We start from the raw sequence: 72,089 nt of genomic DNA on the forward strand, positions 1-72,089 counted from the left end.
AATAAAATTAGACAATTCTTATTAAACATTTATATTCAACAGTGGCTCTGAACACATTTGTTTCATACCTGTAACCTATTTTTCTTTTTTGATGACAATATATTTTAATATAAAAATATATCCCATTCAAACTAGGTATGTGGCATGCATTTTTAATATCAGCACATGTGAGGCAGAAGTAGGCAGACTCAAAATGAGTCTGAGGCCAGTATGGTTTACCACTGAGTTTTTGGACAACAAAAACTCACAGTGCTAATACACTATCACAAACAAACAAAGGAATGCATGGCACCTAATGGATGCTTATTCTCACATCTTGCATCCCTTTTCTCTTTCACCTTCAATGCTAAAGGGTATTTACAAGAAAAAAAAAGTGCTAGCAGGCTCAATATGGCAGAGCTATGCAGTTAAGAAGAGATTTTTCTAGCTTCTGGCTATTATAAATAAGGCTGCTATGAACATAGTGGAGCATGTGTCCTTATTGCATGCCAGGGAATCCTCTGGGTATATGCCCAGGAGTGGGATAGTAGGGTCCTCCGGAAGTGTCATGCCCAGTTTTCTGAGGAACGGCCAGACTGATTTCCAGAGTGGTTGTACCATCTTGCAATCCCACCAGCAGTGGAGGAGTGTTCCTCTTTCTCTGCATTGTTGCCAACACCTGCTGTCTCCTGAGTTTTTAACCTTAGCCATTTTGCCTGATGTGAGGTGAAATCTCAGGATTGTTTTGATTTGCATTTCCCTAATGACTAATGATGTTGAACATTTCTTAAGGTGCTTCTCAGCTATACGAATTTCTTCAGGTGAAAATTCTTTGTTTAGCTCTGTATCCCATTTTTTAATAGGGTTATTTGGTTCTCTGGGGTCTAACTTCTTGAGTTCTTTGTATATATTGGATATTAGCCCTCTGTCAGATTTAGGGTTGGTGAAGATCCTTTCCCAATCTGTTGGCTGACGTTTTGTCCTTTTGTCGGTGTCCTTTGCCTTACAGAAACTTTGTAATTTTATGAGGTCCCATTTGTCAATTCTTGATCTTAGAGCAGCAGCCTTATTTATAATAGCCAGAAACTGGAAAAAACCCAGATGTTCCTCAATGGAGGAATGGATACAGAAAATGTGGTATATTTACACAATGGAATACTACTCAGCAATTAAAAACAACAAATTCACGAAAATTTTAGGCAAATGTTTGAAACTGGAAAATATCATCCTAAGTGAGGTAACCCAATCACAAAAGAATACACATGGAATGCAATCACTGATAAGTGGATATTAATTAGCCCAGAACCTTTGAATACTCAAGACAGAATTAGCATATCAAATGATTCCCAAGAAGGAAGGAGAGGGCCCTGGTCCTGGAAAGGCTTGATCCAGTATTATAGGGGAGTACCAGGACAGAGGAATGGGTGGTGATTGGGGAATGGGTGGAGAGAAGAGGGCTTATAGGACATATGGGGTGGGGGGAGCCGGGAAAAGGGAAAGCATTTGGAATGTAAACAAAGAATATAGAAAATTAAAAAAAAATAGAAACTGTGAAGAAGAAGAAGAAGAAGAAGAAGAAGAAGAAGAAGAAGAAGAAGAAGAAGAAGAAGAAGAAGAAGAAGAAGAAGAAGAAGAAGAAGAAGATTTCTAGATAAGAAATCTCCAATTAGTTTTCTTTCCCTTTTTGGGAAGGAAGTAAGGAGGAGAGCTGGGTATTGAACCTTGGGCATTGTGCCTTGGATATGTTAGATAAAAGCTCTACTACTGAGTTACATCTACAGTCATATTTTATGTTTTTTGTGGCTTTCTTACAAAGGTGTGCTTTGTATGTAATATAGATAAAAATAAATTCACATTTCACACAAGCTTAATCAAGTACACTTTATATAATATACAGCCATGAAGCAAATGAATTAAAGTATATAAGCAGCATGTTAAGACGTGTTCAAAATACAATATTTTGTGAACTACCAATATCATTGTAGCTAGTAAAGAAATGTGCCAAAACTCCCTTTGCCATTCCACTTAAACTGGTTCCCCATAATTTCAATAAACATCTCCTGTGACATTATGTTGTCATCAGCTTGTATAATCCCAAGTTCACTCAGTCTTTTCTTCATTCGGCCTTTTTGCATGGAAATAGCAAGTAGCTCATTTATAATTTCACAATTTCCTTTAGCTTGTTCATTGAAGTCAGCTGTGGTATAAGGCTCCATTTTGCTAGTCACACACTGAAGCATTTCTTCCAGATCTAATCCTTCAGTGACATCTGCCTCTTTATTTTTCTGAACCATATTGTCTGAGGAAACAAATTATAATGAAGTTAAATACATAGTCTAAACAAACAAGGAGATATTTCTAATACAGTCTTTTAGACTCAAGTATTTTCTGCCAAGAGTTTATTATAGGATTTTTTTACTATAAGAATCTCAATGAGTAGCTACTTAGATTTCTTGCATAGTTTCATAGCATTAATAGGGTCATCAATTTTAAACTTTGTTTACCTTCTTCATCCTAAAATCTCAGTCACTGGACAGATATTTTCCTAGACAGGTGCTAAGCTATGCATTGGGAGCTAGGATGCAAAGAATAATATAATACTGCTACTTTTGTTAAATAAACTCATAATCTACCAGCTGGTTCCTGTCCTCAAAGGTGTACTCTCATGTTGGTGGCCTGCCCTGGCCTTCTGGATTTCTGAGTTGAGGTGGTACACAGAGTTGGATGAAAGCCAAAACTGTTGATCTCCACCTTTGTAACTCTAACTACTGGGGGTTAGAAGCCTCTCTCACTGGCCAGAAAGCTCATTAACTCTTTTTGAACCAGAGAGAAAAGAAAGGAAAGGAAAAAAGTCACTCACTCAGACAACACACTGGGTGAAGTAGAAACTAGCTACACTATCTGTGTTTATTGCTTTCAGCTTTTTTAAAGCTTTTTAGACAAAAATTCCTCTATGTAAGAATTACCTCACAGATAAAATGTTACATGAAGTAAAAGGGGAGTTACAGAAAAGTATTAATAACAAATAAAAAGCACTGTTTTATATTGTAAACTCATTATAAATTCAAAGCAAAAGTTTTTACATGGCTTTGCCTTATCATAATGCATACCTGTGGCTTCATCCTTGTACCTGAATGTTTTTCCATTAACACAAATATTTCCCAAGCATCTATGTCTTTTTACTGTAATTATGAAAGCTCATTGTATTGCTTATTATGCAGCTTTTACTTGGTATTTATGAGTGGGTACATTTTATTCTTGATTCTAATTTTATTAGATATTCCTAGTAAAACAAATAAAACCATCTTAAAACCTTCTTCCTAAAATTATTTGAATTGAATTAGGAATTCATTATGAAATCATTAATTCATCTAAACAGCATTAATGAAAGTTTACACTTATGTTGCTCTGCAGGAAATCTGCTCAATAGAGCAGGGAGGCTAATGCCCAGGAATCCTTAGGCTATGTAAAAGTGACAGGAAGGGCCTATCAGCTGCAAGAAGCAAGCCTGAGATGAAATCTCTAGGGACCTTGCCTCTCATAGCTCACACATCACAGACCATGCAAAAATGGTGGGCCACATCCAGAAAGGTCACCTGCTAGCCTTAGCCTTTCCTAGATGGCTCCTGACACTTTTATGATTGTTAAATGCCAAAAATATTTTGTATTATTATCTTGCAATGTGATTAAGGCTATTTAAAAAACTATTTTTCTAGTTGGTTGCTGAAGATTCAAAGAATGAGAAATTAGCTTGAATCAATGGGGATATAGAATGATTCCAGCCAAGACATAAATCTCAATTTTACTTTGTTCTGTCCTGAGTGGAATGGCTCCTAAAGGATGATAAGGTCTATTCTTTAAACCATTTCAAAATTTCCACAGCCATACTAATACTTTTTACTTCTTTATGTCTAATATTTAAAAGTGATTTACATCAGTGGTTTGAGATTTACAAATTTCCACTGTGTGTGCTTACCTTTTCTGTCAGGAAAAGTGGCGACAGGGAGAAACATTTACCAATGAAAAGTAAAGGCAAAAGAAACCTCAAACTTAGAAAATTCATTTCTTTTTTTTTCCAAATATATTTCTTTTATTCTATATATTGTTTTTTTGTTTGTTTTTGTTTTTTGCTTTTGTTTTGTTTTTCGAGACAGGGTTTCTCTGTGTAGCTCTGGCTGTCCTGGAACTCACTCTGTAGATCAGGCTGGCATTGAACTCTGAAATCCGCCTGCCTCTGCCTCCCAAGTGCTGGGATTAAAGGCATGTGCCACCATGCTTCAATATATTCTTTATTTACATTTCAAATGATTTCCCCTTTCCTGGATCTCCCCTCCTCGAAAGTCCCATAAGCCCTCTTCCCTTCCCCTGTTCCCTAATCCATCCCTTCCCACTTCCCTGTCCTGGTATTCCCTACACTGCTGTACTAAGCATTTCCAGGACCAGGGGCCACTCCTTCCTTCTTCTTGGGCATCATTTGATATGTGGATTATGGCACACCTGAAAGCTTTAGAACAAAAAGAAGCTAATACACCCAAGAGGAATAGAAGGCAGGAAATCAATCAAACTCAGGGCTGAAATCAACCAAGTTGAAACAAAAAGAACTATACAAAGAATCAAAAAACCAGGAGCTGGTTCTTTGAGAAAATCAACAAGATAGATAAACCTTTAGCCAGACTAACCAGAGGGCACAGAGACAGCATCCAAATTAACAAAATCAGGAAATTCAAAAAATTATCAGATCCCACTACAAAAGCCTATACTCAACACAACTAGAAAATTCATTTCTTACTCCATCCTCCACAAATATCTACAGAAGTCATTTTGTTTTACACACAAGAAGCCAAGAAGACTTACTGAACCACACTGAAGTGCTGAAAGAATAAATCAACAAGCCAAATTTGAAAGTATCTTCCATACTTAGATTCAATAATGGCTTCACTATTCTCTATGACCTTGTTCTATCTCTATGACCAAGCATATTCAAATTTCTTTCTCTCTGTTTTTTTGAAAAGTGATCTCTGACTCTCTGTAGTTGAGTATAACTCTGAACTTCAATTCTTCTGCTTCTAACTCCCAAATGTTGGGACTGAACCTACAGTTTTGTGCATGTTAGGCCAGCACTCTACAAGCTGAACTATATCCCCAGACTTCCAGAAATACTTTTGAGGGAGAAAACCAGGTCCTCATCAGAATTTGGTGCTGAAATACAGTAAACTAGATCTAGTTTTATATTCAATTAATAAATACATTTACATCCTTTAAAATTAAATTACTAAATGTAGCATACCATTAATTTCATCTTCGGCATTTTCTTGTAGTTCACAGAAAATCGTGGGCTTCACCAAAACAACACCATAACCTTCATTATTATGTATGATGTTATTTATCATAGATATTTTTGGAATATCATAATGTTCATCAAGGAAGTCCTGTGACATTGAAAACAAATGTCTTAGGGAATTGTCATATTAAACATATGTTTCATAAATTCTCTACCCTTTCCCACACAATTTCTAAAAATAAAAGTAAAAAAGCTATGCTCATTAGTAAGTTGTAGCAGTAAGTGCACACTAAGTGTTGTTCTTTCTGTAGATTTGAAGATAACAAAAAATCATTAGCAGACTTTTAATCACTATTAGTGTTATTAAAATGTAAACACTTTATATTTTACAAAACAAACAGAGTACAACATAAGAACAAAATAAACATAACTTTTTAGAGGGGAAATCATTCTAACCTTTAGAAAAAAAATTCAGTCAACACCCACCTTAATGAGGATTCCTTCCTTGCAGTGATGGATCCCATTGTCAGTCAGGGTACATTTACTTCCAGGATATATTTCTATACCAGCACCCTATAAAATATAGGTAAAGCTTTAAAAGCTTTAAAGACCAGGGCCTAGAGAGATGACTCATCAGTTAAGACTACTGGCTACTCTTCTAGAGGACCCAGGGTTCAATTCCTAGCACCCATATGGTGGCTCACAATCATGAGCCTAGTTCCAGGAGATCTGACACCTTCTTCTGGTCTCCATCCATGAACACCAGGAACATATGTGGTACATAGACACAGAAGTAGGTGAAATACTCACATATAAACAAATATTTTAAAAAGAAAATATATAAAGGTTTATTAATATAACTTCTTACCCTTTCAGATAGGATAAATGTAAAATATACTGTTTTAAAGATAACATTTTATTTCTTTTCCTTCCTTCCTTCCTTCCTTCCTTCCTTCCTTCCTTCCTTCCTTCCTTCCTTCCTTCCTTCCTTCCTTCCTTCCTTCACATTTATTTATATTGGGGGTGTCTGTGAATGTACAAACATGTGTATATATGCCATGGAATGTCTGTAGAAGCCAGAGACAATTTGTAGGAGTTGGCTCTCTCCTGTAGTGATATGCATAGTAAAGCCTTTATGTCTGGCTTTAAATGAAATATACAGTAAAATCTTTGTGTCTGGCTTTAAATGAAATGATTCAGCAAAGCTTTTGCTATATTTAGGTTAATTGGTAGAGGTTGAGAAATCATTTTGAGACTGTTTTAACCTTGAAGAAATGTCATCTCTCTGAAAGGTCTGCACTTGGTACTACATGAAAGCTTGCACCTGCACAAACCCTAGTCCTAGAACATTCCTAGCAAACTTTTGTTCTTACTTTTGACTATGGCTAGATAAAAAAGAACCAAGATTTGTGTGGGTTGTCTGCTCTCTAGGGCAGCAAGCTCAAGATAACTTTGCTAAGTAGACCTTTTCTCAGTCCCAATTAATTTTGTGTACCGATCGAATAAAAGTAATTGGAGTGGGCTAGTCATGGAAGGCTGAACCTTTCTGCTTCTTCTGCAAATCATCTTGGTGAGTTTCTCTTTCTACTATGGCACCTACAACATTAATCAATACCCCTCTTCCATCATTTTGGTTCCCAAGGATCAAACTTGGGTTTTTAGGTTTAGCAGCAACCCAGTGTCATTTTGCTGGTTTTTATTAGACAGTTCTAATCCATATTGCCACCAAGCAATATTGGGGCACCAAGCAATACTACAATGATGAGCAACTATTGATAGTTAATCATTTCCAAAAATTGCATCATGGGACTGAAGAAATTATTTGTTTACTAAAATGCCTACAATACAAGCATGAAATATTTGGATCTCAAACACAACAGTGTGAACATGTAACTCCAGTCCTAAGAGGAGAGAGACGGGAGGATCACTGTATCTCACTGATCAACCAGATTAACTGAGTTCCACATCCAGTGAAACTCTACTTCAAAAAAAAATATTGCAAAAGTGATTGAGGAAGACACTCAATGTCAACTACTATCTTAAATATGCATGTGTACCTCAGCATACATGTACACAAACACACAAACACACACACACACATTACACTGCACAGAGACACACAATAACACACACTTAAAAAGACATACATTACATATATAAGGAGTAAAGAGTGCCATACTTAATGATTATACATTTTCATTCTAGACAAATCAACTTTTTGATTATATTAATAAATTACTTAACAATTTTGTTGAAAGATGTAGTTATTCAAAATAACCATTGTCTCAATAATTAGTTGGACACAAGCATTTAAATATACAAGCCTAAGACAGCTCATGCCCTAAACCACATGTGCATATAAGCAGCAATACATGGATACAGAGGGTTTAAAAAAGGAAACACAAGAAGTTGGGAGGGAAAAGTAGTAGAGAGGTAAGGGAAGAATTGGAGAGGGAAAATGAGGTGGATATGTATATTCATGTGCAAAATTCTTAAGCACTTACAGTAATAGCTTCAAATTGTTAGAAATTTATGTACAAAGTTATAAGCTTTTTTTTTTTTTTTGGAAAATTTTGTGTACATGTATAGGCCCATGTGTAGGAATGTTGAATTTGAATACAGGTGCCCAGAGTTCAAAAAAAGGATGTCAGGACCTCTGGAGCTAAAGTTACAAGAAGATGTTAGTATACTGACATGGGTATTGGGAACTGAATCTGGGTCCTCTCAAAGTGCAGTATATGCTTTTAACTACTGAACAACCTCTCCAGTTCCACAAAGTATAATCTTAAGGGTCTATACTTTTTAAGGTTTGCCATTGAGAATGTTAGATAATCAATTTTATTCTCAGTGCCCTGTTTATAATATGCTATAACGGTTGTATGTTTAATGACTACCTACATTTTAGAAGACTAGGAGATATTAGTGTCTGATTTTCATTGAAGAAATAATAGATTTACATCTTGGTATCATATTTGATTGATTTATTTCAAACTTAAAGACCATAACTACTTTTTTCCAAAGATAAGGCAATACCTTGGCACCATATACATCTGAGTTTTTCATGAAAAGTTCTGCTGATGTGCGAACTGTGACTCCTGTAGTTTCACATTGCAGTACACAGTTTTCCAGTGTGGTCTTGCCATGGTGAATGACTGTAACAAAAATATTCAAGTATTTTAAGTAATATATCAATATCAGAAAGCATTAGATGTTGTGATAACTCTTTATAAAAATGTCTCTTGACCCAAAAAAGACTTAACTTTTGATGCACTTTGCAGCCAAGCTAATAATATATGTTGAGATTGTTTAAGATTGGGCACTTAACCTATCCTGTTGTGTATTCAGCTGTTTATATTTTATCTGCTGCCTTGGTCACCAGCCTATTGCTGTGAAAAGACATCATGACCAAGACAACTTTTATAAGGTAAAACATTTAAAGGGTATGTGTGGGATTAACATTTTTAGAGGGTTAATTCATTATCATCACAGTGGGGAGCATGGTGGCGGAAAGGGAGACATGGTGCTGGAAAAGCACCAGAGAATTTTACATCCTGATCAGCAGCCAGCAGGCAGTGAGTGAGACTCAGCCTGGTGTGGAATTTTGAAATCTATAAGCTTAGCTCTGAAACCAAACCTTCTCCAACAAGACTCTTAATCCTTCCCAATAGTCTACCAACTGGGAATCAAGTACTCAAATATATGGGCCAATTTGGGACCATTCTCATTCAAACCACCACACCAGCTTTTCAGAACAGTGTAACCAACTTGTTTTGAACTTATTATGTAATCCGCTTTTAAAACTTAAGTGAATGCATAGCTTTAATTTTTAGTTATATACTATTTCATGTCTCTGACCATATAATGTATATGTTTATGTATGTGATTTGGTAATAATTTGCTGAAAGCAGCCAACAGGCTGACAACAACCTTAAAAATAAAATCCACCATAAAATTTTAAAGCAACATGTGGGTAAAAACATGCTATGGTAATAAAAACACAAAGCTTTTATGATCTCTTGGGAATTCCAAATATAAACAATTAGGTCATACCTTTTCCTAGATCTGACAGGTTTCCTGCTGAGAGGAGTAAACTCAAAATCTGTATGTCATTGTTATTGATTTAGATTAATTTTTACTATCCTTTGCCTATTGATTAAGATTTGCTTTTTCAGTACTTACTCTCAATAATCAAGCACATATGGTCCTCATGTTATTAAAAAAGAAAACCAGTAAGTAAAAGATCAATGACTTTTTTATTCAATAATTTATATATAAAGGACAAAATGATTTTCACAGAAGGGAAAACTAGCAAGTTTATCAAAGTTAAAAAGAAAGTTAAAATGGCTGATATTTCCAAAATCGAATGGAAAAGTAGAAAGTTTGTACAAACTGTGATGGTATTGATCATAATTAGACAATAAGATATTTTTCAGAGTTATCATTTGAATTTTGTTACATATATTACAAATTCATAAAAATATATAGCAGTATCTATTTTTAACTTTTTTTTGTTAAAAAAACTAAAGACTATATTTTTAATACTGAATGAATGGCTTAATGGGTAAAGCATTTGCCAAAACCTGAGGACCTAAGTTTAAATGCCCTGATAAAGCCAGGTACAGTAGTGTACACATGTAATCCCAGTGATCCTATAGTGAGATGAGAGGTGGACACAGGAGAAAGCACCAGAAGATTCCAGGCCAGCTACTCTGATATTAACTGCAGTTAACAGGTGGATTATATATCCTATAAAGCAAATACCAGAGCAATATCTTGGTTACTTTTTGCGTGTCTATAACAAGACACCTGATACATAATTTTAGGATCTATAAACTAGGAATAGCATGGTATCTGATAAGATCTCCCCAGATATGTTAAAATGTGGAGAGGCAAAAGGAAAAGGAATCACATGCAGAAGGTGCACATGTACTAGCAAGGAAGAAAGAGTATAGAAGTATCATGTTCATTCTTATAAGAACTTACTCCCTAGAAACTAATTTGCTCCTATGAAACCTATATTAATCCATTCCTGAGAATAGAGCCCCTGTAATCTAATTACCTACTACCAGTGCCAACTTCTAAAGGGTTCCACCACTTTAACACTGTTATACTTGTATAAGATATGGTGAAATATGCCTATAAATCCAGGGCTCAGGAGGCTGAGGTACGATTGCCATTTCTTATAAATTCTAGGACCGCTAGTTCAGAGTGAGACCTTATCTCAAAAAGAACAAAAAACAAACAAAAACAATAGCAAAAAAAAGTAACAGAAACTTCTTAAAGAAATTAAGAAGTTTCCAAGAATACAAATTATTCTCCACTTTGATGCTTCCTAAATTTTCATGCTATTCTTAATCTGCCTCCCATATATTCAATTACACTAAATTTTAACTTTCAAGCACTTTTCTCTCAAAGCTCAAAACAAAAAATATATCAAATATCCAGATACTTACTTAAGATTCCTTCTACAGAATCATGCTGAATAAATTTTATGCCTGAAATTTTAACATCCATACCCATGCAATCCACAAAAGTATCTCCTTTGCCCCTCTTTTCTATGACAATATCATCTGGTAGACCATATCCTAAGGAAGAGAGTAAAATCACACAGGATGAGGAGAAACATCTACATACAAAAATATTAAAACAATGTAAATGTTTAACAACTGATGAATGAACAATGAAAATGAAGCACATATACACAATGGAATTGTATACGACCATAAGAAAGATAGTAAATTTGCATAAAAATGAATAGAACTAGAAAGTATTACACTGAATAGAGTAGCTTAGGCCCACAAAAGGAAACCCAAATTTTCTTTCTTGAATACATAGCTTTAAAATTCAATTTTTTTTAAAATTCAAATTTAATTCTTTATAGAGGCAAGAAAGATTCCATGGTCAAAGGAAGCACTAAAGGAGGAGGTAGTTAAACACAGGGACATGAAAGGGTTTGGACAGGGTTATAGAAGTACTGGGAAGATAGGGAAAAGGGAAAGAAAACTGAGGAAGCATAAAAAAGCTACATGGAAACCTACTACTACTACTACTACTACTACTACTACTACTACTACTACTTACTACTACTTACTACTACTACTGCTTTTAGGAATTTAAATAAGAAAAAAAGAATGTTTTAAATAAGAGTCCAATACCAGATATGGCATACTGTCCTATGACTTGTGGGTCAGAAAGGTTTTAGAAGTTAACAAAAAAAAAAAAGGCTATTGTCATTGCACTTGATAACAAGTATGAGAGTAACATACTTTTGGTGAAGGACACAAAGAAAGAGATAAGAACTCTTCAGAAAATGCCCTCTATGCTGGCTGAGATTCACAGTACCAGAAAGTACTATCTAGGCTGCTAAGAAAGAACCTTATCAACAGTCTCACCTAACTGTAGATCACACATGTGATAAAACCCATCTGCCAAACAGGATATGCTCACTGATACAATGGTAGTATGACTATTTTGGAAATAACTAACTGCTTTGTAAGTGACCACGAAGTCTGCTCCTCTGGATAGATTACATACCTTGTACTCTAAGCCTGGTCAAAATTTTATGGCTGAGTAGCTTATGGTCCCAAGGGAAGAGCATACTACCTCTGTCAACAAAAATGAACATGTTGTCCAACTACCTTCTAAACTTGTTTTTAGCCTTTACAGAGGGAGACATATCTGGTCAAAGGGCTGAGTGCCTGCTAACTGTATCAACCTCTGTGGAATAACCACTATCCAATGCCCAGGAGACATCATAGAAGTCAGGGCACAACAAAATTTAACAATCACAACATTGTAAAGAGTATCATGAAATGTTGCAGATATGACATGGCCATTGCAGCCATGAAAAAACAGCATTTATAGATGCCTATATAAGACTAAGCCTTTCAGTTTTTTATTATGGATAGATGAGGTGTCCATGAGACTTTAGTCCTTCATGAGAAGCTAAGGACTGCTAATGGATGCTGGAGAGGATAAGGGTGGGTTTCATTAGGGTACTATATATACAAAAGTGGTTCAGATAAAAAAGAAAAATAATAGAAGGTAATGAGGATGAGTAAAATTATAATGAATAGCATCTTTATGAAACTGTCAAGGAAAAAAGTAAATAAATATCCCTTTTAGTTTTTAAAAGAGTACTAATAAAGCCAAAGCAACACTGACTTTAAAGAAAAGAAGCATCAGCATTTACCAAAAACAATATGGTGTTGGTTTGTGTGCATGCATGAACACATGTAGGGCAAGTAGATGAATGGACCATAAGATCTGAATGTCATCCTGAGTGAGGCGACTCAGTCACAAAAGAACACACATGGTATGCACTCACAGATAAGCGAATATTAGTCCAGAAGCTTGGAATACCCAAGAAACAATTCACATATCAAATGATGCCTAAGAAGAAGGAAGGAAAGGCCCCTGGTCCTGGAAAGGCTCAGTGCAGCAGTGTAGGGGAATAACAAGATAGGGAACCGGGAAGGTGGTAATTGGGGAACAGGAGTAAGGAAGAGGGCTTTTGGGACTTTTGGGGAGGGGGGATCCAGGAAAGGGGATGCCATTTGAAATGTAAATAAAGAATACATTGAATAAAAAAAATATAGATGTAAACCCATGCAGCTACAGTCATTTTATTTTTGACAAAGACTTTATTTTGACAAAAATACTCATTGGAGAAAAAGACAGTCTCTCTAACAAAGTGTGTCTGGAGAAAGATATATGCATGTAGGAGAATGAAATTAAATGACCCCTCATCTCTCTCTCTCTCTCTCTCTCTCTCTCACTCACACACACAGAGAGAGAGAGGGGGGGGAGAGAAAGAGAGAGAGAGAGAGAACTAATTCTAAATTGATCAAATATTCGAACATAAGCCCCCAAACTCTGAAACTTTTAAGAGAAATAAACAGGGAAGACTTCAAGATCTATACATAAATAAGAACTCCATGTATTTAGGAGATAAGACCAACAAACAAAAAGTTTGATCTAATGAAACTAAAAATCATCTGTACAGCAAAGGACCATGTTAATTGAGTGAAATATACCCTTAAGAATGAGAGAAAATATTTTCCAGCTATACATTCAACAGATGGTTAATATATAGCATATAAAAAGGACTCAAAGTACTAAAAGAAAACAAGGAATCCAAGGAAAAAGGCCATAGAACTGAATAGAGAGTATTCAAAGAAGTAGTACAAATGGCCAATAAATATCTTTAGTCTTTAACATTCTTAGACTTTAGGGAAATGCAAATTAAAACTACCACTAGATTTCTTCTTGCCATGGTCAAAATGGCCATTCTTAAGAAAATAAATGCTGGTGAAAGATGTGGAGAATTCTTATGCACTATTAGTAGGAATGTAATATGGACTATGGAAATCAGTGTAGAAGATTTTCTCAATATGCTAAAAATAGAACATGACCCTGCTATACCACTCTTGGACATATACGCAAAGAGCTCTCCAAATCTACTAAAAAGATACTTGTTCGTTTGTATTTATTTCTGTTCCATTCATAATTGAAAAAAAAAAGAAATCAGAATAGATATGTACCAACTGATGATGGATAATAAAATTGTTGTACATATATATAATTCAATTATAAAAAAGATGAAATTATAAAGTTCACAGGTCAATGGACATGGAAAATATTAAGTGAGGTAATCCAGATTGAGAAAGACAAATCCCTTGCTTTCTCTTATATGTGTATCTTAGTTTCTAATTTTTATGTATTTGTATTTATATGAGAGGAAATGTATGTATTTGTCATGAAACTAGAAAAGGCCTAATGAGAGGAGGAAAAAATTTTAAGGAAGAGTAGTGTGAGAAATAATAGCACACATGTGATATGAAAGTAGAAGGAAAATTTGGGATCAAAGGGTTCAAGGGAAGAAGGAGATGGTAAAGGAGAAGGTTAACCAAAATAAAAACTAAAATGAAAAATGAAATCAGATGGGTTGATTCATTCTTGGCGTTAATCATGAACACTAACTTACTGTTTATTTCTTACAAATGAAAGTTTGGTTATGATCTCCCATACTCACCTTCCAACTCTATGGAGTCAGCTATGGAGCAGGTGCCATGAACTACATAATGGCCAGGACAAATAATGACAGTGTCACCATTATAGCAGGCATTTATAGCAGACAACAGATCACTATGGAACTAGAAAACAACAGCATATTGTAAAAATACATCCTCAAAAGCAACTTAGATAGTACTTCAAGTGCCTTTATGCATCACGTGAAAATTAATTGAAACTTTGTCTTTATCTTTTTTATAGTGCTCTTAGCCCAGTTGTGTGCTTGTCACTGAAGTAACAGGCAGATAACAATGTGTGTTATTAAAGATCAGCGCTCTTACAATTTGGATCTCTCAGAAAACTAGCTCCAGAAAGTTCCTATAACTATCTGGAGAATTGATAAAAATTTGGAGTGAATCAAAAGTATCTTTTACCTGAATTTCTGTTTCTTCTTTGCAAGACTCCTCACAAAACCTGTCCCTGAATAGAGACCGAAGTAGACCTGTCTTCATGGTGGAGGAAACCACATGGATGACCTTCTGGCCATTTTGACGAGTACCCTTTGCTTGGATATTAGAGTTCTTCTGATAACCAAAAACATATCTTTAAAAAACCAAGAAGACCCATCAGTTCTCACTAAGATAGCTAGAAAGATGACATGCTAAATAATTCAGAGCAACAAAAATACACATACCTCAGCAAAGGATTCTCAATGAGTTTTAGCTTTTGTTTCAACTGTTCAATTTCTGAATACAAATTTAACCCTTCAACCATGGAGATATTTTCCTGCTCAGAGTCAGAATTACAATTTGACAAACTGCTTCTCAGATTTAAAAATTTCCTGTAACTCTCTTCACATTGAGACAACAGATTGTGGTAGTCAACAATAAGTCCTGAAGGAACTCGATCTTCAAGTATATCATAATACCTGAAAGTTTAAAAGCAAATTGAGATCCATTCCCTTTTCTAGTATATTTTCCTATCATTAAGACTGGATTTAGTTTTCAAAGATCCATCCTATTTTATTATTGCTTTTAACACTCTCTTTGTTCACAAGCCATTTTCCCCAGGTCATTTCTGACCTTTCTATATCTTTCCCTACCCATCTGACATCTGTAAACTTACAATTCTCATCCTTGATCCATTGGCCTGTGAGTCAGTCATCTTTCTTGGGTAAGCTGCTTATTTCCTCTCCTTGGCTTTTACTTCACTCCTTCTCACCAGCTGCAAATTCACAATCCTAATTCTAGTCCTGTGCTCATGACCATCTTCATTTGTAAACCTCCTTTCTTGTACTAGATATAGACCTGTAGTTTAGGAGCCATCTTTCCCTAATCCAATTAAATAGCTCATCTACCTGCTATACCTGGCCTTGCTCTAGGGGCACATCTCCTGGTCTAAAGAAGGTCAGATTCACACATCAGACATAGAACCAAAGAAAGAAGTCTACATGCCAGGTCAAACTATAAAAACAAAAACAATGAAGGCCAAAATAGCATGTCTCCTATCAAACCACTGGTCTTACAGAAGTGCTCTCTAATGAGAACTTCCTAGATGAACTTCAGGTCACAGAATTTAGAAAAACATTCATAAACGTTATAAAAAAATGTAAAGGCACAAACATTTAATTGATCTCTAAGAGGATAATAATAAATACTTGAGTAATGTACAAGAAAATATATTTAAGTATACAGCTGAATGAAGATAATTTGAGATTTGAAAACAATTCAATAAAGAGAAACATTTCAGAGATATAAGTCAAAGTGACGATGGAATAAAAAAACTCAGTATTCTAATTAGAGAACTTAGCAGAAAGCCTTACAATTATATGACTCAAGCAGAAGACTGGATAGAAAGACTCTAAGATACAGTGCAGGGATAGGAAAAAAATAAGCTAAGAAATGATTATTATTTTTAATCAAAGAGTAAAAAAAAAAAAAAAAACCAGAATGTGGGATACCATCAAAATTTGAAATTATAGGCATAGAAGAAGAATCTGAAGGCAATGGCATGGACCAGATCTTCAACATCATTGAAGAAAAGTTTTCCCAACTAAGAAAGGACGCAATCATATAGATAGGAAGAACTCCAAGTACTCAAAACCAGAAAACTAAACAGTCTACAGCATATTATAGTTAAAACACTATACAGGAGAAAGAAAAAATATAATAAGCTAGAAGAGATGAGACACAAATGACATATAAAGAAAAGTACTCCAGAATAACATCTGATTTCTTAATGAAAGTCCTGAAGAAAGAGGCAAAAGCAGTATACGCTTAAATTCTAAAAGACCACAACTGTCAACTCAGATTGTACCCAGAAAAAAATTATCTGCTATAGTTGAATGATTAAAACAAAATAAAACAAAAACTCCATGATTCAAAATGGCATAAAAGAATTCATATACAACAATAATAAAAAACTTTAATACAGAAACTTAAAATAATCCCATTAGCCTATCTAAATATTTAAATATGAAATTGATACAAATAAAACTCTGGTAAATGTATAAACTCATAGACACTAAACAACTCATTACTGAATGGCAAACTGGTCAAAGAAATAAAAATATTCCCGAAACTAAATAAGAACAAAAGAACAACACCATAAAACCTCTGAGACACATTAGAAGCAGTTCTAGGAGAGAAGTTTATGGCCCCAAGGACCTATATTAGAAAATCAGAAAGAGCACAAATAAATGACTTAATGATACAAGTCTTAATGATCATTTGATTAATGATTAACAATTATGAAATAATAAAAATAATAATTACTTAATGATTCAAGAATGTATAAAAATAGCAAAAATTAAAGTATCAATAAGATAGAGAAAAAAGAATACAAAGCATTAATGAATCAAGAGTTAGTTCTTTGATAATATAAACAGACCTCTATCCCAATTCAACAAAGAAAAGAGTTAGATAAAAAAATTTAAAAAGTATGCAGTAAAATGACAGACATTGGGTAAATTAATGGGTAAAAGCTAATAAAAAAAAAAAAAAGAAAGAAAGAAAATAGCCCAGCACTTGGAAGGCAGAGTAGGCGGATTTCTGAGTTCCAGGCCAGCCTGGTGTACAGAGTGATTTCCAGGACAGCTGGGCTACACAGAGAAACCCTGTCTCGAGAAAAAAAAAAAAAGAAAAAAAAGAAAAGAAATATAAAAGTTAAGTACAATATTACTGTCATTACATATAATTTTTTCTTGGTTATTTTATTTATTTACATTCCAAATGTTGTTCCTTCCCAGTTTCCCTTTCACAAACCCCCATCCTAAGCCTCTCCCCACTACCTCTATGAGGGTGCTCTCTTACTCATCCACCCACTTCTGTCTCACCACCCTAGCATCCCTCCCGCCCATACACACTGGGGCATTAAGCCTCCACAGGACCAAGGGCCTCCCCTCCCATCGATGCCATATTAGGTAATCTTCTGCTATATATGCAGCTGAAATCATGGGTCCCTCCATGTGTACTCTTTGGTTGATGATTTAGTCCCTGGGAGCTCTAGGCTGTCTGATTAGTTGATATTGTTGTTCTTCCTATGGGGTTGCAATTCCCTTCAGCTTCTTCATTCCTTCCATTGGGGTGCCTGAGCTCAGTCTAATGGTTGGCTGTGAGCATCCACATCCAAATTTTAACCCAGAATTGTTCCTGTCTAAAGGAAATTCAGGGACAAAGAGTGGAATAGAGACTGAAGGAAAGGCCATTAGACACTGCCCCACCAGGGGATCCATCCCATCTGCAGACACCAAACCCAGACACTATTGCTGATGCCAAGTAGCGCTTGCTGACAGGAGCCTGGAATAGCTGTTCTCTGAGAGGCTCACCCAGAGCCTGACCAATAGATATATTTTTGAAATAACTGTTTTGTTTCTCATTTAAAAGCATACTAAGTAGCCCCAGACCCAAGGTTTTAAACCATAATTTAATATCATACTCACCTGTGGAGCATCTAAAAATGTAAATGCCCTGGCTCCTAATCAGAACAATTAAGTGGTCTCTAGAACATAAATGTACTTTCTAAATTTCTCTACAGAAACTAATACATACTAAATGTTAAGAACTATTTATTGCCTTAGATGTTTTGGAAAAGAGTTTTGTTGGTTTAAATTAGTAATATTCTGAAGATGGGAGAAGAAAACCATACATATCAAATTATAGTGACTGAACAGGGCACTGGATACTACTACAGATGGTTATGAGCCACCATGTAATTATGTATTACTGGGGATTAAACTCAAGACTTCTGGAAGAGCACTCAGTGCTCCTAATCACTGAGCCATCTCTCTAGCCCCTCAAATAATATTTTAAAGAAAATAACTTTCTTGGCTTTTCAAATATTAGGAGACACTAGAAAAGAATGGACTTGGTGTTCTTTAGTTAACCCAAAAATCTAAAAAATTATCTAAAGATAATCTGCAAATCCACTTTTCAAACAAAAAAACTAAACCATAACTGACTGACACATCACATCAACAAAGCTATGAAGACCAGCCTCAAATTAAAAAAAAAAAGTCTCTTAGCATTTTTGCAACCATGTTAATTAGCTTATTTTTTTTAAATTATATTGATACTCCATAGTTTGGAAATAATATAACAAATTCATATTTCAGATCCCTATGTTTTGGTAATGTGTATTTTGAATTAGAAAGTTGTCTCTTCCCCCACAACATTAAGCTGGCTGGCAACCCCCACTCTTCCAATGGGTTATCTCCGGCCTATTCAAGCTGGGCATTCCTGGCCTACAGCCTCCACCCTTCCCCTGGCGTTATCTCGGCCTATTCAAGATAACAATACAGCAGTTTTCACCTCAGCGCAGCTCCACCCGGAGACCAACAGAAAACTGCATGACTAAGCAGACAACCCGCTGAGAAGAAGATCCATGAACTCTCGGCCATTTGGGGGGCAGGGTGGTTTTTCCTAAGATTATAAATATTGGCTTATTGATAGTAAAGTCGGTCTCTATGGGCAACTGTCCTCTTGACTCATTTCTCTTTCGCCCCCTTCCCGTTAACCTCAGGATTTTCTTCCAGGTAACCCAGTTAGTATGTGGCCACTGGCGGTCTACAGAAAGTAAAATATACACAATAGAAAATAGAGACTAGCTGGGTGGTGGTGACGCATGCCTGTAATCACAGCACTCTGGGAGGCAGAGGCAGAGGCAGGCGGGTTTCTGAGTTCGAGGCCAGCCTGGTCTACAGAGTGAGTTCCAGGACAGCCAGGGCTATACAGAGAAACCTTGTTTCAAAAAAACCAAATCCAAAACAACAACAACAACAACAACAACAACAACAACAACAACAACAAAACACCAAAAAACAAAGAACAAAAACCCAAAAAAGAAAAGAAAACAAAGACTATATGGTTTGATTCCATTTAAATATTGCCTGTTGACAGCACTTCTATCAGCACAGGGGTTTTTTCCCATCTGTCAACATTTCTATCATTCCATTATTTCAATTAAATGTCATATTTTCTTCTCCATAACAACAACAACAACAACAAAATTCCCTTAGGTTTTCCCATTTGCCAGTATAAGATACTATATTAATTAATCCTTGCTAACACATGCAAGACTGTCAAATCAGAACAAAATTTTTTCCAGGTAAAGATTGAATGTGCCAGACACATAAGATATCAACTTCACATCTATAAAAATCAATCATTGCAGCTTAAGAGGAACCAGAACAAACAGAAAATATTCAGTCTCTTAACAATATTCAGGAGTCTTAATGTACTATTTCAGTTGAATATTATTCAGTGAACTGAACATTCAAGAATAAGGGTCTCAAATGGCTGTCAATGAGGAAGATATGGAATGAAAAATACAGAAGGCATCGTTGGAACCAGGAGGTCTTGTATAAGCTAATGACTTATTCCGCGAAAGTTTATTGAAAAGCAGAGCATCTCATATACTGTTTGTAGAGGGGAAATAGCTAAGGTCAACAGAGATAATGCTGGCAAAGAAAACGTAGGATTCTTCAGATACAGCTGCCTTGGTACTGATAACTACATCCCTTTAGAGGGGAAAGCCGAGTTCCCAGGAGCTAAACTCATATTTTTGGCTCTGGCCCCAGTCCTACTCTGGATTTTGCCACATCTGTCCCTGGACAAAGATACAGAACTAGAGTTGCCTGCCCCACCCTTCTTTTTTTTTCATTGTGGGATGCTGAGGAAGCTTTGGATTGATCTAGCTCCTAACAATTCAAATTTACATGCTTCTAACCTAGATACTCTTAAAACTCTTTTAAATTTAGTTTATAAATGTAGCACGGCATGGGGGTACCCCTATTATCAGAATACTTGGGAGACTTAGACAAGACAATCACAAGTTCAAACCCAGGTTAGACTATAGAAAGATTCTATTTCAAAACACACACACACACACACACACACACACACACACACACACACACACACAATGCAGGTGTCTGTTTTCTCCCACAAGGTTTATTTAATAACTTGTCATGAATGCACTATTTGTACACCAATTTAATTCTGGCCCATGAAGCTCCTAGGTGTGTGTCTACCACATCAGTAATAAATACTTACAATCTCAATCGAGGTTCAACACATCTGACAAAATAATCATATTCATCCTCCTCTTCTTCATCCCAACTCCTCCAGATGTTTTTGTAGAAAAATCTGAAAAGGAGCTTAATATCAATAAAATTCGACCACTGGCTCAAAAAGGTGGATGTTGTTGTGGTTTAAATATGGCTATCATAGGCTCATGTGGGTGAACACTTGGTCCCTAGCGGGTGGCAATGTTTGGAAAGATGAGGAAATGTTTTGGTAAAGTCTTGCAAAAAGAAAAACTGAGTACAAGGTTTTAACTTGACTATACCTGTTATTATTTCTCTGCACCTATACTGCCTGTACAAGGTTTAAGGATGGCATCATACTACCTTCCTTAGGGGCAGTAAGCTAAAAGAAATCCTTTTTTTCACTAAGTTGCTTTTGTTTGGGTATTTTGTCTTAACAACAGGATATAAAACTTTAGTTTTATGTCCTAACAGTTTCGGTGTTAACAGCTGGAATTTCCTTCCTACCAACACATCAAGTACACAGTATAAGACATATCAATTTTGAGTATTTGCTATAGTTGATACTCATGAGTCATACAAAATAAAACCTTCAAATAAGTTAGTTTCTCTACAATATTGTAATACTCCTATTAGGGTGATCCGCTTTTTTGTTGTTGATTTTTTAAGTGGGGTTAGTGTTCTGTAGACTAAGCTGGCTTTGAATTCCTAATCATCCTGCCTTAGGAGTACTGGGGTTATAGGTATGGGTTACCAGTACTGGCAAGATTTCCATTGGATCACAACTATCTATTAACCATCAATAACTTAACAGATGGCAGTGCCATTTATTCAGGTAGTAAAGAAAGAAATTAGGATTTAAATAAAAGTTGTGTATTTCAGATGAGATGCTGATTTGACTTACAAATGAGTAATGTCCAGTGGACAGATCAATATCGCCTTTTCCCCCTTCCAGAGACAAGGGATAAAAAATAGAGATATAAATCTGGGACTTACTGATAAAATTTATTGCTTTTTATTAAAGCAGTAAAAGAGATGATGAAGGAACCTAATAAAAAGCATTAGCTCCCAACCACAGCTACACATTAATGTCTCCTCCTGGTATATACTTTTAAGAATTAAATTTCCTAACTGGATGGTGGTTCATACCTTTAATCTCAGTACTTTGGAGGCAGAAGTAAGTAAATATCTATGAATTTGAGGCTAGCCTGGTCTACATACTGAGTCTAGTTCCTGGGTTCCACCTCAACCAAACAACCAAACAACAACAACAACAAAAAAATCCCTAGATGCTTAATATATTTTTGAAAGATTTCAAAAGAAAATATACATAATATTATTAATAGCAGCTTCAAAAAATCAGTTCACAGGTAATCTTTTTCCATAATACCCAACTCACATATTCCACTTCTCTCCCATATCATCTTGATACTATATTATTTCATAACAAATTTCAGGCATGTTAGTCATTCATTTTTAGAATGTATCTTTAAAACACTTCTGCTTCAGAGCTCTTACATGCAAACTTCCAATTTAATATTTCTTCAAATTTTCCTTGTAGCATGTTGGTCAAATGCTTCTTATTTTTTCCACCTGGTAAATATATTTAAGCTTCATACCTAGCCTAAATTATTACCCATACCAATACAGAACCAGATACTTATGTATCATCTCCTTCAGAGTTTGCTTTCTCAAAGCAGAAACCTTGAATGAGCCTCAGCTTCCCATACAAGTTATATATCAGCCTGTTTAGATGCTCAAGTCCCAGCTGCTCTACTCAGATTCTGTCCTATCAATGTCCCCACTCCAGTGCAAGCACGCTTGGGTCAACTGCCCACACCTCTTTTTTTTTGTTGTTGTTGTTGTTTTTTTGGATTTGGTTTTTCGAGACAGGGTTTCTCTGTATAGCCCTGGCTGTCCTGGAACTCACTCTGTAAACCAGGCTGGCCTTGGACTCAGAAATCCACCTGCCTCTGCCTCCCAGAGTGCTGGGATTACAGGTGTGCCCACACCTCTTAACTGAACTTCCTATCCCCCTCCTTTTGATTTATAAAAAGAAGCCTAAGTGAACTTTTTAAAACACAAAGCTGATCATACTTTCCAAAGAATGAAAACTTTGCAGTGCTTTTCCAATATTCTATTATAGAACTGATTAATTGGCTGACAAAGCTATGCACCTTCTGACCTTCTGGACTGTGTTCTTATTGTGCAGGCCTTTCAATATCTTAATATCACAGATATCAGCTGGGCGGTGGTGGCGCACATCTGTAATCCCAAGCACTCTGGGAGGCAGAGGCAGGTGGATTTCTGAGTCCGAGGCCAGCCTGGTCTACAGAGTGAGTTCCAGGACAGCCAGGGCTACACAGAGAAACCCTGTCTCGAAAAAACCAAATGGGGGGGGGGGGGAAAGAAATCACAGATATCCTGGACCTATCCTCCTTGCCTAGGTAACCTTCCAGACCCAAGTTTATATGTTACTTCCCTAAGAAACAACCATAGGATAGCAATTTCGATATATTAATTCTAATTTAGCACTCATTGCCATTTCCAGTCATGTAAGTGTGGGTGATAATCACTTTTTCTTTTTTTTTGGTTTTGTTTTGTTTTAATAATGAGTACTCAAGAGGCGTAGAAATAAAAATCCCAGTTCCAAAGCATAGTTAGTCTGGGAGTTAGGGAGGACTCAGGAAAACCAGTTTAAGCCACTAAAGGTAGGAAATTAGAAAGTAGCTTTTAGATTACAAAACACCAAACAATATTACTGATATTGCCTAATCTTCCAATTCCTAAAATATAAATCTAAATAAAATCTAATTTTATTATTTTTAGTATCTTTTCAAATGTTTCTTAGAAATTTTATTTGTGAAAGACACATTTGTTCAGACAAATAAAGCTTAATAATAAAGAATGAGTAAATCAGTGCCTATTATATCAAATAGTTGTATTTATATTCTCCACCTTAAAGAGGCAAATACAAAACAAAGAACAAATATACTAGCATGTACATAGATTATATAGAACTTGAAAACAAAATGTTGGAGCTGGAGAGATGGCTCAGTGGTTAAGAGCACCAACTACTCTTCCAGAAGTGCTGAGTTCAATTCCCAGTAACCACAATGTGACTCACATCCATCTGTAATAGGATCCAATGCCCTCTTCTGGTATGTCTGAAGACAGCAACAGTACACTCACAGACATAAAACAAATGAATCTTAAAACAATAACATCCCCCAAAACCCAAAATATCTTTATTATTAAGTAATAATATAATTTTCTTCTTTTACTCAGCAAGTCAGATTCAGATTTTAGGGTTCAATTAAAGATAGTCATGATATATATCCATTTTAAGCAAAATTCCTTACACTCACTCACTCACTCACTCACTCACTCACACACACACACACACACACACACACACAGAGAGAGAGAGAGAGAGAGAGAGAGAGAGAGAGAGAGACTGAGACTATAACATGAACTATGATAGAAAATTTATCTGAAGTAATTTTAAAAGCATACCAAGAGATGGTTCATCAGTCAAGAACACTAACTGATCTTGCAGAGGACCCATGTTTCAGTTCCCAGCACCAACATCACAATGACCCTATAACTCTAGTTCCAGGAGATCTAATGCTTCCATGTTTACCAGGTGCACATTTATATAAGTGGTGCACATTTATAAATGTAGGCAAAATACTAATATACATAAAATAAAATCTTTTTGAAAAATAAAGTATATTTAGTAGTCCAGATATTACAGACACATTATTTCATTTAAAGGGACACCACCACCACCTACAAAAAAAGACACATGAACACATCCTCTAAGAACCTTCAGAGTAGCATGAGAAAAATAGTCTCTTTGGTTAGACATAGTCTTGAAAATGATGTATACTATTTCAACTAGTAGTATATGACTTTATTTTCTTACCTTTCATCTTTTTTTCTGTCCTATTACATTCAAAATGTACCAATCACAAACCATGATTTTAAGACAGTTTCTAAATCAATAAGAACCAAATTAAGATCTATCTTTTGTAAAAATTTGAAGAATTTTAATGATAAAAAATATACTATTTTTTCAACATTTTTTAATGGATTGGAAGTGATAACAAGATGAACATTTAAGACATTAAGATTTTTGTTTTTATTTTCCTAGGGCATGGATATGTGACTCAGTGGTAAAGATATTTCCTAGTGTGTATTATGGCCTAGGTTCAAGCGTCATGACAGGATAAAATAAAAGGAAAGGAAAGAAAAGAAAAGAAAAGAAAAAAGAAAAGGATTTATTTTAATTAAATTGCAGTTTTGATCACAAGGTTACTTCTATCAACATTCCTTTCTACCTGACATGTTCAATTGCAAGTGCCATCTGGTGAAATTCACGTGAGTCATCTGATACCACCCACAACTCCTGTAGAGGCAGATGAAATTCCTTCAGGTCCAAAAGCTCCTTCACATTGGCCAAGGTAAAAGTGCTCAATTTAGATTCGTAGACACATGGTTCTGCAAGCCTCACTACTGCCTTCAATGATGAAAAGTCCACATTTGTAACCTGAAATTCAAAATAATGTGACTCATTTTAATACCCAGAAATCAAAGTGGAAACACACAGTTTAAAATACTATTTATAATCTACTTTTTAAAAGTATGTAATGTGTCAGAGTGCCTTCTAAAGGACAAACAAAACAGAAATGACTCTTATCCTCAGAATATAAATGAAGGAGAAAAATAAACAGGATTTATGGGTCAGATTGCAGAAAGGAAATTGCCTTGGTGAGACAGTCAAAGCAAAAGACTTCGAATTTTTTTTTTTAATTTTTTTTATTCGGTATATTTTTTATTTACATTTCAAATGATTTCCCCTTTCCTAGCCCCCCCACTCCCAAAAAGTCCCGTAAGCCCCCTTCTCTCCCCCTGTCCTCCCACCCACCCCTTCCCACTTCCCTGTTCTGGTTTTGCTGAATACTGCTTCATTGAGTCTTTCCAGAACAAGGGGCCACTCTTCCTTTCTTCTTGTACCTCATTTGATGTGTAGATTATGTTTTGGGTAATCCAGGTTTCTAGGTTAATATCCCCTTATTAGTGAGTGCATACCATGATTCATCTTTTGAGTCTGGGTTACCTCACTTAGTATGATGTTCTCTAGGTCCATCCATTTGCCTAAGAATTTCATGAATTCATTGTTTCTAATGGCTGAATAGTACTCCATTTGTGGTATATCTACACAATGGAAGACTTCGAATTTTTAAAATGATAATATTAAAAAAAAAAAGAGGAACAACACTAGAAATTTAAAAGTCAGTGATAGAAAAACTGAAATGTACTGAGAAAAAGATAGGTAACTTAAGTTCCTTAGCAGTGAGAGGGAAAACAGGAGCCTCCTTCAAAAGGTAAGCCAGGTGGTACCGGTAAAGAAAGTGAGTCTGACTTTCAGAACAAGACCACAATTTTTACAAGTTTCAAAACCAGTTTTGCGTTTCGGTGAAGCAGTGATTCTCAGGAATTTTACTGTTACTCTATTATGACTGGGAGGGCAGAGGCCCAGCAAAATGTTACTTATTTAGAACTGAGCTAAAACCGGGGCCTCATTATGAGGAACAACCATAATTAAAAAAGTCTGAATTTAACCTGCCACAACTCCAGATGACAGACAGACAGCTCTGGTTCCCAGCTATAGAGAACAGAAAGGCCCAATGTTGAAAAGCAGAAGAGTGCCAGCAACAGGAAGCTCTGATCAAATAGTAAAGTGCACTAGAGAAAAGCAGCTCCATCCTCAGCTGCCTAGAGCAGAAGTAATCAACTGAAAGTAACCCTAGAGCACCATTGCCCTAAGCCTAAACTCAAGAGGGCCGTCAACTTCTAGTCACCTGTCATTCACTGCTGTGAGTTTCAAGTCTACTTTACTTGCATCTCTACAGTAATCTGATTAATATTTAAAAGACTTCCAATGTACAAACAAGCTAGATCTATATAAGAGTACAACATTAGTTATCTCATTGGTATAACCTGGAAAACATCAAGAGGCTGACAAAAATCTGCACAGCCCACGGATAAAACAAAGATAAACTGGAGAGAGGCCGGTTGGGAGAAGTCAGTGTGCTCTGGTGAACCCAGCAGGCCCCGACAGGAGCCTTCAGGTGTCTGCTTTGGGATCTGAACAGCCTGGGCCACAGCACTCGGTCTCCAGGAAGTGCGGGAGACCTGGTGTGCACCCAGAGGCAGTCTGGGAGCACACAGCTTGCTCCGGTGGCACGGAGCTTAGGATCCAGTCCTGAGGCCTCTGGTGGGAGCCCTCAGATCGCTCCGCTTCCGGATCCAGATCAGCCTGGGTGGCAACGCCACATCTCCAGGTCCTGCAAGAGGCAAGAGGGGCTTCCGGGAGGCCAGCTGGGAGAAGTCAGTGTGCTTTGGTGAATCCAGCGGGCCCTAGCAGGAGCCTTCAGGTGTCTGCTTCGGGATCTGAACAGCCTGGGCAACAGCACCCTGTCTCCAGGCAGTGCAGGAGGCAAGCTGTGCACCAGAGGCCACCTGGGAAGAGGCAGCTTGCACTGGTGAGTCCAGCATTGACAAGACCAACTAACACCAGTGAGAACTAGATGGCAAAAGGCAAACGCAGGAACGTCACTAACAGAAATCAAGGCAATATGGCAACATCTGAACCCAATTCTCCTTTACCAGCATGTCCTGGATACCCCATCACACCAGTAAAACAAGACTTGGATTTAAAATCACTGGTCATGATGCTGGTACAGGAACACATGAAGAACATACTTAAAGAAATTCAGGAGAAAATGGATCAAAAGTTAGAAGCCCTTGCAAGGGAAACACAAAAATCATTGAAAGAAATCCAGGAGAATACAAAAGCCAATAATGAGGAAACGCAAAAATCCCTTAAAGATTTACAGGAGAACTTTGGTCAACAGGGTGAGGTCATGAAAGAGGAAACGCAAAAATCTCTTAAAGAATTACAGGAAAGCACAAACAAGCAAGTGAAGGAGCTAAGCCAAACCATCCAGGATCTAAAATCAGAAGTAGAAACAATTAAGAAAACTCAAAGGGAGACAACTTTGGAGATAGAAAGCCTTGGGAAGAAATCAGGGGACATAGATGCAAATATCAACAACAGAATACAAGAGATAGAAGAAAGAATCTCAGATGCTGAAGATACCATAGAAACCATGGACTCAACAGTTAAAAAAAAAATGCAAAAAGCAAAAAGCTTGTAACCCAAAATATTCAGGAAATCCAGGACACAATGAGAAGACCAAACCTAAGGAATAGGCATAGATAAGAGTGAAGATTTACAACTTAAAGGGCCAGCAAATATCTTCAATAAAATTATGGAAGAAAACTTCCCTAACCTAAAGAGAGAGATGCCCATGAATATACAAGAAGCCTACAGAACTCCAAACAGACTGGACCAGAACAGAAATACTTCCCGTCACATAATAATCAAAACACCAAATGTACTAAACAAAGAAAGAATATTAAAGGCAGTAAGAGAAAAAGGCCAAGTAACATATAAAGGAAGACCTATCAGAATTACAGCAGACTTTTCACCTGAGACTATGAAGGCTAGAAGATCCTGGGCAGATCGCATGCAGACTCTAAGAGAACACAAATGCCAGCCAAAACTACTATATCCAGCAAAACTCAAAATCACCATAGATGGAGAAACTAAGATATTCCATGACAAAACCAAGTTTACCCAATATCTATCCACAAACCCAGCCCTACAAAGGATAATAGGAGGAAAACAGCAATACAAGGAGGGAAACTTCACCCTGCAAAAAGCAAGATAGTAACCTTTCATCAAACCCAAAAGAAGTTAACCAATCAAATTTTAAAAATAACGTCAAAAATGACAGGAAGTAACAATCACTATTCCTTAATATCTCTTAACATCAATGGACTCAATGCCCCAATAAAAAGACATAGACTAACTGACTGGATATGTAAACAGGACCCTACATTTTGCTGCATACAGGAAACACACCTCAGGGTCAAAGACAAACACTACCTTAGAGTAAAAGGCTGGAAGACAATTTTACAAGCAAATGGTCTCAGGAAACAAGCTGGAATAGCCATTTTAATATCAGATAAAAGTGACTTTCAACCCAAAGTCATCAAAAGAGACTCTGAGGGACACTTCTTGCTGGTCAAAGGAAAAATACAACAAGAAGAACTCTCAATCCTGAACATCTATGCTCCAAATGCAAGGGCATGCTAATTCACAAAAGAAACTTTACCAAAGCTCAAAGTACACATTGCACCTAACACAATAATTGTGGGTGTCTTCAACACTGCACTTTTCTCAATGGACTGATCAGGAAAACAGAAACTGAACAGGGACACAATGAAACTAATTGAAGCTTTAGACCAATTAGATTTAGCAGATATATAGAAAACATTTTATCCTAAAGTAAAAGAATATACCTTTTTCTCAGCACCTCATGGTACCTTCTCCAAAATCGATCATATTATTGGTCACAAAACAGACCTCAACAAATATAAAAAGATCGAAATAATCCCATGCCTCCTGTCAGATCACAACGGAGTAAAAGTGGTCTTCAATAGCAACAAAAACAACAGAAAACCCACATACACGTGGAAACTGAACAATATTCTACTCAATGATACCTTGGTTAAGGAAGAAATAAAGAAAGAAATGAAAGACTTTTTAGAACACAATGAAAATGAAGACACAACATACCCAAATCTATGGGACACAATGAAAGCAGTGCTAAGAGGAAAACTCATAGCCCTGAGTGCCTCCAAAAAGAAAATGGAGAGAGCATACATTAACAGCTTAATGACACACCTGAAAGCCCTGGAACAAAAAGAAGCAATTTCACCCAGGAGGAGTAGAAGGTAGGAAATCATCAAACTCAGGGCCGAAATCAATCAAGTAGAAAAAAGAGAACCATACAAAGAATCAACAAAACCAGGAGCTGGTTCTTTGAGAAAATCAACAAGATAGATAAACCCTTAGCCAGACTAACCAAAGGACACAGAGACAGTATCCAGATTAACAAACTTAGAAATGAAAAGGGAGATTTAACAACAGAAACTGAGGAAATTAAAAAAAATCATTAGATCCTACTACAAAAGCCTATACTCAACACAACTGGAGAATCTGGAGGAAATGGACAGTTTCCTAGACAGATATCCAACACCAAAACTAAATCAGGATCAAATACATCAACTAAACAGGCCCATAACACCTGAAGAAATAAAAAGGGTCATAGAAAGTCTCCCAACCAAAAAAAAGCATGGGACCAGATGGCTTCAGTGCAGAGTTCTATCAGACCTTCATAGAAGACCTAACACCAATACTCTTCAAACTATTCCACAAAATAGAAACAGAAGGAACTCTACCCAACTCATTCTATGAAGCCACAATTACACTGATACCAAAACCACACAAAGATCCAACAAAGAAAGAGAACTTCAGGCCAATTTCTCTTATGAATATTGATGCAAAAATACCTAATAAAATTCTTGCCAACCGAATCCAAGAACACATCAAAACGATCATCCACCATGATCAAGTAGGCTTCATCCCAGGGATGCAGGGATGGTTCAATATAAGGAAATCCATCAATGCTATCCACTACATAAACAAACTCAAAGAAAAAAAACCATATGATCATCTCATTAGATGCAGAAAAAGCATTTGACAAAATCCAGCATCCTTTCATGCTAAAAGTATTGGAAAGAACAGGAATTCAAGGCCCATACCTAAACATCATTAAGGCAATATACAGCAAACCGGTTGCCAACATCAAACTAAATGGAGAGAAACTTGAAGCAATCCCACTAAAATCAGGGACTAGACAAGGCTGTCCTCTCTCTCCATATCTTTTCAATATATTACTTGAAGTTATAGCTAGAGCAATTAGACAACATAAGGAGGTCAAGGGGATACAAATTGGAAAGGAAGAAGTCAAATTATCACTATTTGCAGATGACATGATAGTCTACTTAAGTGACCCGAAAACCTCCACGAGAGAACTCCTACAGCTGATAAACAACTTCAGCAGAGTGGCTGGTTATAAAATCAACTCAAGCAAATCAGTTGCTTTCCTATACTCAAAGAATAAGCAGGTTGAGAAAGAAGTTAGGGAAATGACATTCTTCAAAATAGCCACAAACAATATAAAGTATCTTGGTGTGACTCTAACCAAACAAGTGAAAGATCTATATGACAAGAACTTCAGGTCTCTGAAGAAGAAAATCGAAGAAGACCTCAGAAAATGGAAAAATCTTCTATGCTCATGGATTGGCAGGATTAATATAGTTAAAATGGCCATCTTGCCAAAAGCAATGTACAGATTCAATGCAATCCCCATCAAAATCCCAACTCAGTTCTTCACAGAGTTAGAAAAAGCAATTCTCAAATTCATATGGAATAACAAGAAACCCAGGATAGCTAAAACTATTCTCATCAACAAAAGAAATTCTGGGGGAATCAGTATCCCTGACTTCAAGCAATACTACAGAGCAATAGTGTTAAAAACTGCATGGTATTGGCACAGTGACAGACAAGTGGACCAATGGAATAGAATTGAAGATCCAGAAATGAATCCACACACTTATGGTCACTTGATCTTCGACAAAGGAGCCAAAAACATCCAGTGGAAAAAAGATAGCCTTTTCAACAAATGGTGCTGGTTCAATTGGAGGTCAGCATGCAGAAGAATGCGAATTGATCCATTCTTATCTCCATGTACTAAACTTCACTCCAAGTGGATCAAGGACCTCCATGTAAAACCAGACACACTGAAACTAAAAGAAAAGAAACTGGGGAAGACCCTTGAGGACATGGGCACAGGGGAAAAGTTCCTGTACAGATCACCAATAGCTTATGCTTTAAGATCAAGAATTGACAAATGGGACCTCATAAAATTACAAAGTTTCTGTAAGGCAAAGGACACTGTTAAAAGGACAAAACGGCAACCATCAAATTGGGAAAGGATATTCACCAACCCCACATCTGATAGAGGGCTAATATCCAATATATACAAAGAACTCAAGAAGTTAGACCCCAGGGAACCAAATAACCCTATTAAAAATGGGGTACAGATCTAAACAAAGAATTTTCACCTGAAGAAATTCGGATGGCCGAGAGGCACCTTAAGAAGTGCTCAACATCATTAGTCATTAGGGAAATGCAGATCAAAACAACCCTAAGATTTCATCTTACACCAGTCAGAATGGCTAAGATTAAAATTTCAGGAGACAGCAGGTGTTGGAGAGGGTGTGGAGAAAGAGGAACACTCCTCCACTGCTGGTGGGGTTGCAAATTGGTACAACCACTCTGGAAAGCAGTCTGGCGGTTCCTCCGAAAACTGGGCACCTCACTTCCAGAAGATCCTGCTATACCACTCCTGGGCATATACCCAGAAGACTCCCCACCATGTAATAAGGATACATGTTCTACTATGTTCATAGCAGCCCTAGTTATAATTGCCAGATGCTGGAAAGAACCCAGGTATCCCTCAACAGAAGAGTGGATGCAAAAAATGTGGTATATCTACACAATGGAGTACTATTCAGCCATTAGAAACAATGAATTCATGAAATTCTTAGGCAAATGGATGGAGCTAGAGCATATCATACTAAGTGAGGTAACCCAGACTCAAAAGGTGAATCACGGTATGCACTCACTAATAAGTGGATATTAACCTAGAAAACTGGAATACCCAAAACATAATCCACACATCAAATGAGGTACAAGAAGAAAGGAGGAGTGGCCCCTGGTTCTGGAAAGACTCAGTGAAACAGTATTCGGCAAAACCAGAACGGGGAAGTGGGAAGGGGTGGGTGGGAGGACAGGGGAAGAGAAGGGGGCTTACGGGACTTTCGGGGAGTGGGGTGGCTAGAAAAGGGAAATCATTTGAAATGTAAATAAATTATATCGAATAAAAAAACAAAACAAACAAAAAAAAAAACCAACCCTGAGATTTCACCTTACACCAGTCAGAATGGCTAAGGTCAAAAACTTAGGAGACAGCAGGTGTTGGTGAGGATGTGGAGAAAGAGGACCACTCCTCCACTGCTGGTGGGGCTGCAAGATGGTACAACCACTGTGGAAATCAGTCTGGAGGTTCCTCAGAAAACTGGACATGAGACTTCCAGAGGACCCTGCTATACCTCTCCTGGGCATATACCCAAAGGATTCCCCGGCATGCAATAAAGACACATGCTACATTATGCTCATAGCAGCCTTATTTATAATAGCCAGAAGCTGGAAAGAACCCAGATGCCCCTCAAAGGAGGAATTGATACAGAAAATGTGGTATATTTACACAATGGAATACTACTCAGCAATTAGAAACAATGAATTCACAAAATTTTTAGGCAAATGGTTTGATCTGGAAAATATCATCCTAAGCGAGGTAACCCAATCAGAAAAGAATACACACAGAATGCAATCTCTGATAAGTGGATATTAATTAGCCCAGAAGCCCTGAATACCCAAGGCACAAATTACATAACAAATGACTCCCATGAAGAAGTATGGAGAGGGTCCTGATCCTGGAAAGGATTGATCTAGCATTGGAAGGGAATATAAGGACGGAGAAAAAGGAGGGAGGTGATTGGAGAAGGGATGGAGAAAAGAAGGTTTAAGAGACATATAGGGAGGGGGGATCTGGGAAAGGGGAAATCATTTGGAATGTAAACAAAGAATATAGAAAATAAAAATATTAAAAAAAAAACAAAAAAAAACCCCACCAAAGATAAACTACTAAAAGTGAAGACAGATCTGGTGGACTTTAGACAAATACAAAAACACCAGCATACGACAAAAGAAAGACAAAGGTAAACAAACCCAGTAACCTTCTACCTCTCCCATTCTATGCATAGGACATTTTGCAGTTTTCAATGACCTAGAAAGAAGCTGCTCCAACATTATTATTATTACTATTATTATTATACCCATTATATTTTGCTGTCTGCTGGGGACAGCATACAATGACAGGGACTGCCTGCAGTAGGCCAGGAAGGAGAAATCTCAGATGTCCACAATGTCCACAACAGCTCCTTGTAGAAAAGGATGGCGTCTGGGACCCTGAGAAGCAGGAGACACATCCCTTTAGGGGATCTGTCATCTGAAATAAGGGACTGCTTGCAGTAGGCCGAAATGGAGATTTCTCAGTAGCCCACGGCAGAACTTTGTAAAAAACAGTTGTTCTCATTTCTCCTAACCTTAGCCCTGAACAACACCTGTATAGGTTTCATTTGTGCGTGACTGCTTTTCAGTTGGCCTTGGTGTGCATAATTATTCTATTATATCTGACTTTCTTACTTATTTCTCCTTCTGCTCTGGCGAATTCTGTGAAACTAGATGTTCTCTCTGATGTAATGATTCTTAAACAATTAAAAATTGAGGCTTGGGAACACAGCACAGCACAGTCTTAATGGCCCAGGTGCATGCTGTTTGTTCTCATCTTGGAAGCAATGTAATAACTACACAATGGTAGTTCCAGATTAATGCTTGACTTGCAAAGAAAGTTTGAAGAAATTATTAAAAAATGAAATAGAGCCAACATTGGGACCCCCATGAAAGAAAAGAAACTATTGAAGTTATGAAAAAAAAATTACACAACATTTGAGAGTGGTTCCTGGATATGCAAGTATAGAATGTGTAAAATCTCATATTAGTAAAACTAAGGCAAAACACTGGAACTCTTAGGAGAGCCATTGCATGCAATGTGCAGAAACAGAAAGCTAGAGAATGAGTTAAGGGTTAACTTGATTCTTCTTAGCCACTGGCCGGCAGCTTTGCCCGTGTTATCATTAGAACTTCTCAAGAACATGCAAGTAGGTGGCCTCAGAGCTCTGAGCTCTGAAGTATAAGTTAAAGTTTAAAATGATTTGACAATGGTTATACAATGTCTTTATCTGCTTTTGGAGTATCAATAAAAGACTGGGGCAAGAAAAAGGCGGGTGAGCATAAGAGCATGTGAAGAGTGAGTGGAGAGAGAATGTGAGGTATGTATGGAGAGTGTATGTGTGAGTAAAAGGGGAGGGCATGTGGTGTGTGTGTGAGATGTGTGTGAAGAGTGTGTATGAGAGTGAAAGGGGAGCACAGAGGTGTATATGAGCATGAGAGTCCAAGAAAAGAAAAGCGCACAGGAGAAAAGCAGAGTATGTGCAGCCTCAAGCTAAGAGCAAATGAGCGAGAGAGAAGAGAGAGATATTTTAAACCTTGAAAAACTGCCTGTCAGCTTATACCCAAAAAGTAGTCTGTGTATATTTATTATGTGCCTTCCAGATATTCCTGATTCCAGTTTAGAACTTTGATCCTGTGTTGAGGCTAGATTCTGACAGCTTTTTGTCTTTAATATAATATCATATGTATTTTTATTTCATTTATTTTTTAAAAATGGTTAAAAAAAATCTTTAAAAAAATTTACTACTTCTCTTCCTATATTCACCTAGTTTGTGAACTTTTTTCATCAGTGGGTAATCTTTTTTCCCCCTTCTTTTGTCTCATCCCTACTTTGAATTCTGTCCTATAGTTTTAGTAATATTTAATTGCTTTTGTTTAAATAATATTTTAATTTTTATTCCTCTCCATATATTTAGGTAATTTTGAACTATTTCATTCCTGAGGGGTTTCCCCCTCCTTTTTGTGTTTAATTCCTTGCTCCTTTCTCTTTCCTCATCTTAATACTTTTCAACTTTCATCTTCTTTTCATTTATTTAACCTTGCTTCTCTTCTATTTCTTTTACCAGCCTCTTTCTTTTACCTCATTAATGCATTAAAGACACATTTATCCTAAATAATTTTTAACTTTATAACACATTCTATACGAATTTTCCCATTGTTTGCCTTATGGTCATCAGTGATGTATTAGTGGGCTTTAATCGATTTTAAGTGTATTTCTATATCTTCTACACTTTAGTGTCTCCTCACTGAATCTTACTGGGAATTAAAACCCAAAGAAAGGATTTAATTTAATTGGGAATTAAAACCAGGAAGTTCTCCATGTAAGATCTCCAAGTAAAACCAGAAAGGTTATCTAAACCAACAAATGTGTAAATTCCATCACAAACTATACAAGCAACAGGAAAAAGTAAAGTAACAGGATGCCTCCAAAATAATACAACTTTTCAACTGCTGAATTCAGATGATGAAATACAATACCAAAAGAAGATACCAAAAATTCTCTGCTATACATTTGTGGTCAAGAGTCTAGAAAGAGTTTGGCAAGGCTCAGCAGATAAAGGTGCTTCCTGCCAAACCTGAGTTCCTGGGGTCAGTCCCCTGATTCTAAGTGGAAGAAAAGAACTTACTTCCATAAGTTGTACTGATTTCTACATGAATATACAGGGGCGTGCAGACACACATACACAATTAATAAACATAAAAATATATAAAAATTTTAAAAAGAAACATGAAATGGAAGAAAATATTTTAATGGAGGCATAAAATAGAAAGCGTAAAGAAATACATGTGATAAGAAAGTAGAAGTCAGAACTAACCGGGAGGGGGTTTCTGGGGAAGACAACAAATAAGAACAAAGTATGTCACACATGTATGAGAATGCCATGTACTATTAAAACTATCACGTTTAACCCTTAAAAATTAGTTTAAAACTTTACTATTAAAAATGATCAATGAGTCGGTGGTGGCATATGCTTTTAATCCCAGCACTACTTGAGAGGCAAAGGCAGGTGGATTTCTGAGTTCGAGGGCCAGCCTGGTCTACAGAGTGAGTTACAAGACAGCCAGGGCTACACAGAGAAACCCTGTCTTGAAAACAACAACAACAAAACACCAAAAAAAAAAAAAAAAAAAAAAAAAAAAAAAAAAAAACCCAAAACAACAACAAAAAACCCAAAAAACACCAAAAAAAAAAAAAAAAAAAAAAAAAAATCAATGACTCTAAGGAGGATTAAAAAGAATTAATTCAATCCAGGACCTAGGAAACAAAGTCAGAAACACAGATGACAGGTTGGCAAAATATATTCATAAGATAATTCAACTTACCTCAACCAACACCTTAAACACATTAGTGTGCCAGACTGCCCACCATCCAGATGGTTCAAGGACCTTTTCCAAGAAGCTGACTGTGAATTCCTTTACCTCAGAGGCCTTACAGTCAGCTACAAATTAAATAAGAATTGGAAATGTATAGATGAGAAGTTAATAAATCCATTCTCAGAACAACTGACAATCTGTTGTGGATAAGCTACTTGCAAAAAAAAGTATAAGAAAAGAAATTACTCACCTAAAATGTAATCTTGATAGGCTCTGAATCGCTCATAAAACAGAAGTTCATTTGTTTGGATAATTTGTGGAAAAAGAATTTTTCCTTCTGGCAAGAGAGTTTTTACAGTAGCACCTGGATTCACATCATTGCATGGATCTACATCCTGGAACAAACCTAAAACAATATAACACAAAGACTAAACTATTTAGCTTAGTGGTAATGAGCTACACCATTTTGGCTCCCAGCAAGTCACACTCACGCACCTGCCCAGGAGCTATCTGGATTCATGAATGGCAGACAGACAAACGGACAGACATACACACACACCAGTTAATTTTAAAATGCCTTGGCTAGCTCAAAGGCTGGGCAGTTTTAATTCTTCCCACATCTAGCACACACTCCCCTCCTGTAACATGGCTTAACACTTTCTAATTCTGTATTTTATCTTTGTTGCCCTGGCTCCTTCTGGCCAGCTCCCTAGTCTTTGCTGCCCAAGACATCTCTGGGCAGTCCTTTCTGGGGCCCACATTCCTTCTCATCTACATTTCGGATTTTCCTTCTGCAGCTCTAAATTTGATCCATCTTCCTCTGAATCATAGCAATTCTTTCCTTTCTTTCTCCCAGTTCCTAGCCTGCACCCCCCTCTCTCTGTCCAGCAATTGGTCATTGGTTCTTTATTGGTTGATCAGAAACCAGTTGGGGACAAGGACCTTCAGCATCTGGGAAAGCAGATTGCTGATTCAAAGCATTAGAAACAATCCCCAATATCTATTTATCAGTGTTCCTAATTGCAAGTCTATTTTGATAATCCAAACAAAATACAAGTAAGATTTAAGGATGAAAGCCCTACTTAACTTCTCATGAGCAGTAATATCACTAGTTTTTAAAGCTTTAAAAAAAATCTCAAAATCTAAATTATACTTCAACTTAGAAATTTTCAGATATTTTTGACAATTTTGGAAGCAACACTAGTTCACTTTCAAATGGCTAATAGTTATGATTTTAAAGGATTTTTGTTTTTAATTATTTGTATGTGTTCAACCCGGTGTGAGTATGAATAGGTGCCAAAGGCCAGAAGCACTGGAACTCCCTGTGCCTACTAATCTGCCCCACATGGATGCAGGAATTTGAATGTGAGTGATCTACTACAAAAGTAGTACTATTAACTACTGAGCCATCTCTCCAGATCCCAGGATTTTTTCACTATAATTAGTAGGGTTAGACCAAGTATCCTATAGCTAATTCTTCCTCTAAAACAATTCCATCAATATATATTTTAAAAAGGAACTACAAAGGGCTGGGGAGATGGCTTAGCAGTTCAAAACATAAACCGTGGTTTCTGTCTGCTCTTGGAGCTGATCCTGTGCCACAGCACTTCATACCCAAATACCGTCAGGAGAGAACTGGTCTCCCAGGAGTGCTGACAAGCCTGTGAGCAAAGGTAAGACCATCACTTCTGGTCAGAGGGACCTGTCCAGAACTTTTAGGACACAGGAACTGAGGAGCAGCTAAATGGGGAGAAACTTGAAGCAATTCCACTAAAATCAGAGACTAGACAAGACTGTCGACTCTCTCTGTATGTACTCAATATAGCACTTCAAGTTCTAGCCAGAGCAATTAGACAACAAAAGGAGGTCAAAGGGACACAGGTCAAAGGAGTCAAAATATCACTATTTGCAGATAATATGATAGTATACTTAAGTGACCCAAAAATTCCACAGTTCTCCACAGAGAATTCCGACAACTGATAAACAACTTCAGCAAAGTGGCTAGATATAAAATTAACTCAAACAAATCAGTAGCATTCCTATACTCAAAGGATAAATGAGCTGAGAAAGAAATTAGGGAAATGACACTCTTGACAATAGTCGCAAATAATATAAAATATCTTGGTGTGACTCTAACCAAACAAGTGAAAGATCTGTATGACAAGAACTTTAAGTCTCTGAAGAAAGAAACCAAAGACCTCAGAAGATGGAAATATCTCCCATACTCATGTATTGGCAGGATTAATATAGTAAAAATGTTAATTTTTTAATTAATTATATATTAATTAATATAGTAAAAAAAATCTTGCCAAAAGCAATCTACAGATTTAATGCAATCCCCAACAAACTTCCAGCTCAATTCTTCATAGAGTTAGAAAGAGCAATTATCAAATTCATTTGGAATAACAAAAAACCCAGGAAAGTAAAAACTATTCTCAACAATAAAAGAACTTCTGGGGGAATCACCATCTCTAACCTCAAGCTGTACTACAGAGCAATAGTGATAAAAACTACATGGTATTGGCAGAGTGACTGGCAGGTAGATCAATGGAATAGAACTGAAGACCCAGAAATAAATCCACATACCTATGGTCACTTGATCTTTGACAAAGGAGCTAAAACCATCCAGTGGAAAAAAGATAGCCTTTTCAACAATTGGTACTGGTTCAACTGGCAGCCAACAGTAGAAGAATGAATATTAATCCATTCTTATCCTTCTGTACAAAGCTTAAGTTCAAATGGATCAAGGACCTCCACATAAAACCAGATATATTGAATCTAATAGAAGAGAAAGTGGGGAAAAACCTGGAGCACATGGGCACAGGGGAAAAGTTCCTGAACAGAACACCAATGGCTTATGCTCTAAGATCAAGAATTGACAAATGGGACCTCATAAAATTGCAAAGCTTCTGTAAAGCAAAGGACACTATCAATAGAACAAAACTGCAACAGATTGGGAAAAGATCTTTACCAATCTTACATCTGATAGAAGGCTAATATCCAATATATACAAAGAACTCAAGAAGTTAGACTCCTGAAAACCAAATAACTGTATTAAAAAATGGGGAACAGAACTAAACAGAGAATTCTCAACTGAGAAATACAGAATGGCCAAGAAGCACCTAAAGAAATGTTTAATATCCTTTGTCATCAGGGAAATGCAAATCAAAACAACCCTGAGATTCTGCCTCACACCAGTCAGAATGGCTAAGATCAAAAACTCAGGTGAGAGCAGATACAGGCAAGGATGTGAAGAAAGAGGAATACTTCTCCATTGCTGGTAGGATTGCAAGCTGGTACAACCACTCAGGAAATCAGTCTGGTGGTTCCTCAGAAAATTGGACATAACACTACCTAAGGAACCAGCTATACCACTCCTGGGCATATATCCAGAAGATGCTCCAACATGTAATAAGAACACATGCTACACTATGTTCATAGCAGCTATATTTATTATAATAGCCAGAAGCTGGAAACAACTCAGATGTCCCTCAACAGAGGAATGGATATAAAAAATGTGGTACATTTACTCAGCTATTAAAAACAATGACTTCAACAAATCTGCAGGCAAATGGATGGAACTTGAAAATATCCTGAGTGAGGTAAATCAGTCACAAAAGAACACACATGGTATGCACTCACTGATAAGTGGATATTAGCCCAAAAATTCGGAATTCCCAAGATTCAATTCACAGACCATATGAAGTCCAAGAAGGAGGGAGACTAAAGTGTGGAAGTTTCAGTGCTTCTTAGAAGGGGGAACAAAATACTCACAGGAGGAAATATGGAGACAAAGTGTGGAGCAGAGACTGAAAGAAAGGCCATCCATAGACTGCCCCTCCTGGGGATCCATCCCATATACAGCCCCCAAACCTGAATGCTATTGTGGATGCCAGGAAGTGCTTGCTGACTGGAGTCTGATATAGCTGTCTCCTGAGAGGCTCTGCCAGAGCCAGACAAATACAGAGATGGATGATCACAGCCAACCATTGGTCTGGGGTCCCCCATCGAGGAGTTGGAGAAGGAACTGAAAGAGCTGAGGCGGTTTGCAGCCCCATGCAGGGAACAACAGTGTCAACTAGTCAGAACCCCCAGAGCTCCTGAAGACTGGAACACTGACCAAACAGTACACATGGAGGGGTCCATGGCTTCAACCACATATGTGGCAGAGGATGGCCTTGTTGGAAGTCAGTGGGAGGAACAACCCTTGGGCCTGAAGGTGTCTGATGCTCCAGTGTAGGGGAATGCCAGGGTGGGTAGACGAGTGGGTGGGTAGGTGGAGGAGCACCCTCGAGGCCAGGGGAGAGGTGAGGGAATAGAGGGTTTCCGAAGGGGGGACCTGTAAAGGGGAAAATATTTGGAATATAAATAAAGAAAATATATATATAAAAAAAAACCCAAAAGACATATACTGATCTTGCAGAAGACCAGAGTTTAATTTCTAGCATCCACGTGGATCTCCAATTCCAGGAAATCCAATGCCCTCTTCTGGCCTAGGCAAGCTGTTTCAGGTACATGGTATAAGTGTTTCTGCTTGGATAGAAGGGTATCTGGGGCTTGGAAGTCCAGGAATCATACAGCTCTGAAGGGAAAAGGTATCCTAGTGAAAGGGTATCCTGAGACACAGGGGCCCGGAAACCACACAGCTCCCAACCGAGGGGATCACTAGCTGAGCTGAGGAGCTCAAGAGCTTCAGCCTCACTCCACTTCTTCAGTTCTTCTCTTCATTGCTTCTCGGCTTCTTCCAATTAGAGAGAATCACACCAGGCAGCAAATTTCATAAAAGAGATTTATTGGACGATGCAAGGTGTGGAGGGACAAATCCAGGGATGGCTGCCTCTGCTCCTAGAAGTAGAAAGTAGGGAACAGGAAAAAGGGCAGGGCTTCTATAGAAATTCTTAGGGGGCAGAGCTTTCCAGGGCAGAGATTTCTAGATTTAGGATTCCGTGCTTTTTGTTTTTGTTGTTGTTTTTGGAAGATCAGAGATTGGTTTTTTCCTGCTCTGGAATTGATAGCTTTTTAAAAATTCCCCTTTCCATACACTGGGTTCATGGGTTAGGGTAGGAAGTCCTTCCCAGCCACAGCCAGCTTTGGCTGAGGCTCCATCTCTGTGGAGCTTAGGGAAGCTAGAAAGGAGGTGCTGCAGATGTGGGACAGGTCCTGTGGTGGTATTTCACACAGGCTGTAGGCTGAGACAAGAAAGAAGATGAACTGAGGACAGCACCTCACACTGTTCTGACAGGTACCATTTTGACAGATTTTGGCTTCTTACAGCAGTGCTGTGGGCTGGAGTGGGAAGGAGGGTCTGGCCACTGCTTTGAAAGATTTTGGGCACTGCTTAGGGACTGACTAGACGTAGTGCACACGAACTTAAACAAACACACACACACACATTCACATAACAATTAATACGTCAATTTCTGAAAACCAATAATAAAAAAGGAACTGCATTGCTATACTCCTTCTTAAAAGGAGTGTGGAGATCTCTATTTTCTACACAAGTCTGTCTGTGGCCTCTCAAAAAATAGAATGAAATTCTTAAATGTTGTGTAAGGTTTACCTCATTAAGACAACTAGGTAGATTTTTAATTCTGTGTAAGGCAAGGAATAGAAAATGTAAGCCATTTTAGGTATGAGCTGTATGTAATTAAGCCTCATAAGCTACAATTGGATACTAGCATATCTAATTCTATGTGATGAAAAAAGTTTTTTTTTTTTGTTAAGTAGGCAAAGGAATTACTAAATAAACAATGCAAATGGTGGTTCTTAGGACTGGCAGAGTGCTTTCTTGAAGCCTCAGGGAAGGTTTATGAAACTTTTACTAGGTTTTCTTCCCTTGTCTTATTTTCTCCTTTTGTTTCTTCCTTCTTTTCATTTCCCTGACTGTCAGGCCACTGGTATTATTGACCAAAGTATACCCAAAGGTCATTGATTGCTGTGATTGGTTTGAATGAGATTCATACATCTGAAAGTTTTCGTCTCAGTTGGTGATCCTTTTAGGAAAGACTAGGAGGTATGTCATTGTGAGGTATGTCACTAGGCTTAGAGACTTAGAGGTTTGTAAACTCTCATTCTCTCTCACAACACTGTCATTAGGACAAAATGGCAGCCTATGGAATGGGAAAATATCTTTTCCAACCTGACAGTGGGTTAATATCCAAAATATATAAAGAACTTAGGAAGTTAGACATCAAAAAACCAAATAATTCAATTAAAAATGGAGCTAAACAGAAATATCAACAGAGGAATCGCTAATGGCCAAGAAGCACTTTTAGAAATGTTCAATGTCCTTAGTCATCAGAAAAATGCAAATCAAAACAGACTCTGAGATTTCCTTTTACAGCTATCATAATGGCTAAAATCAAAAACTCAAGTGACACAAAATACTGGCAAGGATATAGAGCAAGGGGAACACTCCTCTATTGTTGATAGGAGTACAAACTTGTACAATCATTCTGGAAGAAAGTTTGGTTATTTCTCAGAAAATTGGAAATAGTTCTACTTCAAGACCCAGCTACACAACTCCTGGGCATAGACCCAAAAGATGCTCTATCATATCACAAGGATGATTGCTCAACTATAGCAGCAGCTTTATAGCCAGTAACTGGAAACAACCCAGATGCCCTTCAACCGAAAAATGGATACAGAAAATGTGGTTCATTTACACAAATGGATTACTATTCAGTTATTAAAAAGAATATCATGCAATTTGCAGGCAAATAGATAGAACTAAATAATATTATCCTGAGCAAAGTAACCCATACCCAAACAGACATGCATGGTATATATTCACTTATAAGTGGATATTAGCCATAAAGTACAGCACAACCACAATACAATCCAGACCCAAAGAACCTAAATAACAAGGAGGGCCCAAGGGAGGATGCTTGAATTTCATTCAGAATGGGAAATAAAATAATCATTGGTGGTCATGGAGGGAGAAAACTGGGTGGAAGAGGAAGTGGGGAGGGGAAGTGTGTGTGTGCGCGTGCGCGCGCACGTGCACACATATATGTATGTGAGGACGAATCAGGTGTAGGGGGAGCAGGGTATCTCTAGGATGTACCAGAGACCTGAGATGGGGAGGCTCACCAATAGCCTCTCATAGGTTCTCTTCATGGTGCCAAGCCTCGATGACCCTTCAGTTGCCGGCCACCACCTGCAACTGAGACTGTACCTTCACCAATGTCCTTCCATGGCTTCTCACAGTGTCAAGCCTCAGCTGCACTTCATGACCTATTCATGCCTTCAAAACCGGTACCACCTGGATGACTCTTACACATTATCAAGGACAGCTGCAGCATGAGGTATAACCTTGGCTATATCTGGAACACAGCTTCTTTAAGCTTTCAGAAAATACTTCCCAGTAGATTTCACCTTAGTGATGCTGGTCTCTTCTTAGTCACTGCTAATTTCTTAGCTCCAGCTAAACAGCATCAATTGTCCCAGTAGTCTCCTTCTCTTAAATATAAAGCTAGAGACACATGGCCAAAGCTGCTGAGTTCTGCTGCTTTCTGGGGCTGGAATATGGACCTCGTTATTCCATTACCAGCTTTCTGTTTTCTGACTCCCTCTCTCCTTCTCAACGTGTTCTCTATTGACTTTGAACTCAGAGATCTGCATAGCTCTATCTCCTATAATGCTGTGATTAAAGGCATATACCCATCATGACTGGATTTAAGATTTTCTTCACCTAGAACCTGCTTTGTCCCAGGCAGGCCTTGAATTTAGAGATCTGTTTGGCTTTGTCTCCTAGAATTAAAGGTGTGTACCAACATGCCTGCATCTAAACTTGGCTGGTAGGATCTTGTTCCCAAATCCCTTAATCTGTTATCGACTAGAACAGAGTTTCACTTTACTTCCTGGTGCTGCTCTAATACTTGAACCATATATTATATATTTTTCCTTTCTAAGCTTACTACACTTGTTCAAAATGTTCTTCTTCATGATGACTTAACCAGAGAACAAAGTCTCTACTGGGCTTTTTTGAGACTTCCTTTTAATATAAATCTCTTTACCTTACACTCAGGTAGACTATTCAGACAAGGGCAAAAAGCAGCCACATTCTTCACCAAAATGCCACAAAAATAATCTCTAGGCCACATTCTGAAATTCTTCTCCACCGAAACCTCTTGGGCCAGGTCTGCATTGTTCAAATCATACTCAGCAACAAAGTCTTCCATATTCCTACTAGGATAGCCCATTAAGCATTACACTGCTTTCCAAAGTCCCCAAATCCACATTCCTCCAAATGAAAGCATGGTGAGGCCTATCACAGCAATAACCCAGTCCCTGATACCAACTTCTGTCTTAGTTAGGGTTTACTGCTGTAAACAGACCATGACCAAGGCAAGTCTTATAAAAACAACACTGTGGCTGGCTTACATGTTCAGAAGTTCAGTCCATTATCATCAAGGCAGGAACACGGCAGCATCCAGGAAGGCATGATGCAGGAGGAACTGAGAGGTCTACATCTTAATCTGAAGGCTGTTAACAGAATACTGACTTCTAGGCTACTAGGATGATCGTCTTAAAGTCCACACCCACAGTGACACACCTACTCCAACAAGGCCATACCTAATAGTACCACTCCCTGGACCGATTATATAAAACATCACACCCAAACTCTGTGTTTCAACATAGAAGCAGTTTCATTAAGTTTTTTTTTTTTTTTAAAATAGTAATAGAATAAAATAAATCATAAATCCAGGCATTTTTCAAATACATTGGGGGAAACATAAAAGGCGAGTGACAGCCAAATAGATAACTCTCAGCTATAAACCTCAGAGCTGATAGCATTCTTAGCCCTTTGATTAGTAGAAACTGGGGTTTATTAAATTGATGCATTCCAAATGCTTTTTAGTGGATTTGTCTTTTATATTAAAATTAGATTAAAGTAAAACAATTTTCCAAGAAACAAAGTAGAAAATAAACTCATCTAAGGGAGACATTCATGTTTTATTTACATATTAAGAAATGATTACACAAGAAAGTTAAGATTTCCATTACCTCACATAGCTTTCTTAAATGGTGAGAATACATGATCTACTCTACTCTTCATTCTGATCATTAAGTCTCCTTTTGACAAACATGGCCCCAGTTTCCCTTTGGGAAACCATCAAGTAAACTCTATTTATCTAAGTCAAGTGTTTTATTGTGACTGTTGTTTTGTTTTTGTTTTATGGAGACAGAGTTTCATGTAGCCCAGGCTGGTCTCCAACTTATTAGGTAGCCAAGGATGGCCCTTTATTTCCACTGCTCCTGCTCCTATCACTCTAGTGCTATGATTACAGTTATGCACTATCACTCCTGACTTGTAAATGCAACTTTTAATATTTCATATACGACAGCATACAAATTTAAAGTTGATTCTTTATATTTTAACATTTTCACATTGGAAATACTGGCTGTTTTCTAAGACAGTAAACTGCACATATGAAACTTTTGGCTATTCAAAAAGTGCATTGGTTGCAGAATTAAGTCACACCTATGATTTCTCACTTCAAGCGGACTCTTCCCATTACACATAACTGAATGTGTTAATATAAACTAGCTTTAAAAAATCATCAGGGCCAGGCATGGTGGTTCATGCCTTGAACCCCAGTACAGGTGGAACTCTGAGTTAGAGCCTGGCCTGGTTTACATAGTGAGTTTCAGGTCAGCGAGAGCTATGTAGAGGCCCTGCCTCAAAGTAAAAAAGGAACTGGGCATGGTAGAGCTCTTTCCTGGCATATGTAAGGACACAGTTTGGCAAGCAAAAATTAAAATGGAATCCCCATGACAAGGTACAAAGAACTTGAGAGTTAAATATTTGGGTTAATTCTATTTCTGGATTCTATTCAAACTCAGCTCTGCTGTCATGTGTCCTCAGCGGTTATGATCAGAGTTCAAGGCTGCTTTTACAAAAGAAGTGTGGCACATGGTCCCTTAGATATAAGTTAAAAAAACAAAACAAACAAACAAAAAACTTGGCTCAGCAAATAAGTGAATACAAAGCTTCCTGTTGTCCCTTTCCATCTGGGGAATGTCCACCCGGATCCAACCCCTTGTCTTCTCCGGAAGCTGAGTCAAGGGGATGTGGAGCCTAAATTGTCATAGAATCTCCCGACTCCGAAATCATGAGAGTGGGGCCAGGCCCGGCCCAGCACTCCCCACGCAGGTAATTGCGTCCTAAGGCTGGCCAGGCCCGGCCGGCAACCACGAAAACAGCCCTCCGACGCGGGTTGAGGTGCTCACCTTCCTTCCAGGACGCCGGTTCCACCTCCGCCGCCAAGTCAGGTCTCGCTGGAACCATAGCTTTAGATTCCAGAACTACACCAGCCGGCAAATCGTCAGCCATTTCAAATTTACGCGGGCGGGCGGCTGTCACAAACCAGAACGCGATGACGACATCTCTAACGTCAGTACTCGGATAGAGGAGCTTCTTCAACTTTCAGTAACTGCGCTGACAAGTGTTTCAGCGCCACCTATGGGATTGGATGACTGCTCTGGACCAAGTTTTTCCCACTCTGGTTTAGCCAAACAAAAGGATGTTGAATATTAATATAATTTGGATTGATTTCTCAAAAATCAACAAGGCGAATTTGGATGTTGAGCATAGTAGAAAAGATAATGAAAGTGAAATGATTAAGATATGCCATCTGTAATGACTCTATTTTATGTTTGCTTAAAGAGTTCTTAGGCCAGTTTTAAGATTCCAAGGCCTTGGCCATGGTCCAGAGGTATTAACTGAAATAAACGACAAGTTATGTCTAAAATAACTGCTATTTTCTGCTAATAATAAATACTTCAAGATTACTCTAACACCCACTTTACATTGGTGTACTTTAGTGGGTTTTGCCTTTAAAACTATATATCCCTGAACTTTGTCATCAAGTGACTTTTTAGAGGCTCAAGTCTGATCTTCAGTAAAAAGGACTTAAAATTTTTAATTTGCTTATTCAGTGTGGTTGTCAATTACAGTGAATCATTTCAAAAAGTAAAAAAAAAATCACAAAAACAAACAAAAAAGATGTACGTGTTTCAGCCACTGCTAGTCAGTGCTATTACCATGAAAAAGATCCCTTCATGACTCAGGAGCTGGCTATAGAATGAAGCAATATTATAATGTTGGCATAAGCAGTTCTGTCACTGTCACCAACAGGAACAAGACACTGGGTAGTTTCAAGTAATGTTAAATTATATTTAAATGGGCTGTGGTGGCATATGCCTTTAATTCTACTACTCTAGAGTCAGAAGCAGAGACAGAGACAGGAGGTAGATTGCTAGGAGTTCCAGGCCAGATTAGTCTACAAATCAAATTCCAGTCCAGTTAGGGTGACATGGTAAAACATTGTCTCAAAAAGTTATATTTAATATGTTAATTGATTAACGTTAACACTTTAAACTGTAGCTAATAGCAATAGCTAGTATTTACTATTCAAAATACTGCCAGCAAGTTTTACCTAGAATATCTTATTTAAACTTCAAAAATCATTCTATGAAGTTGGAAAAATGTTTCAACTGATGTGATATTTGCTGGGCAAGCATGAGGAAATGTTTGGTCCCCAAACCCACATAAAAAACTAGACATGGTAGTAACCATTTGTAATCCCAGTGCTGGAAGAGGGATGGTTTGGAGACAGGACCACTCTGGATCTTACTGGCCAGCAAGTCTATCCAAATTGGCAAAATTCAGGTTCAGTGAGAGACCTTATCTCAAAAAATAAAGTGGGTAGCCATAGAAGAAGACACCAGATCTAAACCTCTGTTATTTACACACATGTCCACATACTCACATGATCATGCATGTACCACAGACATATAAATATATGTAAATTAATACATAAATATTTTATAAGTCTTCAGGAATTAGTCTTACTATCCCTCAGTAATCTGCCCCTTGATATGTACTCAATAAGCCTGTTTTCTAAAAAAAAATTCCTATGAGATAAGAAGTAGCAATACAGTCTACTCATTTCACAATGAGATGCAAAAGTCATGAAGAAGTAACTTCTCCAAGCTAATTCAATACCTTTTCCATGGTCTCTTGCTCTGGTGGCTGGCTGTTAGTCATCAAGATGCCTGTGTTTAGAGTGACTGATTGAGGCCTGGGGTGAACCAGATTCTAGAGAGTTGTTCTTTTTCTCCTAGTCTCCTGGCCCCTTCCCAGTGGCTCCCAAGAGACAAAGTTTCCTTTGTATCAGCTCATATTCTCTCTGCATTGCCATCTTCACCATCTTGCCACAGGTATCTCAGTAGCACCTAAACTTAGTTCTTTCTCATCCTCCATGTCCGGTAGAGCTCAGTCTGGGAGAATGGAAGCATCAGTATCATCCCTTTGCTTCAACATACTACCTCCCAACATAGTCTACTTTGTACTGTATAATCTGTTTAAAGCCAAATTCTGATTTTATTATTTTATTTCTTATAAGACCTCACAGTACTTTTTTTCTGAAAATTTTAAATGAAAACTTCTTCACTAGGTGTCCTAGGCTGGTCTGGAATTTTCTGTGTAGTATAGGCTGACCTTGAACTCATAATCTTCCTCCTGGAATTACAGGTCTACATTACCACACTTAGGCTAGTTTGTCTTATCTTCAGAATAAACTTTTAACCCTTTAATCACTCTTCTCTAACTTTATCCCCTGATCTTTTCATACTTTCCATAGGCAGATTTTTCTAACCTTGTTTATGGTTCAAGAGGACTAGAGTCTTTTATGGATGAGTAAAGGCATGGCAATAAGAACAACTGGGAGCTCACCTTATGTGTAAGTCAGAGAGTGCTCTGGGGATTTTGGGAGGCTTTTGAAGTCTCAAAACCTCAAATATATGAGCCTATGGGGGTCATCTGTATTCAAACCGCCACATTGTACTCCCTGGCCTCCATAGGCTTATAGCAATATTATATTGCAAAATGCATCTGGTTCAACTTCAAAAGTCCCTAAAGTTTATCAAGTCTCAATTAAATTTAAAAGTCCAAAATACAAATTCTCTTCTGAGACTCATGGCAATCTCTTAACTGTAATCCCCTGTAAAATAAAAATATAAAAGCAGATCACATATATTCAACATACAGTGACAGAGACTATACATTGCCATTCAAAAAGAGAGCAAAGGGGACATAGTGAGGAAATACTGGACCAAAGGAAGACTGAAACCCAGCAAGAAAAACTCAAAATTCTGCATCTCCATATATAGTGTCAAAGTGTTCTACTCCTTAGATTTCCAACTCCTTTCATCTTTGTTCATTACAACAGACTGCCTTCTCTTGGGTTGGTTCCACAATAAGAGGTAAAGATAAATGTTTCTTTTACTGTGGGTATATCTGAGTCCATGTATGTATGTGTATATATAAAATCTACACTTACATATAGGTTCCATGCACTTGTATATTGGAATTTGAATTATGAATTTCTGTATAGCCAAATTAGTTATTTTATTTCAGAAACAGCTGACCATTCAAGAAGTAATAGTAATACATTTGGAGAATATAACAGTACTAACTCAGGCTGGAGAGATGGCTTAGTGGTTAAGAGGACTGACAGTTCTTCCAGAGAGCCCTGAGTTCAATTCTCAGCAACCACATGGTGGCTGGCTCACAACCATCTATAGTGGAATCTGATGCCCTCTTCTGGTGTGTCTGAAGACAGCTACAATGTACTTATGTACATAAAATAAATTAATAAATCTTAAAAAATTCTGAAAGAATTAATAGAAATGTTTAAAAAGAGTACTATCTCTGGTCTGAAAATAAAACTTGGTGGTAGAGTGTTTGCATTATATACTTGAGACCCTAGATTCAATCCGAAGTGCCACAAGTACAAAAACAACAAACTATATTTTAAATAACTTGCAAATTTTTGGTATATTTTTGATCATCCTCTCAATATAGTTGAATACAGGCATTTGGTATGTACATCTGTACAAGATATATATGTGTTCATATTTTGATATATATATTAAATTTATCCTATATATTCTTATGTATATATTTATTATGTGTGCATATATTTGTGTATATATGCATGCATGTGAATATGTCCTAATTATCTTTTTCAGAATAGTTTAGTGGTATAAAATGGACATTTTTATACTCTTCTATCATGCTGCTTGAAGTTGATCAGCTCAGAGAGGTCCTTGTCTCTTGGGGTCTTTTATGTAGATGTCAGAACTTAGCTGGGTCTGAAATCACTTCACAGGCTCCCTCATTTGCATGCCAGGTGGTTGGCTCTGGCTATCAGATAGACTGCAGTGGGGCTTATTGCTAAACTTCATATCACTACCATGTGACCTGGGGTGTTTCCTAACATGGACACTGTTCCAAAGTTCCCAAAAGAAAATCCAAGGTAGGAACTGTGCTGCCTTGCTTTGGAAGTTGTGTAGCTTGCATTCCATCACATTATTGACTGCACATTTTCAGGGCAGTGCCTATATGGAGAAAATGTCAAGAAGTGAGCCAAAGACTGCCCACATGTTAAGGCTATCAACCACACATGTCAATGAATGCTGACTTTACATATTGAAGTTGTAAAGACTGTTGTTATTTTTGTTTGTTTTGAGACAATCTTGTTAGTACCCTAAGCTGGCCTAGAATTTGCAATCCTCTAGCCTCATGTTCCAAAGTGTTGGGATTACAATATAAAGCACTTCCACTCCTGACTCCTGTATAGGCTTTGCCTTTTATTTTATATTTATTTACTTTTATGTATATGGGTACTTTCCCTTGCATGTATATTTGCGCACCACATGCATACAGAGCTTATGTCAGAAAGGGTGTCAAATCCTTTAATGATGTTTGTAAACTATCACATGTGTTCTGGGAATTGAAATGTGTCCTTAGGAAGAGCAGTCAATGCTCTTAATCACTAATCTATCTCTATATTACATATTATACAAGCTTTCATTTTTTTTTGTTTTTATATTTCATTCTTACAACTGAACTTTCTTTTTTTTTTTGCAAAATGGCCATTTTTTAAAATTTTTTTTATTCGATATAATTTATTTACATTTCAAATGATTTCCCCTTTTCTAGCCCCCCACTCCCCAAAAGTCCCGTAAGCCCCCTTCTCTTCCCCTGTCCTCCCACCCACCCCTTCCCACTTCCCCGTTCTGGTTTTGCCGAATACTGCTTCACTGAGTCTTTCCATTTGTCTCAAGCTTATTAAAGTAGTAGTATATTTCTCTCATATTCATGTTTGTTGTTTTTATAAGTCTGGTAGAAGACTTTTCAGCAAAAACCTAAGTCTTTCCATTATCCATGAATCAGGAAGGTTATCTGCATGCATTAGCTTTGAAGTTTAAGACTGCATATGTCTTAGTCAGGGTTTCTATTCCTGCACAAACATCATGACCAAGGAGCAAGTTGGGGAGGAAAGGGCTTATTCAGCTTACAGTTCTGCATTGCTGTTCATCACAAAAGGAAGTCAGGACTGGAACTCAAGCAGGTCAGGAAGCAGGAGCTGATGCAGAAGCCATGGAGGGATGTTCCTTACTGGCTTGCTTCCCCTGGCTTGCTCAGCCTGCTCTCTTATAGAACCCAAGAATACCAGCCCAGAGATGGTACCAGCCACAAGGGGCCCTCCCTGCTTGATCACTAATTGAGAAAATGCCTCACAGATGGATCACATGGGGGCACTTCCCCAACTGAAACTCCTTTCTCTGTGATAACTCCAACCTGTGCCAAGTTGACACACAAAACCAGCCAGTACAGAATACCTGTGGTCAAGACTTCACTGTTCATAGGTTGTGGTTTAGACAAATTACTTTTTTAAAAATTGATTTCACTATTTTGTATAAGTACACTGTAGCTTCTTCAGACACACCAGAAGAGGGCACCAGATCTCATTACAGATGGTTGTGAGCCTCCATGTGATTGCTGGCATTTGAACTTAGGACCTCTTGGAAGAGCAATTAGTACTCTTAATCACTGAGTCATCTCTCCATCCTGACAAATTACTTTTAAGTCATTGTTTTCTTTTAATAACAAAACTAGTGTAAGTATAAACATTGCTCACATACATTAGTCTTGTCTTCATTTTAGGACCTTTGTACTTGTTTTTCTTTAGTCACAACTCCAGATTTTTGATATTTTTTTTTAAGTCCCTATCTAGTAGGGTTTTCTCCATCTATCACATAATATTTTTTCCCTTTTTGTATTTCTAATTACCTGTTAGATGTTCTAACAGAAATCTTGCTCATTTATTTACTTGCTTATATTCCTTGATCTACTCCTAAGATTAGGTCATTTATGAACATAATAATTACAGTACCTAGAGTCTTAGAATATGGCTTGGATGGTATGGTTGCATGGCAAATAGTTTGCTTTGGAATGGATGAACAATGAAGAGATTTACCCCTCCTTTGCTTGTTCACTCTGATGCTTTTTGCAGAATGAAGGCTTTGTTTGTAGATTATATAGAGTTTTACTTATGATATAAACACAATGGGTGTTTGTAACAGTTAATAGGCTCAAAGTGAGTAAATATAAATTTAATGGTGTTAACATTTACTTCCTACAGAAAGTATTTTTTTTCATAATTCTCATGCCATAGGTGTTGACTCTGAGGACTTCAGCATCTTTCCTCCTGAAATAAAACATGAGATCACAGCTGGCATGAAGGAGTTTACCAAGAAAAGATGAACATTGTTTGAAGAAATGCCAGAAGCAAAGTACCCAGCAGTGCACAATAACACAGCAATGCCTAGAGTTAAGAACTTCAGTGAAAGTTAAGGAAGAGAAAATAGGTAGGTGGTAGAGTCTAAGTCTTCACTTTATACAGTATTACAGTTACAAGAACATAGCATGCGCATTTCCTGCTATTTCCAGAAGTTCTCTTCAAACACTGAGGCAAAAAGTAATGTCTTCATCTCATGTCTCATGAAGCATAATGTGTTTATTTATTCATTACAACTCATAATCACTCAAATAAGTCTTATATACTTTCCTTCCAAGACTAGGTCTTTTCTTCTGTGTGTTCTCAGCACCTTGTAACATGGTATTCTAGTTTTCAGTGCAGAACTTCCTGATCATGACTACACTCTTAGCAGGTATATCAGTATTTGACATAGTAAGTTCCCAGCATGATATGGTTCTTGGCTAGTTCACATACCTTACTTTAAACCTCAACATACGATGTCTACAAAAAGTAATCATTCACGGAAAATACTTCTGACTTGCAATTCCAGATATGGGATTGTGTGTGTTCATCTCCTTCTATGTGAATTGTGGGAGCAGGTTAATCTGAGTGTGGAACTCCCAATGGTGACTTCAAAGTTATAGGAAGCTGGAGCTGGTGCAGTATATATAGTTGTGTGTTGTTGAATATGTTCTGGCTTTTGATTACTTAATTCATGTCCCCATTCAGACTTGTCTTTAGTTTCTGAAGTATGAGTTCCATTTACCTTCTAGTTGCCAACACCTGCTGTTTCTAGAAGTTCTCTTCAAACACTGAGGCAAAAAGCAAATATGAAGCATCCCTTTATTAATTGATGTAATGATTTTTAATTTGCTGTGGACTTTTGAGCTCATCATAGGCCCTTAAGATAACATGTAGCCTGTCTTTGGAACTCAACTTCATGGGAACAAGTGAGATGTACTTTGAAAAGAGTTTTGACACAATTATGCCTTCCTGTGCACATGGGATTGTGTTACACCAGAAAGTCCACCTTTTTTCCTGAAAATTATACTGGATTTAAATATGTCTACAATAAGCTGCCTAGTGTTAAACTATTGAAATTTGGATCAACATTGGATACTAGCCATGTTTAATCTGATTGGTTTCTTTCTTGTCTCATATGAATCATTACTCTCTTTAAGATGCCATTTGCAGTGACCTCTCACAACTGACTTACTGCATTCTTCTGTTCCAGTCAAAGCACAAAGAGAACATCTCTCTGGTAGTTTTGGATTAAATGTTTGACTTGCAAAGAAAGTTTGAAGCAATTATAAGAAAATGGAGCAGTACCAACACTGGGACCTGGAGAAAGGAAAAAGTTATTGAAATGAAAACCGTTTTGCACATTTGAGAGTGGCTCCTGGTCTCCTTTTGAAATGTATACAATGTGTAGAAGCAAAGAGCCAGCAGAACTGCTGAGTTAAGGGTTAACTTGACTCTTTCTGGCCACTGCCCATGCCATTTATTATTAGAGTTTCACAGGAAAATAAACGTAGCTCTGAGCTCTGAAGTATAATAAGTTAAAAGTTAAAGTTTAAACAATGATGAGTTTGCAATTATTATTTTGGCCATATGCCTGGGAATAGGGGAAGCTTGAAACTTTGAGGAACAATTATAATTCTCTTTTTTTTAATTTTGTTTACTTTTATTGTCTTATTGTTCATTCCCTTATCAACAAAATAGACAATTCTTGAAGTCATTCACTGTAAAGAGATTGGGATTCTCATTAGGAACTACTGGGAATATACCCAAAAGATGCTCCAACATATAATAAGGACACATATTTCACTATGTTTATAGCAGCCTTATTTATATTAGCCAGAAGATGGAAACAAGCCAGATGTCTCTCAAAAGAAGAATGGATATAGAAAATGTGGTACATTTGCACAATGGAATACTACTCAGCTATTAAAAACAATGACTTCATGAAATTCAAAGGCAAATGGATGGAACTAGAAAACAACGGGCTGGAGAGATGGTTAAGAGTGGTTAAGAGCACTGACTGTTCTTCCAGAGGTCCTGAGTTCAAATCCCAGCAACCACTTGGTGGCTCACAACCATCTGTAAATGAGATCTGATACCCTCTTCTGGTGTGTCTGAAGACAGCTACGGTGTACTCATATAAATAACAAATAAATAAATTAAAAAAAGAGTAAAGTTTATAAAGAGAAATATCATCCTGAGTGAGGTAACCCCGATTCAGAAGAACAAATACGGTTTGTAGTCAGTGATAAGAGGATATTAGCCCAAAAGCTCACAATGCCCACAATACAACCCACAGACCATAGGGAGATTAGGAGGAAGGAAGATCAAGGTGTGGATGCTTCAGTCCTGCATTGAGGGGAGAATAGGATGGGATGATCTTGGGAGATGGAGGGAGGGGGGACCTGGGAAGGAGAGAGGAGAGAGGAGAGAGAAGAAATAAGGGGGCATTATTGGGTACCAGAGGGGACAGAAGAGAGGTATAGAGGGTCAGGAAATTAAATAAAAATATGCAGCAGTGGAGGATAAAGAACTGGAGATAGCCACTGAAGGGTCTCTGATACCAGGGAAGTGAGAGGTTCCCAGGATCCAACGGGGTTGACTTTTGTTGAAATGTGAGCAGTGAAGGGGAGATAGAACATGTAGTGACCACCTCCAGTAGATAGGCATGGCCCCCAGTTGGGGATGGGGGTCACCCACATGTTACAGGAAGTATAAAAAAGTAGAGTTGGCACATTCCCATGCTTGTGCCTCTGCCCCAGTGGCCCAGTGATTGACTCCTTTATTCATTAGGGCATTAGGTCTCAAGAACAGCACCAGGCCCATCCATAATACCTACCCATCTCAAAGTTTTTAACCCAGAAATGTTCCTATCCAAAGGAAAGACAGGGACAAAAAGTGGAGCAAAGACTGAAGGAAGGGTTATCCAGGGACTGCCCCACCGGGGAATCCATCTTGTCTGCAGACACCAAACCCTGACCCTGTTGCTGTTGCCAAGAGGCATTTGCTGACAGGAACCTATTGTGGCTGTTCCTTGGGAGGTTCTGCTAGCAACTGACCAATGAAGATGTGGATGTTGGAGCCAAACATCAGACTGAGCTTGGGAATCCTGGTGGGGGAGCTGGTAAAAGGACTAGAAGAGCGAAGGGGGATTGCAACCCCATCGGAAGAACAACATCAGTTTTAATTTTGTATGAATGGTTAAGAAATAATTTGGCTTCTAACCTCCAGAGCTATGCTGCAAAAAAAAAAATGGTAGCTGGAAAAGTGTGTGGGATTTTTGGAAGAAAGAAGTGTTCTATTAACTTATGGGAATACTGGGGTTATTTATCAAGTGAGGTGAAACTGAGTAGAAACATCTAATTGTTTTTCAGAGACTAGTGGCTCATTTAATGATTCTAATTACCTGTTTTAAGAGAAAGGCATACATACTGATCTTGTTTTAAACCTTTCCTGTGATGATGTGGATTCATAAAGGTAGAAGTTACCCAAAACACCTCCTGGTTCAGTCAGTTGATGTCCCAATTTGCAAATGTTATTTTGGTGTGACTAAGTGAATTCTGAACCCATCATTAGGAAAATTTATTTTCAGTTAATATAATGACTTACACTGGATAAAACCTACTTCTTTTCTTATTTATTTATTTATTTATTTATTTATTTATTTATTTATTCATTATAACTACATTGTAACTGTTTTCAGACACACCAGAAGAAGGCATTGGATCCCTTTATGGATGTCTGTGAGCCACCATGTGGTTGCTAGGAATTAAAGTCTGGATCTCTGGAAGAGTAGTCAGTGCTCTTACCCTCTAAGCCATCTCTCCAGCCCCAAACTAAATATTTTTAGTGATCCTTGATAAAAGAAGTATTTAGGCTACACAATATCTCTCACATGTTTTAATCATCTCTGTGATTGTTGATTCAAGGCAAAAATAATATAATTTGGTTCTAGATGTAAGAATTTAAATTTGTGTATTTGAAAATGACCCATCACATTTACAGTCTAGTTATGAATTATGGCTTTGCATATTATGAAATATAATGACATTCACTGAGAAAAAAGTGTCAGTTCCTCTTACATAGACTAGAAGAATTGCCGTAATTTAATGGAACAGTTTTAAAACAGATTTAATTTTCTTCCACTCTCTTTCTGTCTCTTTTATCTATTCACAGTACAAATGTTTTTGAAGAACCATAGATCTGTGTCTTTCTTTGGGTTACACAAGGTAGCTTCTACCTAGGTAAGCCTGTTTCCTGTTAGGCAGAGTTAGGTGCAAGTTAAATGCCAGTACTATGACTATACCAATTCTTGCAAAGCTAAAGATGTAAATTTTAATCTCATAGAGAACCAAGCCCTTTTGAATACAGATGCAATTTCTGTATAGTTCATGAATAGAATTATGTCACTATATCATTACCATTAGTAACAATTAGTAACAATTCTTGGACTATGTTTCTTGTTTGTGCCTGCTGTTACAAAGGAAGTAGAAGTTCAAGATGAGGTTGAGACAAAGTGTTAAAATATTTTACCTGAGCAAACTCATACCATAATCATTTATATAGCCAATGATAAATTTAAAAATATGTTCATATGCAGAGTACTAAGGGGGATTAAATGTGTGCCACTACAGCCATACCAGATGACATTTTGTAGACCAAATAGAGAGATTTGGGTTTGTAAATACTGAAGAATGTTCATCTGACTTTCCTTTCATACTCAAATCTTGGGTGGGTTTGGGGAAATGAAGTAAAGCAATAGCTTGGTCCTCAAATTTCAATACTGGCAGGAAAATCTGAGAATTTTAAGATCCATGGATTAAAACTAAGACCAGGGTGAAAGCTAATTTTTTTCTTGTGTATTTGTATGTTAGTGTTACCATGTAATCTAACTTCTTAAAAACCTCATATACCTTAATTATTCTAAATACATCATATTGTCTGTTCTATGCCACAATCAATTCCCCTAGCTGCTTGTACATACAGCAGTGTTATAAAATGGCAGCTCCCAAGAATTTTCAGCTGTGGAGCAGACTCATTTCTATTCAAGGTTCTATCTTCCCAGTGCACAGAAAAATCTCAGACCTGTTGTTTTATCTGTTTTCTTGGCATTGTAGTTATTGCCTGTGTTAGTTTGGGTCCTTCTGGAAGTTATGCCAAAATAGGATTAGTTATGCAAGGGATTTACTTGGGATAAATGGTTGTGGTGGGGATAAATGAAAGAAGGAAGGAAGGAAGATTTGCCCAGGATCTTCTAGCTTTCATAATCTCTGGTGAGAAGTCTGATATAATTCTGATAGGCCTGCCTTTATATGTTAGTTGACCTTTTCCCCTTACTGCTTTTAATATTCTTTCTTTGTTTAGTGCATTTGGTGTTTTGATATTATGTGACAGGAGGAATTTCTGTTCTGGTCCAGGCTTTTTGGAGTTATGTAGGTTTCTTGTTTGTTCATGGGCATTTCTTTAGGTTAGGGAATTTTCTTATATAATTTTGTTAAAGATATTTACTGGACCTTTATGTTGAGAATCTCCACTCTCTTCTCTACCTATTATCCTTAGCTCTGATCTTCTCATTATGTCCTGAATTTCTTGGATGTTTTGGGTTATGAGCTTTTTACTTTTTGCATTTTCTTTGACTGTTGTGTCAATGTTTTCTATGGTATCTTCTGTACCTGAGATTCTTCTATCTCTTGTATTCTGTTGGTGATGGTTGCATCTATGATTCCCATTCTCTTTCCTAGGTATTCTAGCTCTAGGATTGTCTCACTTTGTAATTATTTATTTTTTTAGTTCCATTTTTAGATCCTGGATGGTTTGTTCATTTCCTTTGCATGTTTGTGTTTTCCTGTAATTCTTTAAGGGATTTTTGTGTTTCCTCTTTAAGGGCTTCTAGCTGTTTACCTATGTTCTCCTGTATTTCTTTAAGGGAGTTATTTATGTCCTTAAAAATCCTCTATCATCACAATGAGAAGTGATTTTAGATCCAAATCTTGCTTTTCCAGTGTGATGGTTTATCCAGGACTTGCTATGGTAGAAGAATTGGGTTCTGATCAAAGAGCACACATGGAGGATCCCATGGCTCCAGTTACATATGTAGCAGAAGATGACCATTTCAGACATCAATGAGAGGAGAGGTCATTGGTCTTGTGAAGGCTAGATTCCCCACAATAGGGGAATGCAAGTCAGGAAATTGGGGGGTGGTGAGCAGGGGGAGGAGGAATGGGATAGGGGGTTTTCAGTGGGGTAACGTGGAAAGGGATTAACATTCAAAATGCAAATAATGCAAATAAAAATAAAAAATTGGGTTCTGATGATGCCAAGTAACCTTGGTTTCTGTTGCTTATGTTTTTACACTTGCCTCCCACCATCTCTAGTCATCTCTAGTGCTACCTGCCCTCACTATATCTAACTGTGATTCTAGGATCCTGTGATCCTGAGATCTTGGGTGTGTCTGAGCTCCTGGAAGTCAAGCTGCCTCTGGGACCCTGAGATCCTGGTGTGACCAAGCTCCTGGGGTTCTGTGATCCTGTGATCCTGGGTATGTAAAAGAGCCTGAGAGTGGAGCTTCCTCTGGGTGTTGTGGGACTGGCTGCAGAGTTTGTACCTAAAGTCTCAGGGTACTGGCCCAGACACCTGGCCAGTAGGCTTATGCACAGGGCTCTATATATACCATCCCTTCTTATTTAATTGGTGATGAATAAACATTAAATTTAAAATATCTTTTGCTGAGCCCTATGATATGTATATCTCTCTAGTTTACAGTCATCTAGCTAAACTTCTATGATAGGACTTACAAGTTGAAATATAATCATAATTACAGTGTACAATAAATGCTCAATAAACAAGGGAATAAATGCATTAGATAGCTCTAGCTTAGGCCCAGTGACTGCTCTTCAGTAATGCATTTGCATTTCTGACTATGATGCCTTTGACTCCTTTCAGGACATAGAATAATGTTCTGTATGGAACATCACATGAGAACTTCCTCAGGAAGCTTCATAAATCTTTAATGAGTTGGATTAATAGGTAATACAGATTTCATTAATTACATTGCCTTAATATACAAAAATTTGAATAATTCTAATTTTGTTTGTAAAACCTATCAAGTTGTAGTCTGAGGTTACATATTTGTATATGAACTGGAGTCCTCCTATAGAGCACACAATGATAAAGTGAGACTCATGAATACATTAAAGGTTTAAAAAGTAAACTGGAGAAATATATGCTAAATAAGACTCATTTCCACATGTCTAATAAGAAGAACTTAAATTTACCAATCTGCCTCAGATATCTCCAAAACTCAGGTTTGGATGTAACAATTCAATGCCATCCAAGGAGATGCATAACACCACTTTAAAATCATATAACTTCATGGCTATGGTTGATGGCCTCATCTAAACCTTTGTCACCTTCCATGTTGATCATTCCAACAAGCTACTAATTAGCTTCTGGTCTTGCCCTTTAGCTACTACTGTCAGAGGTAGTTATTAAATATCACACATGAGCATGTTAGTGATCAATTCAATGATCTTTTGTCAGTTCTTGTCACTTATAGATGAAGTCAACACTGCACTGAAATCTCACTTCAATGTTCGATATAATTTATTTACATTTCAAATGATTTCCCCTTTTCTAGCCCCCCCACTCCCCGAAAGTCCCGTAAGCCCCCTTCTCTTCCCCTGTCCTCCCACCCACCCCTTCCCACTTCCCCGTTCTGGTTTTGCTGAATACTGTTTCACTGAGTCTTTCCAGAACCAGGGGCCACTCCTCCTTTCTTCTTGTACCTCATTTGATGTGTGGATTATGTTTTGGGTATTCCAGTTTTCTAGGTTAATATCCACTTATTAGTGAGTGCATACCATGATTCACCTTTTGAGTCTGGGTTACCTCACTTAGTATGATATTCTCTAGCTCCATCCATTTGCCTAAGAATTTCATGAATTCATTGTTTCTAATGGCTGAATAGTACTCCATTGTGTAGATATACCACATTTTTTGCATCCACTCTTCTGTTGAGGGATACCTGGGTTCTTTCCAGCATCTGGCAATTATAAATAGGGCTGCTATGAACATAGTAGAACATGTATCCTTATTACATGGTGGGGAGTCTTCTGGGTATATGCCCAGGAGTGGTATAGCAGGATCTTCTGGAAGTGAGGTGCCCAGTTTTCGGAGGAACCGCCAGACTGCTTTCCAGAGTGGTTGTACCATTTTGCAACCCCACCAGCAGTGGAGGAGTGTTCCTCTTTCTCCACACCCTCTTCAACACCTGCTGTCTCCTGAATTTTTTTTTTTCATCTTTTTTTTTTTTTATTATTCGATATAATTTATTTACATTTCAAATGATTTCCCCTTTTCTAGCCCCCCCACTCCCCGAAAGTCCCGCAAGCCCCCTTCTCTTCCCCTGTCCTCCCACCCACCCCTTCCCACTTCCCCGTTCTGGTTTTGCTGAATACTGTTTCACTGAGTCTTTCCAGAACCAGGGGCCACTCCTCCTTTCTTCTTGTACCTCATTTGATGTGTGGATTATGTTTTGGGTATTCCAGTTTTCTAGGTTAATATCCACTTATTAGTGAGTGCATACCATGATTCACCTTTTGAGTCTGGGTTACCTCACTTAGTATGATATTCTCTAGCTCCATCCATTTGCCTAAGAATTTCATGAATTCATTGTTTCTAATGGCTGAATAGTACTCCATTGTGTAGATATACCACATTTTTTGCATCCACTCTTCTGTTGAGGGATACCTGGGTTCTTTCCAGCATCTGGCAATTACAAATAGGGCTGCTATGAACATAGTAGAACATGTATCCTTATTACATGGTGGGGAGTCTTCTGGGTATATGCCCAGGAGTGGTATAGCAGGATCTTCTGGAAGTGAGGTGCCCAGTTTTCGGAGGAACCGCCAGACTGATTTCCAGAGTGGTTGTACCAATTTGCAACCCCACCAGCAGTGGAGGAGTGTTCCTCTTTCTCCACACCCTCTCCAACACCTGCTGTCTCCTGAATTTTTAATCTTAGCCATTCTGACTGGTGTAAGATGAAATCTTAGGGTTGTTTTGATTTGCATTTCCCTAATGACTAATGAAGTTGAGCATTTTTTAAGATGCTTCTCCGCCATCCGAAGTTCTTCAGGTGAGAATTCTTTGTTTAACTCTGTACCCCATTTTTTAATAGGGTTGTTTGGTTTTCTGGAGTCTAACTTCTTGAGTTCTTTATATATATTGGATATTAGCCCTCTGTCTGATGTAGGATTGGTGAAGATCTTTTCCCAATTTGTTGGTTGCCGATTTGTCCTCTTGATGGTGTCCTTTGCCTTACAGAAACTTTGTAATTTTAGGAGGTCCCATTTGTCAATTCTTGCTCTTAGTGCATACGCTATTGGTGTTCTGTTCAGAAACTTTCTCCCTGTACCGATGTCCTCAAGGGTCTTCCCCAGTTTCTTTTCTATTAGCTTCAGAGTGTCTGGCTTTATGTGGAGGTCCTTGATCCATTTGGAATTGAGCTTAGTACAAGGAGACAAGGATGGATCAATTCGCATTCTTCTGCATGCTGGCCTCCAGTTGAACCAGCACCATTTGTTGAAAAGGCTATCTTTTTTCCATTGGATATTTTCAGCCTCTTTGTCCAGGATCAAGTGGCCATAGGTTTGTGGGTTCATTTCTGGATCTTCAATCCTGTTCCACTGATCCTCCTGCCTGTCACTGTACCAATACCATGCAGTTTTTAACACTATTGCTCTGTAGTATTGCTTGAGGTCAGGGATCCTGATTCCCCCAGATTTTCTTTTGTTGCTGAGAATAGTTTTAGCTATCCTGGGTTTTTTGTTGTTCCAGATGAATTTGATAATTGCTCTTTCTAACTCTGTGAAGAATTGAGTTGGGATTTTGATGGGTATTGCATTGAATCTGTATAGTGCTTTAGGCAAAATGTTTAGATATGGGCCTTGAATTCCTGTCCTTTCCAAGACTTTTAGCATGAAAGGACGCTGAATTTTGTCAAATGCTTTTTCAGCATCTAATGAAATGATCATGTGGTTTTTTTCTTTGAGTTTGTTTATGTAGTGGATAGCATTTATGGATTTCCGTATATTGAACCATCCCTGCATCCCTGGAATGAAGCCTACTTGATCATGGTGGATGATCGTTTTGATGTGTTCTTGGATTCTGTGGGCAAGAATTTTATTTAGTATTTTTGCATCGATATTCATAAGGGAAATTGGCCTGAAATTCTCTCTTAGTTGGATCTTTGTGTGGTTTTGGTTTCAGCGTAATAGTGGCTTCGAAGAAGGAGTTGGATAGCATTCCTTCTGTTCCTATTTGGTGGAAGAGTTAGAAGAGTATTGGTGTTAAGTCTTCTTTGAAGGTCTGATAGAATTCTGCACTGAAACCATCTGGTCCTGTGCTTTTTTTGATCGGAAGCCTATCTATGACCCCTTCTATTTCTTTAGGGGTTATGGGTCTGTTTAGATGGTCTATTTGGTCCTGGTTTAATTTTGGTAATTGGTATCTGTCTAAGAAAATGTCCATTTCCTCCAGATTCTCCAGTTGTGTTGAGTACAGGTTTTTGTAGTAGGATCTGATGATTTTTTGAATTTCCTCGGTTTCTGTTGTGATATCTCCATTTTCATTCCTAATTTTGTTAATTTGGATACTTTCTCTGTGCCCTTTGGTTAGTCTGGCTAAGGGTTTATCTATCTTGTTGATTTTTTTCAAAGAACCAGCTTTTGGTCTTGTTGATTCTTTGTATGGTTCTCTTGGTTTCTGCTTGATTGATTTCAGCCCCGAGTTTGATGATTTCCTGTCTTCTCCTCCTCCTGGGTGAATTAGCTTCTTCTTGTTCCAGGGTTTTCAGTTGTTCCTTTAATCTTCTAGTGTAAGCTCTCTCGAATTTCTTTTTGAAGGCACTCAAAGCTATGAGTTTTCCTCTTAGCACTGCTTTCAATGTCTCCCATAGATTTGTGTATGTTGTGCCTTCATTTTCATTAAATTCTAAGAAATCTTTGATTTCTTTCTTTATTTCTTCCTTGACCAAGGTATCATTGAGTAGAGTATTATTCAGTTTCCATGTGTATGTGGGCCTTCTGTTGTTTTTCCTGTTACTAAAGACCACTTTTACTCCATAGTGATCTGATAGGAGGCATGGAATTATTTCAATCTTCTTATATTTGTTGAGATCTGTCTTGTGACCAACTATATGATCTATTTTGGAGACGGTACCATGAGGTGCTGAGAAAAAGGTATATTCTTTTGCTTTGGGATAAAAAGCTCTATATATATCTGTTTACTCCAATTGGTTCAAAGCTTCAATTAGTTTCATTGTCTCCCTGTTTAGTTTCTGTTTTCCTGATGGGTCCATTGGTGAAAGTGGAGTGTTGAAGTCACCCACAATTATTGTGTTAGGTGCAATGTGTACTTTGAGCTTTAGTAAAATTTCTTTTATGAATGAGGGCACCCTTGTATTTGGGGCATAGATGTTCAGGATTGAGAGTTCTTCTTGTTGGATTTTTCCTTTGACCAGCAAGTAGTGACCTTCCATGTCTCTTTTGATGACTTTAGGTTGAAAGTCAATTTTATCTGAAATTAGAATGGCAACTCCGGCTTGTTTCCTGGGACCATTTGCTTGTAGAATTTTCTTCCAGCCTTTTACTCTAAGGTAGTTTTTGTCTTTGACATTGAGGTGTGTTTCCTGTAAGCAGCAAAATGTAGGGTCCTGTTTACGTAACCAGTCTGTTAGTCTATGTCTTTTTATTGGGGAATTGAGTCCATTGATGTTAAGAGATATCAATGAGTAGTGGTTATTGCTTCCTAACATTTTTTATTTTAATTTTATATGTGTGTGGTTATCCTCTTTGGGTTTGATGAAAGAAGCTTAATATCCTGCTCTTGCCAGGGTATAGTTTCCCTCATTGTACTGGTGCTTTCCCCCTATTAACCATTTTAGGGCTGGGTTTGTAGAAAGATATTGTGTAAATTTGGTTTTGTTGTGGAATATCTTGGTTTCTCCATCTATAGTAATTGAGAGTTTCGCTGGGTATAGTAGTCTCGGCTGGCATTTGTGTTCTCTTAGAGTCTGCATGAGCTCCGCCCAGGATCTTCTAGCTTTCATGGTCTCTGGTGAGAAATCTGGTGTAATTCTGATAGGTCTTCCTTTATATGTTACTTGCCCTTTTTCTCTTACTGCCCTAAGTATTCTTTCTTTGTTTAGTACATTTTGGGTTTTGATTATTATGTGACGGGAGGTATTTCTGTTCTGGTCCAGTCTGTTTGGAGTTCTGTAGGCTTCTTGTATATTCATGGGCATCTCTCTCTTTAGGTTAGGAAAGTTTTCTTCCATAATTTTGTTGAAGATATTTGCTGGCCCTTTAAGTTGTAAATCTTCACTCTCATCAATACCTATGATCCTTAGATTTGGCTTTCTCATTGTGTCCTGGATTTCCTGGATATTTTGGGTTACAAGCTTTTTGCATTTTGCATTTTCTTTAACTGTTGAGTCCATGGTTTCTATGGTATCTTCAGCATCTGAGATTCTTTCTTCTATCTCTTGTATTCTGTTGTTGATATTTGCATCTATGGTCCCTGATTTCTTCCCAAGGTTTTCTATCTCCAAAGTTGTCTCCCTTTGTGCTTTCTTAGTTGTTTCTACTTCTGTTTTTAGATCCTGGAAATTTTTGCTCAGTTCTGTTATTTGCTTGTTTGTGTTTTCCTCTAATTCTTTAAGCAATTTTTGTGTTTCCTCTTTCATGACTTCTGCCTCTTGATCAAGGTTCTCCTGTATTTCTTTAAGTGATTTTTGCGTTTCCTCCTTATTGGCTTTTGTATTATCCTGAATTTCTTTCAATGATTTTTGTGTTTCCCTTGTAAGGGCTTCTAATTTTTGATCCATTTTCTCCTGAATATCCTTAAGTATGTCCTTCATGTGTTCCTGTACTAGCATCATGACCAGTGATTTTAAATCCAAATCTTGTTTTTCTGGTGTGTTGGGGTATCCAGGACTTGCTAATGTTGGAGAATTGGGTTCAGATGCTGCCATAATGCCTTGGTTTCTGTTAGTAATGTTCCTACGTTTGCTTTTAGCCATCTGGTTCTCCCAGGAGTTAGATGGTCTTATTGTCACTGGCTGGAGCTTCAACCTACTGTGGATCTTTAAGGTTATTTCTGCAACACTGGATGACTGGGTTTCTTCTGGCACAGATTATTGATATTCTGGCTTCCTCTTTTGTGCCTTTGGAGTCCTTCTCAATCTTGCCTCAAGCAATGCTATACTTAGGTTGTCAAGGTCAACCAGGTGTTCTCTATCTGCTCTATTATGAAGGGAAGAAGTTGTGGTGGGGGTCACTCCCTCTGTTGATTCTCACATAGGACTGGCTTGCAGATGAACCGCCTATGTGCTCAGTTCCTGAGTGCAGGCAGACCCCTGGCGGTTTGCACCACCAGAAATCTAAGACTCAGGGTGCCACAGTACCTAGCGATCCCTCTGTGTCCCTGCAGACAGCAAATATGGCTGCGGGGCTTCTCTCCTTCCACAGCTTCCCGAGCCCGGCGGGCTGGCAGACAAAAGCTGCCTAGGTGCTCAGTTCCTGAGTGCAGGCAGACCCCTGGCGGTTTGCACCACCAGAAATCTAAGGCTCAGGGTGTTACAGTACCTAGTGATCCTTTTGTGTCCCTGCAGACAGCAAATATGGCTGCGGGGCTTCTCTCCTTCCACAGCTTCCAGAGCCTGGCTGGCTGGTAGACAAAAGCCACCCAGGTGCTCAGTTCCTGAGTGCAGGCAGACCCCTGGCGGTTTGCACCACCAGAAATCTAAGGCTCAGGGTGTTACAGTACCTAGTGATCCTTTTGTGTCTCTGCAGACAGCAAATATGGCTGCGGGGCTTCTCTCCTTCCACAACTTCCCGAGCCCGGTGGGCTGGCAGACCAGTGCTAATTTTTTTTTTTTTTTAGCACCCAGGTTCTTCTTTATTTATACACATTTCATGGAACAAAGGCAGACTAATGCTTACCCAAATGGTACAGATATGTGCTTGATTTCTTATTACATGTCCAAGGTTACAAGTTTAGTTACAATTAGAAAATATAAACAGAACAGATTTTTTTTTAATTTTTTTATTTTTATTTTATTTTTTTATTTACATTGCAAACAAAGGCACAAAAGAGGAAGCCAGAATATCAATAATCTGTGCCATAAGAAACCCAGTCATCCAGTGTTGCAGAGATAATCCTAAAGATCCACAGTAGGTTAAAGCACCAGACAGTGACAATAAGACCATCTAACTCCTGGGAGAACCAGATGGCTAAAGGCAACCGTAGGAACATTGTTAACAGAAACCAAGGCATTATGGCAGCATCTGAACCCAATTCTCCAACATTAGCAAGTCCTGGATACCCCAACACACCAGAAAAACAAGATTTGGATTTAAAGTCTCTGGTCATGATTCTAGTACAGGAACACATGAAGGACATACTTAAAGAAATTTAGGAGAAAATGGATCAAAAAATAGAAGCCCTTACAAGGGAAACACAAAAATCATTGAAAGAAATTCAGGAGAATACAAAAGCCAATAAGGAGGAAACGCAAAAGTCACTTAAAGAAATACAGGAGAACCTTGATCAACAGGCAGAAGTCATGAAAGAGGAAACACAAAAATTGCTTAAAGAATTAGAGGAAAACACAAACAAGCAAATGACAGAACTGAGCAAAAATTTCCAGGATCTAAAAACAGAAGTAGAAACAACTAAGAAAGCACAAAGGGAGACAACTTTGGAGATAGAAAACCTTGGGAAGAAATCAGGGACCATAGATGCAAATATCAACAACAGAATACAAGAGATAGAAGAAAGAATCTCAGATGCCGAAGATGCCATAGAAACCATGGACTCAACAGTTAAAGAAAATGCAAAATGCAAAAAGCTTATAACCCAAATATCCAGGAAATCCAGGACACAATGAGAAAGCCAAATCTAAGGATTATAGGTATTGATGAGAGTGAAGATTTACAACTTAAAGGGCCAGCAAATATCTTCAACAAAATTATGGAAGAAAACTTTCCTAACCTAAAGAGAGAGATGCGCATGAATATACAAGAAGCCTACAGAACTCCAAACAGACTGGACCAGAACAGAAATACCTCCCGTCACATAATAATCAAAACCCCAAATGTACTAAACAAAGAAAGAATACTTACGGGAGTAAGAGAAAAAGGGCAAGTAACATATTTTATTATTATTCCTTATAAACTTGCTTGTTTTCTAATGAGAGACAGAAAGAGGATGGATCTGGATGGGAGGAGAAGTGGGGATGAACTACAGGAAGTACAGGTATACATTATGTGAAGAAAGAATCTATTATCAATAAAAGAACCAAAAAGAAACAAAAAAGTCAAAAACACTAGTAATGCTTCTGTCCATCTGCTGTTAAAGGGAAAAGTACAGTTTGCTACTAGTAAATTATTAACATTTTTTTCAGAGCAATATTCCCTTAGTATCTCTGTGACTAATAGGTAATTTAATAATTAGAGGAATGTCAAACAGGATATTACAGTTATACACTGGAGAGAGTATTTGAGAAAACATTCCATGAGATATCTTTGGGGTAAGGGAGCAAAGACAAAAGGCTTCATAGAAGAGGCTTCATTCCATTTTTAAAGAGAAGTAAGTGAAGGAGACATAAAAGTGATTATGAGAATGCCAAATAAGAAATTCAACTAACTCTCACTTATCTTGTTATTTGGCTTTTATTCTTTAGAGGGCTGTCTCTAAAGAATATTATTGTCATTCATTCATTCACTCATCTATCCATTTACTACTAATTTGTTCATTTATTACTTATTAAAAACTCACAATGGCCGGGCGGTGGTGGTGCACGCCTGTAATCCCAGTACTCTGGGAGGCAGAGGCAGGCAGATTTCTGAGTTCGAGGCCAACCTGGTCTACAGAGTGAGTTCCAGGACAGCCACGGCTATACCGAGAAACCCTGTTTCAAAAAAAACCAAATCCAAAAAACCAAAAACCAACCAACCAACAAACAAACAAACAAAAAACCTCACAATGTTTCACCTGAAGGCTCCAGACACAAAAGGGGAAAAAGTAGACAGGGCTCATTCTCTTGAAGACTTTTAGATTATTAGAAACTCGCTGAGACAGAGATGCCAGTGGCAGAGGAAGGGGGGAAGTGGAAGCAAGGAGGTGGACCTTAACAGCAAAATACAATGTACTCCATAGACAGGGAAGAGTAAAAATGACTGAGCAGCAACCCATAGCTGGTCAAAGGAGGTGAAAGACAGGGATAGAAAGGAGAAAGGACAGATTCCAGCACAGGAATAGTATGCGCTGTGTTGTAGAAGCAGAGGAGAGTACCCTGCTTAAATCACTCACTGGAAAAATTGTCGCTTCTGCTAACTCATGCTGAATAATAACTGTTATCAGTGGAATACCCACTGCTTTAGGATCTTAGTTAGAGATTACCCACATAGTATCTTACAGATTTTTTCTAGTATCCTTAAAGGCATTTATTCAATTTACATGAAAAGGCATTGAGACCCAGTGGATGTGGCCATCATTCCTAAGATTACACAGATGTGATCACTGGGACAGGAACTTTGGCCTCTGCAGTCAGGGAGTCTGCATTCTTTCAGGTAAGAAAATACAGATTTGAATTGCCTTCCTATTAATAGGCTATCAGTTTTGTGGGTATTGTGTTTGCCTCCTGAGCACAAACTAGCTTAAATTAGATACTTCTGAAACATACATGGAAGGATGAGCCCCTATTCATAAAGGTATGATTATAGCAGGCATATAAAATTTGGACACTACCAAAGTTTCCAAATGGAAAATATACTTCTTGTTTTAAGAAATATTGGATACATGTTGGAATAATCAATTTAAAGACACATGGTAATAACACAGCCATTGAAAGAAATAATATGTTTGTATAAAGGAGGTTCTAAGAATGAACTGAAGTGAAAAATGACTGGAAAAGAGTGATGTGAATGCAGGATAGAGTAACCTTAGATGGCATTTTATCAGAGAAGGCCAGTGAAGTGGAGTTGAACTTTAAAACATCATCTGTTATGTTAGTGAGTGTTGCTAGTGTTTGTTGCTTGGTTACTGGGTGGGGATACTCACTATAACAGCAGAGCAAAATAGAGCTGTAGGGTGAGGTGAGAACAGTAGTTCTTGGAAACCACCTTCTAGTCAAGGATAAGGACAGAGGTGCCCTAAAGAGAAGACAAGAAACTGTTGCAGTAAAATGGTTTAAATAGAAATGACAACCCGTGTCTGTCAGCCTGAGAGCCATCTAATGCCAGGCACCTTTTTTTTTTTTTTTTTTTTTCATTGAAGCTGAATATTGCTAAGTCAACCTCAGTTACTGCCTGAAACCCTCTGACATGTGATAGCCACTACCTAGTGCAGCAGTGGATGGCTTTCTTTGTTTCCATGATATTAGAGAAGCAGGTTTAGGGGATGGTGTTAATATTTATGCAGTGTGGCCAGGCCAAGTAGCAATAAAATATTATAGTCTTGAGAGGAAAGATTTTATTAAAAGATTTACTTATTTCGTATATGTGAATACACACACTGTTGCTGTCTTCAGACACACCAGAAGAGGGCATTGGATCTCATTACAGATGGTTGCAAGCCACCATGTTGTTTCTAGGAATTGACCTCAGGACCTCTGGAAGAGCAGGCTTCTTAAGCACTGAGCCATCTCTCTAGCTTTGTGAACCAAACTTTATTGTGGTTACTTACAGGGATATGGGAGATTGCTAACTTACAGGAACAGAAATGACTCAGCACAGCCCACACCAGCATGGTTGTCAGATCATGAAAGCTGGAAATCTGGAGCTCACTGCACAGTCTGCAGGCAGCTCAACAGGTTGAGAGGTGTCTTCGTTAGGTGGTGCAGTTGGTCTGAGCTTCTTCTAGGAAGTTCAGCTGGTTTGGGAGTTTTTCTCAGTAATCCTTGGTGCTTATACACACCTGGGGATGAAGGCGCCTAGCGAATGTGGTCAGTTTTAGATACTTCCCGAAGCTATTTTGAATTGTGTCCTTTTCTGTAGGATGGAAAGTTTCATCTCCCTTTAAAACAAAATCCTGTCGTTTCACCTTCCTTAAAATATCTTTTTGTCTCAACTCCACTTAAATGTTATATATTTTAACAAGTTTCCCCTTAAGAGGAGAGTTTTAACACTGGGGAAACTGCTATACAAACTTCCCTGTCAATCTCACAGTGCTATCTGGTCCTCAGAGTCTTAAGATTTTTTTCCATCTCCTCTCCTGTGTTGTTCTTAGAGCCTTTGGTGTTTGGATTGTGTTGTAAATGTGTCCATTGTGGTTGGGCACTGTACAGTCAGTTTTTCTCCGTATTAAAATAATGATCTAACTTTGTTGTTATTATTAATGCATGAGAGAAAGAGAAAGGGGGGAGAGAGAGAGGGAGAGAGAAAGAGATCTCTGTGTGTAAGGCTGTGCTCATGCCTTGGTGTGCTTATCAAAATCTGAAGACAACTTTTTATGAAGTAGGTGTGAGCTTAGATTTTTTAAAAATCCTATTTTAATAAGGGTTCTTAAATACTCCAACCTCCCTTCTAGCCCACCAACCAAAAGTAGGAAAAATGGTTAATAGGACAGTGGAATGTAGAC

General features: G+C 37.8%; 1 protein-coding gene across 2 annotated transcripts; it reads right to left on the minus strand.

Moving 5' to 3' along the window:
* Positions 1–1,846: 1,846 nt before the first annotated feature.
* Shcbp1 (SHC binding and spindle associated 1) lies at positions 1,847–47,194 on the minus strand. Of its 2 annotated transcripts, XM_052162279.1 has the most exons (14): positions 47,047–47,194; positions 40,931–41,149; positions 37,061–37,216; positions 36,820–36,935; positions 25,160–25,368; positions 20,824–20,916; positions 14,967–15,200; positions 14,707–14,875; positions 14,295–14,415; positions 10,714–10,845; positions 8,294–8,412; positions 5,747–5,833; positions 5,267–5,408; positions 1,847–2,278 (listed from the first exon to the last, which is right to left on the minus strand). In XM_052162279.1, the coding sequence occupies exons 1-14, from the start codon at positions 47,147–47,149 to the stop codon at positions 1,965–1,967; spliced, it is 2,214 nt and encodes a 737-aa protein (XP_052018239.1). In that variant the 5' UTR covers positions 47,150–47,194; the 3' UTR covers positions 1,847–1,964. The 2 variants fall into 2 exon arrangements, with proteins under 2 accessions (XP_052018239.1, XP_052018240.1); XM_052162280.1 differs by lacking the exon at positions 40,931–41,149.
* Between the last annotated feature and the right edge of the window lie 24,895 nt (positions 47,195–72,089).

This window comes from Apodemus sylvaticus, chromosome 18, assembly GCF_947179515.1.
Source record: "Apodemus sylvaticus chromosome 18, mApoSyl1.1, whole genome shotgun sequence".
Taxonomy (NCBI): Eukaryota; Metazoa; Chordata; class Mammalia; order Rodentia; family Muridae; genus Apodemus; species Apodemus sylvaticus.

What these genes read in the sequence shown, in the direction of transcription:
- Shcbp1 (XM_052162279.1), bottom strand. Translation starts at nt 47,149, where the DNA reads ATGGCTGACGATTTGCCGGCTGGTGTAGTTCTGGAATCTAAAGCTATG. An exon ending in CTATCAAGATTACATTTTAG is followed by an intron (nt 36,936 to 37,060) that starts GTGAGTAATTTC and finishes TTTAATTTGTAG; the next exon opens with CTGACTGTAAGGCCTCTGAG. An exon ending in TGACTCCATAGAGTTGGAAG is followed by an intron (nt 10,846 to 14,294) that starts GTGAGTATGGGA and finishes TCTCTTCCTTAG; the next exon opens with GATATGGTCTACCAGATGAT.